Raw genomic sequence first — 72,089 nt, 5'->3', positions numbered from 1 at the left:
CGGCTGATTTGTAGCCTTCAAACCCTCAGAAATATCCTCTCTTAAGCTCCCAAATTTGTCAAAAACGACCCAGGGTATTCAGGTTATCTTTAAGGTTGAGTTTAGAGGTGTTTAAATAGGTTTTCTAGGCCCAAAACAGGTAAAAATCGAAGTTTCTAGACTTAAATCGCCGCCGCGCCGCGCGACGAGGAGTCTGATGTTGGCCGCGCAGCGCTCCGGCAAAGTAGGAGGGGCCGGTCTGGTTCAATTTTGATGCGGTCCGGTTTGTTTCCTGATGCTCCGGTTCAATTCTGATGCTCCGGTTCACCGGTTTGGCTTGTTTTAGCTCATTTTTCGCTCTTCTTAACCACGATAAACCTCCGGAACCTACATTATTCAAATAAATTAGTAATATACAAATTCTAATAAAAACCAAACGAAAACTAATAAAATATTATATTAAATATACAAAGGATTTATATATATTAAGCATTATATCAGGCTCAAACTTTATGGAATCCACACAAACAGTCCCTTAAGGGGTAGAAAGACGAATTTACCCTCGTGTGCCTTGCACATGACTATATTTAACGAAAAAAATTAACTGGGTTAATGCCAAAGGACGTAACGTGAAAGGAATTTGAAACATGATGTATGCCTTTTGCTATTTTTTTCATTAAATGACGTATAATGAAAATCAGGTCAAACGTAAATGACGTCTTTTGCCATGTTGTCTTTAGGGTATTAATTAATTTCCTATTGAATGAAACGATTGATTTCAAATTACAATATATCAAGAAAAGTTACTGGTGTGTGAAGGAACATATCAACGTTGGAGTCCAGACCCTACGAAATTGATGGCATTGGTAAAATCTATAATCATCAAATATGTATTTTGTTTTAAGTCTATTGCTCTTGTTTAATAACTTTATTTTCACGTTCTTGATTCCGGGCGTTCTTTGTGGGTTGTGTCTTGATTTGGTTCAGATTTAAAAAAAAAACCTAATTTCTTTTGTAATAGTATTCAATCTTTATTTTCTACTTTTACGTTTTACTTATTCTAAATTTAATTAGTTAAAGTGTTTTTAATTTGTTTACGGATTCGAACAAAGCCATTTATGGATATAGGTTAACACAAGTTATATGCTTTGTATCATTTCGTAGAAGTCGTTAAGCAAGAACCGCACCAGCAGCCCTTAGCAGCAATACCTCCTTCTATAAATTAGGTAACGGCTTTTTTTTGTTTTTTAATTGACTAGGTGTTTTGATTATAGATTTGATGTTTGAAAGCCGTTTATGGATATAGGTTAACACAAGTTATATGTTTTATACCGTTTCGCATAAGTCGTTAAGCAAGAACCGCACCAGTAGCCCGTAGCAATACCTCCTTCTGCAAATCAGGTAGTGGCTTTTTTTGGATTTTTAGTTGACTAGTTGTTTTAATTTACCTACATTTACTAGGATGCATGTTATTTTAATTTCATAACATCCCTTCACTTATCACACCATGTCCAGTTTGTTGATTTTGGGTTTTTACTTATTTTTAATTTCAAAACCATTTTACTTATTTTAATATTCAAAACCCAAATTGATTCACAAATATATCAGTTCGGATAAAATTTTGAGTAAACGAGTCAGATTGCATACGAGGGTATATCTGTGTCCAATAAATAGGTCACAATCAAATGGGAAACAATTTGCTAACGGGTCATTTTTACAGCTAACGGTAAATCTGTAAAGTGGAAGTTTTGAAATCAAGTGCAACAAATATTGTAGAGAATATAAGTTTGGTTGCTATTTGGAAACCAAAACAGAGTTACAGAACTATAGCTTGTAATTTAGATTCCAGGTAAAGCAAATAGGTTTGGTGATTTGGATTATTTTTAATATTAAGGGTACCTACTATTTTTTCATATAAAAGACACTATTACATCAATAATAAGAAATAATACGTCCAGTTATTATGTCACATGCTTCACAAAGATAACGTGTCATATAGTCATCTTACTCATGTTTATAAACATGATTCTTTAATATAAAACAAATTTTAACAAAAAAACAAGTTCTTTTCTAGTAAGTTTTCCGGTGACCATGTCTGAACATTTTAAATTTTCCGGCGACCAGTAAGGGTTCCGCCGCTGCACTCGACGGCCGTTGGTTATCCCACGGGGCGTTGGTTATCCCACGACCGCTGGTAATCCACCGCCCCCCAAAGGCTGAGATCTACAATCGCGAACCCTATATCTCCCTACCTAAAGCCCACTGCCACCCCCACCGCAAACCATACATTTTATGCCAGCCGTACAACCGCCGTTCAGCCACTGCCACCAACCACCACCGTACAACCGCCGTTCAGCTGTCATTTAGCCGTTCAGATCTACACCCTACCAGTCATCGCCGTTCATCTATCATTTAGCCAGCCGACGCCACCAACTGGTTAATTAGGTTTAGGTTTTCGTTTTGTATGATGAAGTTGATTATGCCGGTGTTTATGGCCTGAGTGTTGGGGATTTACGATTTGATTATTGTTTTGATTATCGGTACTGGTTAAAAACACCTATGATGTTCATGATGGTAAACAAGTTGTTTTAGTTCTTTGTGTTTATGTTATTAGTGTGTTTTTGTTCTTGGTGTTCTTGATGTTATGTTCTAAATTTGGATTAAAATTAGGTGTTGTGTTCTAAAACACACTGTAGTATATATTAAGATATTCTTGGTGTTGTGTTTTAATTTGGATAAAAATATGATAATCATAGATTGATAGTGTTTCCATATATAATATAACATACAACCTACAAAACTGAACATTATGCCCCTAGAGTGTTATAAAACAAGTATTAAAATAAAACACACAGCCTACAAAACACATTTTCCATCTAGACCATCAGATCACCAAATCTAATGCACCAGATTACTTATTACACTTTTTAGGAAATGTTAACTATTATAACTCCACCTTATATAGCTATATCTATATCTATATTACATATAAAAGATTTAAGATGGACAAAACTGTCATTTGTTAATTTTAAGACTGTTGTTAACCATTAATAGGAGACGCCGTTAAAATTGAATACGCTATTCTCCGACGGAGCCATCAGATATGTACATTTTGTTAATGGTTTGTCATTATGTTTTTTTTTAATTGAGTTTTCTACATTTTATTATAGGTTATGGTTATTGTGTTTTACAATCGTTACACATATTAAAGATTAACTTTAATACAAAAGGCACGTCATTGTGTCTTTATGCTCAGCATTTTGTATATTGTTCGTTATTGTTTCTTTATACTCATCATTGTGTTTTAGTCATTGTTATTACATTCATTGTGTATTATGATAAGGCCATTGTGTATTTTGTATTTACCATTGTGTTTTACGTTTCAGATCATTGTGTAATAATATGTATTCACCATTATGTTTTACGTTTTATGTTATTGTGTAATATGCATTAATCATTGTGTTTTATGTATCAGATATGGTTATTATTTTATCATTATATTTACATATTAAATTTGCACAATTATGTTATTTACTATTACAATTTTCAGATTTCATTAATTGTGAAAAAAAAGGACAATGATAAGCATAAAAATACAATTAAAAATAGAGAGGCACAAAGATGAACATAAGACACAATGATAAACAAAAAGACACGATGACGTAAATTTTTTTTGTTTTATAAAACATAGTCATACTCATATTAAAGATAAAACAAAATTATTTAAAAAAAATGTCGTACGAAAAGTTAATAGACTTTCCAAAATGATGTGGGAATGCACATGTGCTTAGCATGCGACTCGAGAAAATATGTGTTTTTCCTTTTGTGTCCTTACTCTTTTGATCCCCACTTGATACATTACAATCAACAATGGCTTCTCATCCTTCTCATTTTTGTTACCCTTGATAGAATAACTCAACCCTACAAGGTATTCTCTACCGGACAAAGTTTTCATTATAACATTGCCTTACATATAGAGAGAGAGATATAGAGAGTTGGTATCATTTCAGAACTCTCAAAAAGTTAAGAACTTTAAGGAACTTATAACAACCAAACATATATATATATACACACACACACGCACGCACACACATACACTAGTAAAAGAGCCCGCGCGTTACGGCGGAGACACAACGTAAATTTGATTGGTAATTGTTCGTTTCGTTATGGTACCGAGATTTGCTACATCCTAATTTATATTTGGTATAGTTTTAAATACCATAAAAAAACAAATTTATATAACAATATCAGCAAAAAAATTTAAAATTAAGATCGAAACACACACACACACAAAATTTGTATCTGTAATATGTTTCAAACCATAAAAAAGAATCATATGTGATCCAACATGCTATTTTGCTACTTCTATTTTCAAGGATCAATAATAAACAGCAAATCAAATCTCTTCCCTTTGTTAACAAAAGTAAGTGTCAATTTTACAGTAACAAACAAACAAAACTAATTACCATGGATTAGATTTAACTTGTACTATTTTAGTTTGACTAAATTCGTTCATAAATTCAAATGAACATCAATGAAGTACCTTTAAAAATGATTCATATGGTTAACCTTTTGACTTCACACAGACTGGATGTGTTTGTTAAGGTTGAAGAGAAATGCAAAGAACTTACCACTTCTGGGATCAGTTTGAAAGGATTGAAATTCATCCCCACCAATGTTTGCCTTGGTCTTTCCTTTTTGAGCAATGTTTTTTTTTTCTTTTTTTTTTGGGTGAAGTGTGCTGTCTATAAATTAAGCCAAAGTGCCAACCACAAATAGTTAAGACGAAAAAGGACCAGTTGAACTTCATGTATGCATAAAACAGTTGAACGGTTGAACTTCATGTATACCAAAGTGCCAGCCACAAATAATTTTCAAGTAAAACAACAGCCTCGGTAGTAGGTTTATCCAATATTGGATTTGCTTAGGAAGAGCCTTTTAATATATCTGCACAAAATTAAATTCGCATGAGTTCCTAAGAACTATTCTTCTAGTGATGATTTACCAACAAGTACAGTAGAAACTCGATAAATTAATACTCGATTATTTAATAAACTCTCTAAGATAATATTTTTTGCCGGTCCCGATTCGGGGATAGGGTGCTAAATTAATAATTCGCTAAAATTATAAGATAATACATTTTTGATAATTCTTTAGACCCCATATAAAATATAAATTAATAATTCCTTATATATAGCATATTACATGAATGATTTATGAATGTTTCTTGAAAAATGACTCAATTGTCTTTTGTTTTTTGTTGAAATCAATTTCCCCTTGAATCTCGTCTCTGATTTTCCTTAGCATGGTAAGAACTTCTGGTGTTGTTTTCTCATAGCTCAACAAGAAATTGTTCAATGTGATTGCCGCTTTAATAGCTTCGTTTTGCGAAGGGGGCTCCATTGTAGAACTTTCATCATCTTCTTCATCGATATCATCTTTATTAATTCCAATAACGCTTTCAATAATTTCTTCATCAGTCAACAACTGTGCAACTACATTTTCTTCTGGGTGAGTCAGAACATTCTACTATAAATTAATAAAATATTAATTAATATATAAATTAATAATTATTAATTTATCGATTAATTAATAAATTTTGGTGGTCCTAAGTGTATTATTTTATAGAGTTTCTACTGTAATATGTTTTTAGAAAATAAATAAAATATGGAGACTTTATGGTTAACCTTCCAGAGACAACTTTGTCTTGAGAACCCATGTCTAATTAACTGTTAATGCATGCAGGGTCAGTCAAGGTGGAATGCCAATAGTATTTGATACTTAGACAGTAGCTGCACCCGACATATGACGAGAGACGAATCCTTACTGTTTGACGTTCAACCATTTGATGATGGATCGGTATCCTTTGCTGGAGACATGGGCGGGAAAACAACCAAGAGAGGAAAGGTCTCTAATGGCACTTTGACCATTGATGATGCCAACCTTGTGGAACCGCTCAACCACAATCTGCTCAACGTCTCTTAAATATGTGATAAACAATACTTCACTCTCTTTACTGAATATGAGTGTTTGATCTTAAAACCAGGTTTTCAAGTCCCAAAGAAATGGATTATAATGCATACTCTGAGGCATAATGGTGCATACATTTTATACTTGAGAATTTCGTATTCACTAGAAGCTTCTTCATGTTTACTATTTAAAGCCTCAGAGAACGATTCATGTAACATTCGTTAGTTTTCAAACCCAAAAACTCGACCCATTTCGAATTTTCGGTTTTGTTTATAAATACATACATACATATGTATATATATATATATATATATTATTTTCGCTTCATGATATTCTCGATGATTCGCGGTTAACGATTATTGTTTGGTTATCATTCATTTCGTTCAATTAACGAACCTTCGAGATTTAAAGTTCTTACTTAGTTGAGTTCAAACTATTCGGGTATATTACGAAAATTATCTAAGTTTATTAGCATTTATTACCAAATTATAAATATATTATAATTTCTAACTAAAAGAAACATGAAAGAAGAAGGGCCATTTGTGTAATTATGATTTAAATTATAATGTTTTATTAAAAATTATTCCAGCCGCTCTCCTCCTTTAACCTTCCACATTTTTCCAGCCAAGGGGTCGCCGTCGCGGTTTTCCGCAACCTCAAATACCCGTAAATCGTATTTTTTTATCTAATTAATCTTTTGTAACGGCTTTAGACCATAATAATCAACCTTAATTATCATCTTTAATGCGTTATAACGACTCAGAATCCGCTTATTAATTCCATATCTACCGCTAAACGACCGGAGGACTCGTAAATACGTATTAATGAGAATGTAACCTTTAAGTATCAATTGATGCTATAAAAGGGACACAAACATTCACCTAAATTCGTCCATAACATCAATATATACTAAAACATTCTCTATAATCACGATTTGATCCGTCAAAGTTTGGATTTTCCGGCGAGCCGTTCAACGTTAGTCTGTCATATATCCAGGTATTGATTATATGTATTTGATTCGTCTTGAGCCATAGAACAAAACCCCTAACATAAAATTAACATACCTGTACTGGATTGAGAATATTGAAATCTATGATTGTTAGGTTGAAGATGAACATGAACCTTTAAATTTATATCTTTTGTTTATGGGGTTAGGTTCAAATAAAAAGTTTGATTTTTCTAAGAAGGCTATGAAGGAGGGTATTTTAGTCTTAACTCTTTAATATCAAAACCCACTTACTTTAATCTTAAAACCCACTTAAATTAATTTCAAAAACTCACTTACATCTTCACTCATCTTCTACAACCACCACCACTCCACCACAACCGTCACCCACCGCCACCGCCTCGCCGGAAAAGTTCACCGGAAAAGTCTTCAAAAAGTCAACGGAAAACAATCCCCGAATAATTTCGTTGGAAAAATCGCCAAAAAATTCACCGAAAAGTCGCAAAAAAAAAGTCACCGGAAAACGGCTGCTGAAAAAAACATAATGGAAAACATTATGAAAAACACAATTTAAAAAACACAACGTTAAAATTACAATGGAAAAAAAACACTATAAAAAAAACACAATGATAAAAACACAATAAAAAACACAATTGTATGGCACAACGTAAAAAACACAATGGAAAAAAATACTATGACAAAAAAAAAACACAATGATAAATACAATTGTATAACATAATTTTGTAAAACACAATACGTAAAAAACCCATTATTTTTTTTAATTTTTATAAAACAATATGATACTCATATAAAAGATAAAAAGGCACTCGTTATTATGGTGAATTTGTTTTTCAATAAAAACGTTGTAAAAAAAATTTATGCACATTTTAAAATAATGGGGGAATTTGGCATGTGCCTTACATGTGGAGAGAGAAAGTCAACAAATGTATTATTCATTTTATGCCATTCCCTTATTTTCACACACGATTTCCATCCAAACTAATTTCAACCCTCCATTTTTAAAATCAATGGACAAGATTACTTTCTATCCTTCCTATAAAACCTATACTTCTTATTATAACCTAACCCTTTGTTTATGTATTATTATTATCAAATTACTAACATGGTCCAGTGGTTAAGTCTCACGTATATAACCAAGACGATTCGGGTTCGAACCTGAGTCATAGCACTTTGATATGTTATTTTTTTAAAGCATTTTTCTGTTTATATTAAATCAAGATAAATTATTAAAAATCATTAAAAATATAATAAAAAATCTTTTTAAGTTAAACAAATCAATTATAAATTATTTTTTTTATTTTTCATCAAAAAACACAACTTCTTCATATTCTCTATATTCGTGAATTCCGTTAATATTATATTATATATATTTCCATTTCGTTCACTCTATATTTTCCTTTTCATTAAAATTTATAAACTCTAAAATAGTTGTTTGAAGATAAAATTAGACTATTAATAATAAATCACATAATAATAATAAATCACATAGTAATAATAAATTAATTGTTGGAATAATATTTAAATAACATATTTCGTTAAACTGTTAAAATTAGTTTATAATTTCGTCACTTTAAATTAATTCATTAAACCGTTAAATATAGCATTATAGTTCGTTAGTGTTTAAATTCTGTAATTTAATTCGTTAACATAAATATTCTTTGAGATAAATTTACCATTACAATCCCGTTAGTTAGATTTTTGTTTTGTTTTCAATTATAGTTCGTGAAGTTCGGTTGCTTCAGTTTCATTAGCGCGCTTTCGGTTTTATTTCAACTTATTCATCAATTTCAAGGTAAGTTTCTCACACCCCCTTTTTAACGCTTTTATTACTTTTGGGGGTAGCATATGTATTCTATTTACTCAAGGGTTTATCGAGTCATTTACCAAACTACAATTCACTACATGGACTTGTGTGTTTATTTGCTTACTTGCTTACGTTCGTTGATTTCAAGTGGTTGCCTCAATAAGTATAAACATACGCCCCCCTTTGCACCCAGGACCATTTTGTTATGAGTGGAAAAGGGACCCCCGATCCGAGTACGTTGTGTTACCGACTAGAAAGGACATTGCATGCGCTGTAGTTATACATCTCACAAGTTTCATGGAATTGTATGATTTTTACGTATTATATCAAACTGTGGGAACTCACCAACTATTTAGTTAGTTGACATTATTTTATACATATTCTACAAGTACAAACATTAGAGGATGATAATTGGAAAAGACACTAGACTTAGGTCATTTAAACAAATGGACAAAATGTTTAGTTATATTTATTTTTCTTCATGTATTTTCTTGATGCAAACTTGTGTACTTGACTTGTAAATTAATTAATGATAATACTGTCACTTAATAGTGTCATATGTGTTTTGAGCAATCTGTACACCGCTTTAGCCGAGGTGTTACAATTCATCACTTTGGCATAGACGTCTTGGGCATGTCAACTTTAAGAATTTGAACAGATTTGTGAAAGAAGAGCATGTGAAGGGTCTACTTGTTAAAACTTTCTCTTGCATTGAAAAATGTATTTTTTGTTCTAATTGTAAGAAACACAAACTCCCTTACAGGCTCAAGACTGTAAATTTTATAGATTCCATTCTTCAACTACTGCATATGGACTTGTTTGGACCTATTCATCCTTTAGCAATAGGTCGAAAAGCCTATTGTCTTGTTGTTACTGATGATTATTCTCATTTCAGTTGAGCCTTTCTTCTAGGTTATACGGATGAAACAACTTAGTTCCTGATCAGATTCATGACACTTGTGGAAAATTAAACCGACAAAAGAATCAAGTGTATACGAAGCAACAATGGAATGGAATTCTGTAACCGAATGGTGAATGATTTTTGCCACTCGAAAGGGATATACCGTCAATTCAGTGCTCCCGTACACTCCATAACAGAATGGGGTTGCTAAAAGACAAAATAGAACACTGATCGAAGCTGCTAGAACGATGTTGTCAGAACAATCGCTAAACTCCGCTAATAAATGTGTCTGTGAATGTTTTCGGTGAATCATGTTACCCGTCCTCCGATTCGAATGGAATACTAACACTCAAATACTCTCTCCAAGTTGTCACTCACGAACGAACGCGGCTCTCACTAAAAATCACTCAAGTAGCAACATTAGATAAATAAAAGCATACATATATAATAAACCATCCCAACCTATTATCCTTTACAATTTCCCACAAAATTAAGTTTAAACATATACAACCATGATCATAAAAACAAAAATAAGAAAAAATTACACAAAATAAACCGTCTGGATGGTGCTGCGACATATCACTCATCACCGTCTCCATCACTAGCACCTGCTCCACTGCTACTTTCTAATGTCGGTACCTGAAAAATCTGGGATCGGGATGCCCAAATGAGTCAAAAGAATACGAAGTATCGCATCCTGCAGATCAATACGGTCACGAAGCTCCTCAAAAGTAAACGGCTCGGGTGGCCGGTCACGAATCGAGTTTGGTGGATGAGGTCGCTCGTGATGTGCTGCTATACGCTGACGATCGGAATGCACCGCTGTCTGCATAAACTGAGATGTAGGTATATCGGTCGATGGTACCACCTGATGACCCTCCAGAATATCCATCCACCGGGGTGGATCGTCCCAAGGGCAAAGCTGCACGTTCCTTAAATCTAACAAATTATACCCTTCTGTCTCTGGCCCTAATGTGAGAAACTCTCGCGGATATCACTCAAAGACCTCCAAATACTTCGCAATGCACGTAATATACGGCCCACAATCCAACCGAACATCATCTCCTCCACGTCGGCCCCAAGAAAGTGAAGATAGCAAGAAAGTGGCCAGGTTGGCCTCTTAGTGGCCCACAATGCAATTCAAGCAGAACAAATCAAGTAGACTGCACTTCTGAGTCCCGGACTTGTGTTCGATGAGAGTGCAGGAGATGATACGGTGCAAGTAAAGAATAATTAAGTCTCGGATAGAAGACTCAAGTAACAAAGCAGAATAAACGTCGTGTGAATAGTGCCCCAAAACTCTGCCATCTATGTGTCGGGAATCCAATGATCTCTGTTTTTTTCGATCAACCACGAATATTGTCCCTGAATGCTGGCTCCGCTACCTCTTTTTCTGTATAAAAAGAGGACGGATTTTCAATTTGATGTGACTTTTGATTCTTTATACAATTAGATCTTATGTCAACAAAGAAAACCCCATTCGTCTAATTTTTACTTGGATTCCGATAAACTAATTAGATAAACTAATTGCTTGTTTGCTCAAAATAATTGAACTGAATGTTTTAATTTTGATTCAAAGGAAAGATGATTAAGTTTCCATAAGTTATGATGTGTAAATTGCATTAATACCAAAAATAATAAAAAAATATATGGACGATCTTACCCTTGCGTGTTTTATCTAAGGGAAAATTCCCAAAATTTTAGAGAGAGAAGTCCCAAAATAGCCATTTTTTTCTCAAAATATTTTATAATTTGGACTGTTAAAATGCATTGAGAAAAGATAAAAATAAAGACGAGATTTCGAAAGAAGCTCAGGTAAAAGACGAGATTTGGGGAAATAATGTCGGTAAAGTCCAAATTATTTGTAATCTTTGAGCAAAACTTCAAATTTTTTAAAAACCTTTTTACTAAAAAAAACCGTCATTGAGAGACTGTTTTTTTATGTTTCCTACCTTTCCCTCCATATTTTCAAATTCTTGGAAAAATATGTTTTTTACAATTATACCCTCGAACCACCACCACCTTGAACCACCATCACCGTCACTACCACCGTCACTACCCCATCACCACCACCGTCATTACCAACTGTCGGTTTACCGGAATCTTGGAAGCAGTACCGGGTCGGTTTATCCATCACCTCCAAGGCCGTCACGATCGACGGCAACCCATCTGCAAATCTCACATCCACCATCGCACCGATCACCTGACAAACCTGGCCCAGAGCAACCTTACCCGAATGCTCACCCGTTATCTTTCCCGTTTTGAAGACTCCGGTGATGCCGGAGCCACGGCTGCAGCGGTGACATACCCCGCCGTGGCTGCATAGTTGAGCACAAAACCCAACGGAGAAGGAGCGATCGACGGCTTCCGTTTATCGGGTTTAGGTCCCCAAAAGTGGATAGTGGTGAGTTCGTCGACGTCAACGGACTGTTCCGATAGGCCGGATGCGGTGAGGGAGCGGCGGAAGAAGGTGCCGTACAAGGAGACGAGGCTCAGGCAGCAAGCTGCCATTGACGTAAGGAGTTTGGTGGTTGGTGGGTGAGCCATTATACCGTGTGGTGACGTCTTTGTTTTCTGGTGAGTGGTGGGCGGTGACGGATGGTGGTGGCGGACGATGGGTGGATCGGTGGTGGTGGATGGTGGCGGTAGTGGTGGTGGTGGTTCAAGTGGGTGATGGTGGTTTAGGGGTATAATTGTCAAAAATATATTTTTTCAAGAATTTAAAAATATGGATGGAAAAGGTAGGAAACATAATAATACAGTCTCTCAAGATGGTTTTTTGAGTAAAAAAATTTTTGAAAAATTTGAACTTTTGCTCTAAGATTACAAATAATTTGGACTTTACCGACATTATTTCCCCAAATCTCGTCTTTTGCCTGACTTTATTTTGAAATCTCATCTTTATTTTATCTTTTCCCAATGTCTTAACAGTCCAAATTATAAAATCTTTTGAGGAAAAAAAGGCTATTTTGGGATTTCTCTCTCTAAAAGAGGCTATTTTGGAAATTTTCCCTTTATCTAATCTAATGATTCAAATTACTCTTATTCTAATCTTGCTCTCTCTCTCTCTCTCTCTCTCTATATATATATATGATTAGGTTAAAATAAAAATCCACTTAAGTTGTGAAAACTCTAGAAACCTATTGTCAACCACATTTTTTTTATTATCAAAGATTGAAACTTTTGTTTCACAATTAAAGTTAATAATAAAATGTAAATATAAATATAATTTTTTCTCTCTCCTGAAAACATATATAAAAGTTAGTAAAAAATGTTAAAAAATAGCAAAACAATTTTTTATAATTTGTATTAAATGTAACAACATATATTACATATATAAAAAAAACAATGTTACATAAGGTTTTCATAGGTTTTCACAAGTCAGATGAGTTTTCATTCTATACTTCTTCTTCTTCTTCTTCTTCTTCTCTCTCTCTCTCTCTCTCTCTCTCTATATATATATATATATATATATATATATAAGGTAAGGTAAAAATAAAAACCCACTTGATTTGTGAAAACTCTAGAAACTCATTCTCAACCACATATTTTTAATTAAAGTTTGAAACTTGTGATCCACAATTAACGTTAATAAAAAACGTAAATATAAATATAACTTTTTCTCCCTCCTGAAAACATATATAAAAATTGGTAAACAAATGTTAAAAAATAGCGAAACAAATTTTTTTTTAGTTTTCGATGTTTTGTATTAAATTTTACAACATATATTACGTGTGTAAAAAAACAAAAAAAACGATGTTACATAGGGTTTTCACAACTCAAGTGGGTTTTCATTTTATACTTTTCCTATATATATATATATATATATATATACAGGAGATTTCAAATGAGAACCCCTTTGAGTTTTAAAAACTCGAAAGAACTCAGTGTAACGACTTTTTTTTCGAATTTTTTTACACATGCGTAATATATGTAGATTACATAAACATAAAAAAATTACATAATTTTTTACGCATCGAGTCGACTTTTTACACATGTGTAACGGAAGTAAAAGTTAGTGTAACCACTTACATCTTATTCTCTCTCATACCTTGACTTTTTTGCCAGATTTAATCTCAACCACATATTCTAATCCATTTAATTAAATGTGTGGCCTAGAATGGAGTTCAAGTTAGTGTGTTTTAGTTTTGATGTTCTTGGTGGTGTGTTTTAAATTTGGATTTAAATTTGGTGTTGTTTTTAAATTTTGATTTAAAAGACACTGTAATATGTATGTTCTTGGTGTTGTGTTTTAAATTTGGATGAAAATAATGATAATAATAGATTGATAATGTTTCCATATATAATATAACACACTAAACGATTATGCCACTGGAGTGTTATAAAACAAGTATAAAAATAAAACAGACTCAGAAAAAACACTACAACGAATCTTAACCATTAGATCACATAATCTAACGCACCAGATCACTTCCTATACTTCTTAGACACACTTCACTTCTTATTTTAACCTCATCTTATATATATATATATACATATATATATATATATATATATATATATATATATTATGTTCTATAAATACAAGCTATGTTGGTCTGTTCGGTAGCAAGCATCAACCCCAAACCGCATTCTCTCACTCTAGGCCTCGTGGGCAATAGCTATAGCTATAGCTATAGCTATAACATGTGTAATAAAGTTTGCGAGGTCCCTTCAATGCTCTGAAACCTTATAAACTCTTCCTCAAGACAACAAGTACACAAGTGTAAAAATACTAGCTTAATCCGGAGAGAAACAAATCCCTTTAATCCAATATAATGGCCACGAAGAACGGCATCTTCTCTCCGACCACCACCAACATCCACCACCGGTTCCCTGATCCGGCCACCCATTGTCTTCCTCCCTTCACCAGTATCCCCTCCTCTCTCTTTCTCTCTTTGTATATATGTTTGTATCATATGTATGTATCTGCATGAATACAAATGAATGTTGATAGAATGATAGATCATATTATTAATAATTTTTTTAAAGATTAGTGATTTAAAATCAAATCACTTTATGCGTATGTGTTGGATTCCATTGTTAGTTTGAAGCAGAAAAGAAATGATGGTCATGATTGAACTTTATTCCTTTCTGCTTTGATTTCAAGCACCTCATATGCATCAATAACACTCATCTATATTATACCTTTTCCATTTTTATAACTCACAATGTTATTATTTTAGGCAGATTTATATGTCAGGTCTATTTTGTGTGTTTGTCATAAGAAATAACTTAAATATACCAAACTAATGAATTTTGAACTATATTTTCTTTTTTGTTTTGTATATCTTTTTTATTTTCCTTACATTATTATTCTTACAAGTTTACACATTTTATGACAATTATAATGGTTAATATTTAAATCCCTAAAATTTATTCCTTTCTACTTTGATTCCAAACACCTCATATTGCGTTAGTAACATACTGACGCCCATGTAGTATTAATTTTCTTTTATATATTTTTTTTTGTTTTTCTAAATATATACTAAAGAAAACCTTTTAAGTATATGACTAATGAGTGGTTTTATGATTATATGTTTTCCACAGCTTGTCATTGTTAATAAATGCACTCTAATTTAGTTGGTCTTTATTTGCTATTTCTTTACAGGAAATTTATTTCTTAAAAGTACCTGTTTCCAGAGCAAAGCCGTATCAAACCCTCGTATACAAGGTATGCAAATAATCCAAAAAGCAGCTTTAAGATGTTAACTGAAGCCATAGTATATAAATCATTTGAGAAATTATAGGTCAAACTGCTGAATCCCGCTCATGATACACATATTAGACCGTGAGTGGATTGAAGCCTTTATGGGGCGTTTTGCGCCATATGACGCCACACCACAATAGGGTGCTTTTGGCTAAAATGGGCTAAAATGAGTGTAGTAGATGGAGCTCTTTAAATCATTACCTCATGTATTATTATTTTATTATTATTATTATATTAAATAAATAAATAAAACCAACCAACTAACCAATCAACAAACACCTTCTTCCCCATCCGGTGCTTTGTGGGAAACACGCCCACCCAAAAAAGCCCATAGCGCTCTGGGGTAGAGATGGTCAAAAAAACCGGTTGGGGAACCGGTTTAAACCGGAAACCGGTTTTTACGAAAACCGGTTTTTTAAAAACCGGTTTGACCGGTTTACAAACCGCCGGTTCGTATTTCGGTTACAAGTTTTAGATCCAAAACCGGTTAACGAACCGGTTAATGGAAAAACCGGTTTTTTTTAATAACCGGTTATGGAAAAACCGGTTAACCGGTTTATAAAAAAACCTGTTTTTGACCGTTGTGGAAAAACCGGTTAACCGGTTTCTCCATAACCGGTTAACCGGTTAAAAACCGGTTTTTGAACGTTGTAACGGCTATATGCCCGTTTTTTTTTTGACCGTTTTTTTTTTTTCACCATTTTACCCCCACAAACATCTATATATAGTTTAGGTTGGGTATTGGTTAGATCACACTCGATTATACAACTCCAAACGCTCTAAACGTTTATTTCATACGCGATTATTTTGTTATCTCACGCTCAATTATACCACATTACCACTCCATACGCTCTTATTTCGTAGTCGATTATCATGGCCTCCCAAAGTGCTGCTTCATCCGTCAACATGGGTGCCTCGAACACGGGAGAAACGGTCGTTCGGGTCATCCACAATAAACGAAACCATGATGTTTGGCAACATTTCGACCTATGCGAAATGTCTAACGGTAGCCAAAAAGCTCGATGCAAACATTGTTTGAAGTTTTATGGCAAAGATGCAAACTCCACTTTAAAAGCGCATGTACAAAGGCCCTTTTGCAAGGCCTTGAAGGACGAATCGGGAAGTAGTTCGCAGCCGGAGATGACGAATCAAGGAGCGGTGTTTACGTACGACGTTGAAGCGGTACGTCAAAAGTTTTCAAACTTTGTGATTCAACAAACACTTCCTTTTAACCACTTCGACAACCCTCAATTCACGGAGATGATGCAAAACTATGTTCAACCACACTACCAACACGTAAGTCGTTCGACCCTTAGAAGAGATTGTCTTAAAGCATGGAAAAACGCTAAATCCGAACTAATTTCATACTTTTCAAACTTACAAACTGGTGTAAACTTAACAACGGATGTGTGGTCGGTACCTCATGGTTCGCCCGACTCATACATTTGTGTGACGGCTCATTGGGTTGACCCCGAGTCGTGGCAAATGATGAAACGAACCGTTGCGTTTCAATTGTTTGATTACCCGCACACGGGTAGAAATATTTTTCAAATCTTGGATAAAGTCATTCGACAATACAAGATTGAACATAAAATATTTTCAATTTCGTTTGATAACGCGTCCAACAATACGGCCGCGGTTGGCCATTTAAAATTAAAGTATAAACCTATTTGTGATGGAGCGTTTTTTCATAGCCGATGCATTGCACATATTATCAACTTGGCCGTGCAAGATGGGTTAAACGTGATCGAAACGCAAAGAAACAATTTTAAAAGAATGTTACGAGATGTTTTTAGCAACAATAAAACATTTTCAAGATACAAAAAATTTTGTGTAGAAGCTAATTGTCAATGGTTGGGGCCAAATTGGGATTGTCCAACAAGATGGAACTCGACTTGTAATATGTTTGAGAAAGCCATCCAACAAAAAGAATCATTAATTGCGTTTCATCAAATTTTGTCAAGTAGGGGTAAATGTGCACCGTACGATCCTAGAAACTGGTTATTGATTGAGATCATTACGGAGGTCCTTCAAATTTTTAAATCTTGCACAACTAGTTTATCCGGGGTTTACTATCCAACAAGCCCCATTGCTTTACCAAAAATTGCTGTCATGTGCACAAAGTTGAGTGAACTTCATTGTAGGGGTGCACCTTATTTTGATATGGGTGTAAAAATGAAAGAAAAATTTAGAAAATATTTTCAAGAACTACCCGCTGTTTTGACATGTGCTGCTGCGTTAAACCCTTGCATCAATGTTGGTGGTGTTGAAGCTTTAATAGAAAAAATTTGTGATGAGCTAGAGTTAAACGACGATCAAAACCCCTATTATAGCCAAACTTTAAAGAATGCTTTCAACACCACCTTGTCAAACATGTATGATGTCTACCTTACAAAATACGGGTCGTCTTCCCAAATTCATGACTCGTTAAGAGCTGTTGCCCAATCCCAATCCCAAACCGACCTTGAAATGGGGATGTACTACATGATTTGGGAAGACGCCGGTAAACGTCAAAAGGTAAACACCCCAAGCAGTGAACTTGGAAGGTATGGTGGTACCAACTTTGTGAAACACATGACTCCGGATGAATTTAGAAGTCTTGATTTGCTGGCTTGGTGGAGAGGTAAGGAGGATGAGTTTCCGATCCTCGCCGCCATGGCCAAAGATTTACTAACGGTCCAAGCTTCCACGGTTGTAACACCCCGACCGATGGCGGATTATACATCGGGGTGCTACGATGTGTTTCATTACTCGTGACACTATTTGGGTGTCAATATTTAATAAATACATTTCATTGCGCATGCACAAAACGCACCATAAATTAACATAAATCACATATCATAACTCATAATATTCAAATACATAAATTTGTCTTGTTATATTTTAAACTAGGTCCAAAGTAAAAGAAAACATCCTACGTGTCCTTGAGTTTCCAAAAGCAGCTACAGCAAACCTGAACATGTGTTAAAATAAAACGTCAACACTTGCGTGTCGGTGAGAAATCAAGTTTAATAGATATAAATAGATATAAATAGATAATAACAAAGCACTGCGCGCAACATGTGTATAACTGGTGTTCAACATAGTGTGTAAACAGATTGTGATCAAGCCAAAATAGATCATAGCTCATAGTTCATAGCGTGCTCCAAATCGAGCAAAAACAAATAATCATTCGTGTATGTGCAAACAAACCAAGAAAAATCGTAACAATAGGTCTCCCGTGTTCATCTAATGGATCCATGAAAACTTCGGAATAGGCCGATCAAAGCGGTTAATGATCAACACATACAAATATACAACACTAGTAAACGTCCATAAATCATGGGTTTTGCGCACATAATTTCATAAACAAGTTTAAGACTCAAGTTGTACGAACACATGAACATCCCAAAACGTTAAAAATAAAAGGGGATTAGGTACGAGATTACTCACTTGTAAAAGGTGTGTTGAAAGATAATGCAAGAACCAACTTTTAAACAAGCGAAAGTTAACCTATAAATAAGAGGTTATTGGTTTAACGATTGGTTTTTATGTCTTGAATATATGTAAGTCACTTAAACAAATTATTTAAAAAAATTATATATTATTTATTTACCGAGATTTCTGGGCAGAAAAGAAGAGAAGACGGATTGCAAAGAGGGGAGTTGGAGGCGTCGCTGAGGATCTTCGGCTGAGAGTAAGGGAGAAAGATTTTGGGGAGTGTTTAAGTGTTTAAGTGTAGTGTTTAATTATCCAAGAAATTAGTTTTATTTATAGGAAAACCCTAGGGAACACATCCCTTGATTTGGGGAAAAAGATCTTATCAAATCAAAGCAAAAGATATCAAAAGCAAGAGATATGGTGGCAGCTGCAGGGGATGGGGAAGGCTGACAGGTTACTGTTCATAGCATGGGAGGGGTCAGTCAAAGTACTGATCAAGACAAGGAAAAGAAGATTTTAAAAGATTATGCCAGTTACTTTTTCTGACAACCAAGAGGGTTGGTAAGCAAGCTGCGCCGAAAGTGACTTTTCGGACAGATGTCAGATCTGGCCTACTGTGCCCATACCTTGGCAGGTATAGCACAGAAGATAAGATATTTCAAAAGCATACAGGCTGGCTTACACTGGAGAAAAGACTTAAGTGTCTAGCGCGAGAAGGCTTGAGTGCGCGAGGGCGAAGGCAGACAGAACAATCCTTAGCGCGCCGCGGGAAGAACTACAATCCTTAGCGCGCCGCGGGAAGAACTAAAATCCTTAGCGCGCCGCGGGAAGAACTACAATCCTTAGCGTGCCGCGGGAACGGTTCGCCTCGCATATCGCAGGAACAACTGGTCTTCACGCAGGCTTCCTTGTAAGGAGTCTGGCGCGTGGAGCGGCGCAGACAATCCTTAGGCGGGAAGAACCAAAGGACAAGCAAAGAGTTGAGTAAAAGGGGTTCAAGGCTTAAGGGTTAAGCAGAGGGGCGGGACGGCGACAAGAGAGAAAAAGGGGCGGGACGGCGGAAAGGAATTATTATTATTATATATATTTGATAAATTTATAAAGATTATAATCAATTTTTAAATCTTAAAATCGGATCCGAAAACGGGTACCTGGGTCGGGTCGGATTTGGGCAGATGTTGTTGGAATTACGTATGCCCGAGACACATACTTATACTAATGTGGCTAACTGTGTTTGATCCAAGTCGGGTCATACCCAATAACAAGCTAGACAACACCAAATGTATTCTTTTAATGATTTGATCATTTAAACGAATACCGAACACTACATGTTTAGAAAAATTGGTTTTCTAAACAAACACACTTGAGGATTTAAATAAATTATCTGGATAATTTGTTTATATATAAATTAATTATTTAATTGGTTAAATAATTATATAAATGTATGTACATTTTATAAAAATGAGTTTTATAAAATAAATGGAGATGTTTTAAATGGTTAAATCAAAACACAAAAAAAAAAAAAATAAATAAATAAATAATAAAACCGGCCACCCCATGTGGGTGGAGGTTTTGGTCCAATCAAAAGCTTTGTTGACCACTTTATCATCCTCCATTCACAAGACATGCATTAGTGTATCTTCCATTTTGAATTTCAAGTGTTGAAACAAGCAAAAAAAAACTCTCTCTTCCTCTCCAAAACTCACGGCCACTTTGGCCAAAGAAAAAGGGTGTTTTGTGAGCTTGATTCAAGTGTTCTAATCCTAGCAACAAGTTGGTGTTGTTGTTTAATAGCTTGGGGTATCAAAAGCTTGAGGGTTTCTCCTTTGCAACCTTGCCATTTGAAGACATCATCTTCTTCATCCACCTACATCTTCTCATAAGGTATAAGAAGGTACAATTTACATTTTGTGAGCATCTTGTTCTTGTAATTTTGATCCTTGGCTTCGGGTTTTAGTTTTAACATAATGGTATGTTCATTAACAAGTTTTAAAATCTTAGCTTCCGTTGCGTTTTCATGTTAAAATGGTTAACTTGAAACTTTGATAACCTTGTATAAAACCCAACAATGGCATCAAGAGCCGGTTACAAGGACTTATGCTCCTTATTTATTCATAAATTTCGGATTTTCATGGGTGAAAAGGGAAGTCCGAAAATTTGGTGGATTTTACCCCTCATGGTTTTGTAAGATCTTGACATGCATGGAAAGATCTTAGGAAACCATTATTAACATTTGGATGTTGAATATATAAAAAAAAATAAAAAAAAATTTGGCCGTAGCCTCTTGGGGGGGGGGGGGGGGGGGCGATTTTGTTTTGGGGTATTTGGGCATTGGTTGCTTAGGTTGCATGCTTAGAACATTTGGTATGTTTGATTGTGTCATAACCGAAACCTAGACCTTGGATGTGTTGATTGTTGTTTGTGTATGTTGATTATGTTTATTATTCAATATGGTTGTAATAATTCATAATCTTAGGCTTGTGTAATTTATTTATTCATAAATTGGTATGTAATAAATAGATTAGTTGCATTTTTCTTTTTTTTAGAAAAATATGTATTAGGATACATTTTGTAAAAATTGAAGATGCAAGAATTGGTGGATTTGGGCCTTGGACCGAAATTTTGGGCTTGTTGGGCCTCACCGGCCCATCATGGGATTCAAGCCCATTAGGCCCATAAATTTCACTCTTGGGCCCAAGAAGACTTTTGGAAGTTTGGAGCCCATTAACAAGCCCAACAAGAACACAACAACTTGGAGAGGATACTTGAAGCATTTGGATGCAAGGTCAAGTGGGAGTCAACATTCCATCCTTGTGTCATGTTTTGTCCCTTAGGTGTGACTTATGACCTATACTTGTTTCGGCTAACAAGTATGGTCAAATTTAGCGGTTTTCGGTTATGACTATATTTTGCATGTGTATGCTTGGTTGTTTGTTTTACTTTATGTAATGTGTGGTTGATAGATATTAGGATACCCAACCGTCACATAGGAACGACAACAAGCATAAAACGGGTTCTAATATATATTTGGTAATATCGCGTCAATTAGTTTAATTAAATGGGTTTATTAAAACTAAGCGATCACTCACTTATAATAAAATTGGTTTTATTATAACTAGAACCTTGAAAATTGGTTTTCAAAATCGCCATATTTCTAAATGCATGTTAGGATATGGCATAATGTTTTTCAACTAGAATATTTGAAAAATTTAAAATCCCTTTTTTCATAATTACCAAAGAAACAAGTCTAACACCATCCTTTTGTATGACACTTAATGTATTAGGGAACTTTAAATGGGATAAAGGTCACCTAACCATTTTGAGCAAACTAATATACTTAGGGTAATATTAACATATTTGTGGGATAAAGGTCACCTAACCACTTGTATGTTAATCTTACATGTTTATACAAATAGGACGACTTGAATTGGAAACCATGTGATAAAGGTCACCTAAGCATGAGATCCAATGGTGTTGATGGGATAAACATGCCAACACGAAATAAGGATTTCGAATGGTCCCATACCTCTAGAAGTTGCAAAGGGTTGCAATTGTCAAGGTTGACTACCTTGTTAAATCAAATAACGGGATAAAGGTCACCTAACCGAAATTTGATTTATCGTTGGATTCTAGAATTTAATTATTATTTTAAAATCTGGAATAAAAGGGTATTAATAATTAAATTGATTATAATACTAAATAGAACTTTGTTAAATTTTGTAGATGGCCGCTAACAATGCAAACACCTCTACCCATAACACCCGTAACCTATCCTTAAGAACCATCCTTGAAAAGGATCGTCTAAACCATAATAACTTTATGGATTGGTATCGCAACTTGAGAATAGTTCTCAAGCAAGAAGAGATATCATATGTCTTAGACGATCCCATTCCCGATGAGCCTAACGTGGAAGATGAGGAGGCGTATAACAATTGGGTCAAGTACACCAAAGATTCGGTGCAAGCCTCTTGCCTCATGTTGGGGACTATGATTCCCGAAATCCAAAAGGATTTCGAGCATCATGGGGCATACGACATGATAACTCAATTGAAGGAAATGTTCCTTCAACAAGCTAGAGCGGAACGTTTCGAAACGGTTCGAGCGTTTCATGCATGTCGTATGGAGGAAACCCAAAGCGTCTCATCTTATGTCCTAAAGATGAAAAGCTACATCGAAAAGCTTCGTAGGTTGAATTGTCCCGTGTCTAATGAGTTGGCTACGGATTTGATCCTCAACTCTTTGACCAAAAGGTTTGAAACCTTTGTCATGAATTATAACATGAATGGGTGGGACAAAAGCATTGGTGAGCTTCACGCAATGCTAAGAACGGCCGAAGCGGGAATGGGTAAAAGGGTTTTACCCGTTCTAACAATCAATGAAGGAAAAAGGGGACATAACTCCAACCCCAAAGCAAGTGTTGCTAAGGGCAAGGGCCACGTCCAAGGAAAGGGAAAGAGGAAAGCCATCACGCCCACCAAACCGAAGGAAAAGAAGCAAAAGGTTGCGGCGCAAGATCCATGCTTTGAGTGTGGAGAGATAGGTCATTGGAAAAGGAATTGTCCGACCTATCTCAATGCGTTAAAAGATAAGAGGGATGCGGGGCATACCTCAGGTATTATCTTTACTATACATATTGAACTAAATGTTATTTCTTCAAATACATGGGTACTTGATACCGGATGTGGAACTCACATTTGCAATTTGTTGCAGGGGTTCAAAAGAAGTAAACAACTCAACAAAGGGGACATTAGTCTCTTTATGGGCAATGGAGCAAGAGTTGAAGTCCAAGCCCAAGGAGACTACTTGTTAAAGCTTCCAAGTGGTTTGGAAGTAATTTTGAAGAATGTTTTGTATGCTCCTAAGTTAAGAAGAAACATTATTTCCGTGTCCCTTTTAAAACAATGTGGCTTTGATCTTAAATTTATTGATTATGATATTCATGTTTTGATGAATGGCATATTTTATTTTAAAGCTATACCCATAAATGGTATATATGAAATAGATCAAATTGGTACGTCACATAGTAGTTCAATGTACAATGTCAACACCAAGAAACTCAAGAAGGACTTGGGTGATTCCTATCTTTGGCATTGTCGCCTTGGACATATAAGCAAGAATCGCATGCAAACTCTTCGCAAGAGTGATATTCTAGAAACAAATGAGTATGATTCATTTGATGTATGTGAATCTTGTTTACAAGGCAAAATGACAAAGCAACCCTTTAATAAAACTTTTGAAAGGTCAAAAGAATTATTGGGTATCATACATTCGGATGTATGTGGTCCTTTTAGACCAATGACTAGGAATGGTGAAAGATACTTCATTACCTTTATTGACGATTATAGTCGATATGGTTATGTGTACTTGATGAAACACAAAGATGAAGCTTTTGAAATGTTCAAAGACTTCAAAACTGAAGTAGAAAGACAACTCAAGACCACAATCAAAGTACTTCGTAGTGATAGAGGAGGTGAATACCTAAGTGGTGTTTTTCAAGATCATCTTAAGAGTTGTGGAATTATTTCACAACTTACTCCACCTGGAACACCACAACATAATGGTGTGTCTGAAAGGAGAAATCGTACCCTATTAGATATGGTTCGATCGATGATGGCTAGAAGCACTTTACCTCTATCATTTTGGGGCTATGCTTTACTTTCCGCTGTTCGCATATTGAATATGGCTCCAACCAAGAAAGTGGAGAAGACACCTTTTGAAATATGGCATGGAAAGGCTCCATCGCTATCATTCTTAAAAGTTTGGGGTTGTGAAGCTTATGTAAAGCAATACACCCCAAACAAATTAGAAGTCCGATCCACTAAATGTATCTTTATAGGTTATCCTAAAGATGATATAGGATATTACTTTTACGACCCTAGTGAGCAAAATGTTATTATTGCTCGAAAGGGTAAGTTCTTGGAAACTAAGTTCCTTGAGGAAGGAACTAATAGTAGAACAGTGAAATTTGATGAGGATCAAGAATCACAAGATGATACACAATTGGTTGATACTAGCACTCAACAAGAGGTTGTTGAAAGTGATCAAGTGGTTGATCAAAACACACAAAACGTTCGCAGATCTGGTAGAGTTAGCAATCCACCTGAAAGGTATGGATTTTTTGTAGAAGGTTGCTACGTGGTAGATTCGGATGAACCAACCACATACCGTGATGCAATGTCCAAGAATGATTGTGACAAATGGCTTGAAGCCATGAACGTTGAGATGCAATCCATGTATGACAACCAAGTTTGGGAATTGGTTGAACCACCACTCAACTCCAAAGCTGTTGGAAGTAAGTGGGTTTTCAAAAGAAAAACTGATATGCATGGAAACTTGGATACTTATAAAGCGAGACTTGTAGCTAAAGGTTTCACTCAAACTCAAGGGGTTGATTATGATGAAACTTTTTCGCCTGTGGCAATGCTAAAGTCTATTAGGATATTATTTGCCATAGCTGCACATTATGATTATGAAATCTGGCAAATGGATGTCAAGACCGCTTTCCTAAATGGATATCTTGAGGAAGATGTCTATATGGTTCAGCCTGAAGGTTTTGTCGATCCGAAACATCCTAATAAAGTATGCAAGTTAAAGAAATCAATCTATGGATTGAAACAAGCATCTAGAACTTGGAATCATCGTTTTGATGAAGAAATCAAAAATTTTGGATTCATCAAGAACGCTGATGAGGCTTGTGTGTATAAAAAGGCTAGTGGGAGTATAATTACCTTCTTAGTATTGTATGTCGATGACATTCTACTATTTGGAAATGACATTCCAACCATGGAAAGCGTTAAGGCTTGGCTTGGAAGTAGATTTTCCATCAAGGATCTTGGTGAAGCTGCCTATATTTTGGGAATAAAGATCTATAGGGATAGGTCAAGGCGCTTGATAGGTTTGAACCAAAGTACATACATTGATAAGATCTTGAAAAGGTTCAAGATGGAAAACTCCAAGAAAGGTTTTGTACCTATTCAAAGAGGGACCATATTGAGTTCAGCTCAATGTCCAAGCTCAAAGGGTGAGCAAGAGATGATGAAACAAATCCCATATGCTTCTGCTATAGGATCCATCATGTATGCGATGATATGTACTAGACCGGATGTGTCATGCGCTTTGAGCATGACAAGCAGATACCAACAGAATCCAGGAAACAGTCATTGGATGGCTGTTAAGAGCATATTGAAATACCTTAGGAGAACTAAGGATATGTTTCTGATATATGGATCTGGTGAGGAGGAACTCGCTATAAAAGGTTACACGGATGCGAGCTTCCAAACTGATCGAGATGATTCTCGATCACAATCTGGGTATGTGTTCACTCTTAATGGAGGAGCTGTCTCTTGGAAGAGCTCAAAACAGGAAGTGGTAGCATTGTCCACTACAGAATCAGAATACATCGCCGCTTCATTGGCAGCTCAGGAAGCTGCATGGTTGAAGAAATTCATTACTGATCTAGGGGTGGTCTCTACCATTCAAGACCCCCTAGAAATCTTTTGTGACAATGAGGGTGCGATTGCACAAATCAAGGAACCTCGTTCGCACCAAAAGACAAGGCACATAGAGCGGAGATTCAACTACATAAGGGATGAAGTTGAAAAAGGAAAGATATGTATTCGCAAAGTTGGAACTGATCAAAATCTTGCGGATCCATTCACGAAGCTCCTAGAAAGACCGAAACATGAGCGTCATGCGAGTGGCTTAGGACTTCGATATTCTAGTAATTGGATTTGATCTATTTTGTATTTACGTTTAAAAGACTTTTGTAATTTAACTCTTTTATATGATTATGGAATCTTGAGTTAAATTCTAATTTTGCATGTTTAAATCCATGAATAAGTTATCTTATTCTAAAAGTCCGTAGTCGATCACATTTGTGGGAACAAATATGAAGCAAGACTATTATGAACTAGGATTGGTGGATATTCATAAGGAATGAATATGGAGCATAGGTTTGCTGCCAAAGTTCATAGATATTTGTGGGATACAAATATTGGACTGACCCGCTCTCAATATTACTACATGGAGTCGATTGACTTGATCATTAGTAATCTTGAGTAAAGGAGAATTTCATATTATCCTTAGACCTGAGATGTATATTGGGTCTTGATTTTCACCGAGTATTACACTTTGACTCTCCCCTTCGCTATTCGTAAAAGATGGTACATAAGGATGAGCTCAGGTGGAGTATGAAAGTGATAGTGAGAGGCGTATACAGTCAAGATGGATTTTGTTCCTCTTATGTGTTGAGAGTTTAGATGTCTAAGGCCTGATAAAGTTGAATTGTAAAGAGAATGATCGCCTATGTCTCTTAGATTCAACATGACATCTAGTAACAAAGGGATATAATGATAGATTCACCTAAATCATATCAAGTAAGGAACTTGAAGGGATGATGTTATTGAATGGCACTTCGTCAAACACGTTAGGGGTGGTGAACTGTTGTTAGGCGGTATTTACCACTTGCATTAATTTTCTATGTATCTCGTGCAAGTGGGAGATTGTTGGAATTACGTATGCCCGAGACACATACTTATACTAATGTGGCTAACTGTGTTTGATCCAAGTCGGGTCATACCCAATAACAAGCTAGACAACACCAAATGTATTCTTTTAATGATTTGATCATTTAAACGAATACCGAACACTACATGTTTAGAAAAATTGGTTTTCTAAACAAACACACTTGAGGATTTAAATAAATTATCTGGATAATTTGTTTATATATAAATTAATTATTTAATTGGTTAAATAATTATATAAATGTATGTACATTTTATAAAAATGAGTTTTATAAAATAAATGGAGATGTTTTAAATGGTTAAATCAAAACACAAAAAAAAAAAAAAATAAATAAATAAATAATAAAACCGGCCACCCCATGTGGGTGGAGGTTTTGGTCCAATCAAAAGCTTTGTTGACCACTTTATCATCCTCCATTCACAAGACATGCATTAGTGTATCTTCCATTTTGAATTTCAAGTGTTGAAACAAGCAAAAAAAACTCTCTCTTCCTCTCCAAAACTCACGGCCACTTTGGCCAAAGAAAAAGGGTGTTTTGTGAGCTTGATTCAAGTGTTCTAATCCTAGCAACAAGTTGGTGTTGTTGTTTAATAGCTTGGGGTATCAAAAGCTTGAGGGTTTCTCCTTTGCAACCTTGCCATTTGAAGACATCATCTTCTTCATCCACCTACATCTTCTCATAAGGTATAAGAAGGTACAATTTACATTTTGTGAGCATCTTGTTCTTGTAATTTTGATCCTTGGCTTCGGGTTTTAGTTTTAACATAATGGTATGTTCATTAACAAGTTTTAAAATCTTAGCTTCCGTTGCGTTTTCATGTTAAAATGGTTAACTTGAAACTTTGATAACCTTGTATAAAACCCAACAGATGTCACAGTCTCCCCTACTTTAAGAAATTTCGTCCCGAAATTTATCTCGAAGTAGGATGCGCAGAGAAAAGGTGCGGGTATTTGATCTTCATTTGATCTTCCCTTTCCCAAGTGAACTCGGCTCCGCGCTTGGACTCCCAGCGAACTTTGACAATAGGGATGCGACTGAGCTTGGTTTGCTTCACCTCGCGATCCATAATCTCAACAAGCTTCTCAACGAAATGCATAGACTCATCAACTTGAACTTCATCAAGTGGTATGTGGAGGTTCTCGTCAGCTAAACATTTCTTGAGATTGGATACATGGAACGTTGGATGCACATTGCTGAGCGCGGGCGGCAGGTCCAGCTTGTAGGCAACCTTTCCCACTCTCGCAAGAATCTTGAACGGACCAACATAACGAGGTGCAAGCTTACCTTTCTTCCCAAAGCGGACAACACCCTTCCAGGGCGACACTTTGAGGAGAACAAGATCACCAACTAGAAATTCGAGAGGCTTCCGCCTGCGATCTGCGTAACTCTTTTGTCGGCTTCTGGCAGTCAGCAGATGATCACGGATCTTGGCGATTTTATCGGTTGTCTCTTGAACTAGTTCGGGTCCTGTGATTTGAACTTCACCCACTTCGTTCCAACAAATCGGTGAGCGGCACTTTCGACCGTAAAGTGCTTCAAATGGGGCCATACCGATGCTGGAATGATAGCTGTTATTATAAGAGAACTCGATCAGAGGTAGGTGTGAATCCCAATTACCTCCAAAATCAAGAACACAAGATCGAAGCATATCCTCGAGGGTTTGGATGGTTCGCTCAGACTGTCCGTCAGTCTGAGGATGATATGCAGTACTCATGTCCAAACGAGTTCCTAACGCAGATTGGAGAGATTTCCAAAAGCGAGATATAAAACGGCCATCGTGATCGGATATGATGCTCAAGGGAGTACCATGACGGCAGACAATTTCTTTGACATATAGATGCGCAAGTTGTTCAACACGGTAAGTTTCACGAATGGGCAGAAAGTGGGCAGACTTGGTCAATCGATCCACTATTACCCAAATGCTATCATGTTTGCTTGCGGTCGAGGGTAACTTGGTGATAAAGTCCATTGCTATACTTTCCCATTTCCACGTAGGAATTTCTGGTTGTTCGAGCAAACCAGATGGGCGTTGATGTTCAGCTTTTACCTTAGAACAAGTTAGGCATTTAGCTACGAACACAGCAATATCCTTTTTCATACCGAGCCACCAATAAGTAAGGCGCAAATCTTTGTACATTTTGTCAGCGCCAGGATGAATGGAATATCGAGTTTTGTGCGCTTCACTCAGTATGTCAGTGCGAAGAATCTCATCATTGGGAATCCAGATGCGATTGAGATAACAGAGAGTTCCATTCAGGTTAGGGACTAGATGCGCTTCCGCACCACACGCTAACTCGGCGCGTAGGTTGCCTTTGCTGATCAATGCGCTGCGCGTCGCGAATGCGCGATTCAAGGTTGCTTTGGATCGGCGCGAAGTGAAGCTGCGTGCGCGGCAAAATACAGTTGAGTTGACTGGGTTTGCGGCTGAGCGCATCGGCTACCACATTAGCCTTTCCAGGGTGATATCGGATCTCACAATCGTAATCGCTGATGAGTTCGTTCCATCGGCGTTGTCTCATGTTAAGTTCCTTTTGATCAAAAATGTGCTGAAGGCTTTTATGGTCAGTGTAAATGATGCACTTAGTACCATAGAGGTAGTGTCTCCAGATTTTTAAGGCAAATACAACTGCGCCAAGTTCGAGGTCGTGAGTCGTATAATTCTTTTCATGAATTTTGAGTTGCCTTGACGCGTAAGCGATAACCTTGCCTCGTTGCATAAGTACACAACCGAGACCTTGGTTGGAGGCATCACAATAAACGACAAGGTCGTCAGTACCCTCTGGTAACGTTAGAACAGGAGCTTCGCACAATTTTCGCTTGAGCGTTTGAAAGGCTTCTTCTTGCTTCGAGCCCCAAATATACGGTTTGCCTTTGTGCGTTAATGCTGTTAAAGGCAAGGCGATTTTTGAGAAGTTCGAAATGAATCGCCGGTAGTAACCAGCTAAGCCCAAAAAGGAACGGATTCCGGTAGGAGTGGTCGGTGTAATCCAGTTCTTGATTGCTTCAATTTTGGATGAGTCGACATGAATACCCATCTTGTTTACAACATGACCAAGAAACTGTACTTCGTCAGACCAAAACTCACACTTGGAGAGTTTGGCATAGAGTTGTTCGGTTCGAAGCTTTTGCAACACCAACAGAAGATGTTGTTCATGCTCGGCCTTGGTTTTGGAATATACCAGAACGTCATCGATAAACACGATCACGAATTGGTCCAAGAAAGGCCCACACACCCGGTTCATTAGATCCATGAAGACAGCGGGTGCGTTGGTTAAACCGAAGGGCATGACCAAGAATTCAAAATGACCATAGCGGGTTCGAAAGGCAGTTTTGGGAATATCTTCTTCGCGGATACGCAACTGGTGATAGCCAGAACGGAGATCGATTTTGGAGAAACAAGAGGCACCTTGGAGTTGGTCAAAGAGGTCGTCAATACGCGGTAAGGGGTACCGGTTCTTAATGGTGAGCTTGTTCAGCTCGCGGTAATCGATACACATGCGAAACGAACCGTCTTTCTTTTTAACGAACAAGACCGGAGCACCCCACGGCGAAGAGCTAGGGCGAATGAATCCTTTATCGGTCAACTCTTGAAGTTGACTTGCTAATTCTTGCATTTCAGCGGGTGCAAGTCGATAAGGAGATTTGGCTACGGGGGATGCACCAGGAACAAGATCAACACGAAACTCGACTTCCCGAGCGGGAGGTAAACCAGAAAGATCTTCGGGAAAGACTTCAGGAAAGTCACGCACGATGGGGATTTCATGAAGTTTCTTCTTTCCTTCATCGGGTTTGACCACATGAGCTAAGAACGCGACACATTTTTTTCGTAAAAGTCTTCGGGCTTCAGTGCATGACATGAGTTTAAGACCGTTAGATGGTTTCTCGCCGTAGACATGAAGATCTTGACCATTTTCCCGAGGAATGTGAATCAATTTCTTGGCGCAGATTACTTCGGCGCGATTTTGCGAGAGCCAGTCCATACCAATAATAACATCAAAACTTCCAAGAGGCATGGGAATGAGGTCGATTAGAAAATCGTGTTCATTAAGGTTAAGTGTGCAATCTTTGATCACGGAGTTTATTATAATTGTTTCACCGTTAGCCATTTCAACTGTAAAGTTTCCGTTTAAGTTTAATCGCGGTCGCGCAAGTTTTTGTTCAAATGCGCGAGAAATAAAACTCCTATCGGCGCCAGTATCAAAAAGTATAGATGCATATTGTCCGTTAAGTAAAAATGTACCATTAACCACGTCATTATTCGCTTGCGCTTGGTGCGCGGTTATATTAAAAGCTCGTCCGCGCGCCACTTGGTTTGAAATTTGGTTAACCGGATTAGCTTGCGTAATTTGTACTTGCAGTCTCGGGCACGCGTTCCGGAAATGACTGGGGTCACCGCAGTTATAGCACGACCTGGGTCGTGGATTATGGTAGGTTGATTGTGGGTTTTGCGGGTAGGCTGGTGGTGTTTGCGCGATTGGGTTGGCGGGAAGGACTCTACAGTACTCAGCAGTGTGACCAATACGGCCACATCGGTTGCATTGTCGACACGGGGCTTGAGTTGGGTGATGAAGTTTACAGGTTGGGCAAAAGGGTTGGTTTCCTGTGTAAGGTTTCTTAGTTGACGGGGCAGGGAGCGCGGAATTGGTTAAGGCATAGTTATGGACTACAGGGGGTGTTGGGTAGGTTGACAGTGGGTTAGGAGCGTGTACTGGAGGTTGGTAGGCGGGTTGCTGGACAATGAGCGGGTTGGTAAGCGCGTAGGCTTGATGATTGGGTTTGCGCCTGCGGTTGAGGTTGTTACGGTTTGAGGGTTCTGGCTTGGTTTCTGTTGGTTCTGGGACAGTCTTGGTGAGTTTGGTCTTCTCGGCTCCCCGCAGGAACAGGGTTCTTGCCCTGACATGGTTGTCGCTGAGCACAGCGGCCAACTCGATGGCGTCAGAGAGGGTTACTGGGTTTCTGGCCCATACAGAATCTTGAATTTCCATGGGGAGACCCCCAAGAAACTTTTCGATGGCGCGGCGGGAAGGGGTAACTAGGTGCGGGACAAGCAAACTTAGTTCGTGAAAGCGCGTAGCGTACTCGCGCGCTTCACCACTGTACTGTTTCAAGTTCCAAAATTCCTCCTCAAGGCGCTTTACTTCGTTGGGAGGGCAGAATTCTCGAGTCAAAAGATCCTTGAATTCTTCCCAGAGCATGCTAGAAGCAGCCTCCGCGCCACGCGCGTGAGCTACTCCGTTCCACCATGTAAGCGCCCTTGATTCCAGGACACTTGAGGCGTATAAGGTTCGTCGGTCTGGAGGGCAATGGGTATGGAGGAAGGTGTTCTCAATTTTCTCGAGCCATTGGAGCATTACGGTGGCTCCTTCGAGCCCTGTGAATTTCGGAGGGTTACCCGCATTAAAGGACTTAATATTGTATCCAGAGGGGTAGGTATTATTTTGATTTAAGGCTTGGGCTATTGCGGCGGCCATTTCCTGAGAACGACGCTGCATACGTCTGCGCGAGGCTTCTCTCCTCTGATGACGGCGAGCTGATAGCGGAGGCATTCTATAAAAGTTTTTGTTAATATCTTGGTATGGGAAATCGTTTTAGCGCAAAGTATATCATTGTAAAGCTTGTTTCGCGGAGTTAAATGCTATCAAATTTTGAAGAAAAATATGAATTTAAATGCAAACTTAATACAGGTAATGAATTCGAATTGAAAATCGACAATTCATGCATCACCATGACTTTTCAAATCTTCAATTTAAAATATACGAGTAAATGAGTATTGGAGGTTGACAATTCATGTATCACCATGACTTTTCAAATCTTCAATTTAAAATATACGAGTAAATGAGTATTGGAGGTTGACAATTCATGTATCACCATGACCTTTCAAATCTTCAATTTTAGAACATAAAGTTAATGGGGATTGAAAATCAACTATTCATGTATCACCATGACTTTTCGGATTTTCAATGTTAAGTCCCAACAACAAACGAATATGTAAGTAAAGAAACGAATTGAAATTTAACAATAAAAATCGAAAGATCGCGGATAAAACATGAAATCATGTGCTGCGTATGCGCAAGCATATTTTATAAATATCGAGTAATTAACAATTAGCGCGCAATCATGAGATTTTTCTCATGCGCGAGAAGGGACTCTTAGGTATTCTAGGTCGTCACGTCTAACCACCTAATCCTAAAGTCACGGAGCTCTGATACCAATCTGTAACACCCCGACCGATGGCGGATTATACATCGGGGCGCTACGAATTGTTTCATTACTCGTGACACTATTTGGGTGTCAATATTTAATAAATACATTTCATTGCGCATGCACAAAACGCACCATAAATTAACATAAATCACATATCATAACTCATAATATTCAAATACAAAAATTTGTCTTGTTATATTTTAAACTAGGTCCAAAGTAAAAGAAAACATCCTACGTGTCCTTGAGTTTCCAAAAGCAGCTACAGCAAACCTGAACATGTGTTAAAATAAAACGTCAACACTTGCGTGTCGGTGAGAAATCAAGTTTAATAGATATAAATAGATAATAACAAAGCACTGCGCGCAACATGTGTATAACTGGTGTTCAACATAGTGTGTAAACAGATTGTGATCAAGCCAAAATAGATCATAGCTCATAGTTCATAGCGTGCTCCAAATCGAGCAAAAACAAATAATCATTCGTGTATGTGCAAACAAACCAAGAAAAATCGTAACAATAGGTCTCCCGTGTTCATCTAATGGATCCATGAAAACTTCGGAATAGGCCGATCAAAGCGGTTAATGATCAACACATACAAATATACAACACTAGTAAACGTCCATAACACATGGGTTTTGCGCACATAATTTCATAAACAAGTTTAAGACTCAAGTTGTACGAACACATGAACATCCCAAAACGTTAAAAATAAAAGGGGATTAGGTACGAGATTACTCACTTGTAAAAGGTGTGTTGAAAGATAATGCAAGAACCAACTTTTAAACAAGCGAAAGTTAACCTATAAATAAGAGGTTATTGGTTTAACGATTGGTTTTTATGTCTTGAATATATGTAAGTCACTTAAACAAATTATTTAAAAAAATTATATATTATTTATTTACCGAGATTTCTGGGCAGAAAAGAAGAGAAGACGGATTGCAAAGAGGGGAGTTGGAGGCGTCGCTGAGGATCTTCGGCTGAGAGTAAGGGAGAAAGATTTTGGGGAGTGTTTAAGTGTTTAAGTGTAGTGTTTAATTATCCAAGAAATTAGTTTTATTTATAGGAAAACCCTAGGGAACACATCCCTTGATTTGGGGAAAAAGATCTTATCAAATCAAAGCAAAAGATATCAAAAGCAAGAGATATGGTGGCAGCTGCAGGGGATGGGGAAGGCTGACAGGTTACTGTTCATAGCATGGGAGGGGTCAGTCAAAGTACTGATCAAGACAAGGAAAAGAAGATTTTAAAAGATTATGCCAGTTACTTTTTCTGACAATCAAGAGGGTTGGTAAGCAAGCTGCGCCGAAAGTGACTTTTCGGACAGATGTCAGATCTGGCCTACTGTGCCCATACCTTGGCAGGTATAGCACAGAAGATAAGATATTTCAAAAGCATACAGGCTGGCTTACACTGGAGAAAAGACTTAAGTGTCTAGCGCGAGAAGGCTTGAGTGCGCGAGGGCGAAGGCAGACAGAACAATCCTTAGCGCGCCGCGGGAAGAACTACAATCCTTAGCGTGCCGCGGGAAGAACTACAATCCTTAGCGCGCCGCTGGAACGGTTCGCCTCGCATATCGCAGGAACAGCTGGTCTTCACGCAGGCTTCCTTGTAAGGAGTCTGGCGCGTGGAGCGGCGCAGACAATCCTTAGGCGGGAAGAACCAAAGGATAAGCAAAGAGTTGAGTAAAAGGGGTTCAAGGCTTAAGGGTTAAGCAGAGGGGCGGGACGGCGACAAGAGAGAAAAAGGGGCGGGACGGCGGAAAGGAATTATTATTATTATTATTATATATATTTGATAAATTTATAAAGATTATAATCAATTTTTAAATCTTAAAATCGGATCCGAAAACGGGTACCTGGGTCGGGTCGGATTTGGGCAGATGTCACAACGGTAGCTTCGGAGTCTGCTTTTTCTGTTTCTGGCAGGGTTATATCGATTAGGAGGACTCGACTCACTGCACCAGCTATAGAGATGTCGATTTGCTACAAGGATTACTTGGACTCTTTAGGTAGGGCACAACATCAACGCTCACTCGAGGGGGAAATGGAGTATGAAGCGGGCTTGTATGAAGACGGGGTCAATGAAGGACACACTCAACCAATGACCGATGAAGAAGCCGCGTACGACGATTACCTAAGAAATAGCTCGGGATCGGGTAGCGAAGAAAATTAGTTAAAGAAACAGCAAACATGGAGGCAAATCATGAGTAAGAAACAGCAAGTTGTTCATGTAATCGTGTCTAAGCATTCTTTAATGTTTGTATTTTTGAGTTACGAATATGCGATAACGATTTAATGTTTTTATGTTTAATGTAAAAACTATAAATGAAAGTTATGTGTTTTTAATCTTTGGTTTGTTGAAAACACATTCACCAACACACACTCATACTCATCTTCCAAGCAAAGAACCCTAACAACGAAAGCAAAGAATGGCTTCGGTCAGTCCGTTTTGCCTTGTAGTTACCGGTTTGCCTTGTAGTTACCGGTTTGTTTATACTGTGAAAAAATAATGGTTATTAAAAAAAAAAAAAAACCGGTTAACCTAAAAACCGGTTATTAAAAAACCGGTTAATAAAAAAACCGGTTAATAAACCGGTTCTAACCGGTTTCTAAACCGGTCCTAACCGGTTAGACCGGTTAGGGTTTTGACAGAAAAAACAGGTTATTAACCGGTCCGGTTATTAACCGAACCGGTTTTTTTCCGGGCCAAAAAAAACCGGTCCGGTTAATAACCGAACCGGTTTTTTTAAAAAAACCGGTTTGTGCACCTCTACCCTGGGGGCGATGTTCCCGACGCTATGGGGGCTTTTTGGGTGAGGAAAACGTCTCACTAGACATGGTCTTATGGGTCAACAAGAACACAATCAATTACAAAGAGATAATTTTATCTGCTTGCATATTATACTCTGAAACTAGAGATTTACAACCCAAAGTATAAAATATGCATATTAGACTACGTATATAAAATATTTATGAAGGAGATTAAGTCATAACATAAGAGATGTGTTTTTAAAAAGCAATGAATTACATAAAGTATTTATGTCAAGTGAATATTATTTTAATTAAATTGTTCGAATATTTGTAACGACATAACATGTATTCTTTTGTGAGCAGATGCAGAATACTCTAATGTACTTCAACAGAATCGTTCACCACTTATCAACTCGCACAATAATGACAACCTGACGAATCATGAGGACACACAAAAGGTGCATTTTTTTGATCAAATTTAGTTAAAAAAAATTAACTTTAAATAAATAACTATAAGAATCATAAAATGAATTTCACTGTTAACTTATATATACCAAACATTATATACGGTCATAATTAGTATCCCATAAAAGTTAATTAATTTTGTAATTTGTTTTTAATAGATTTTTAGAAGTAAAACATATAATATTCCAAACACCCTATAAACTTTATGCCATGCCAATTATTTTTGATACTATTACTTTTTAAATCATCAGATTGTGTATCCGAGCGATAAAATTACGCAATTTGTAGACATAATTAAAACAATGCTGGGTTCGATGGATGATGGAGAGATTAGTGTGTCGGCTTACGATACGGCTTGGGTTGCACTCGTACAAGATGTCAATGGAAGTGGTCTGCCTCAGTTTCCATCAAGTTTGGACTGGATCGTTAATAATCAACTTTCAGACGGGTCCTGGGGCGACCGTTAGATATTTTCTGCACATGATAGACTCATTAATACACTGGCTTGTACTATTGCACTAACTTATTGGAACGTTCATCCCACTAAATGCCAACAAGGTAAATCTTTCCATGGTCCATATTATCAATATAGTTCAATCTTTTTTTCTTAAAAAAAGTAAGAAAAAAATTCTATTTGTATACCTGTGGTTTGTTACTTCCATCCATTTGTATATAAATTCAAAACCTTTAACACTTTGAACACATATTAATTCCAATTGTATCCATTTGTATACAAGTTCCAAACGGAGTTAACCAATGCCGTTAAAACCTCCCCCACATGAGGGCCATTTTCGTCTATTCAAATAAAAAATAAATCCAAATATCATATCAGACCGATTCAAAAATTTAAGCCAATTACAGAAATGCATTGTTTAGTTTTTGATTATTATTCCCAAACAACATCATTTAAACCTTATGATCTAATTTTGATTTTTAATGATATTAGGGAAAGAGGATACATTGTATGAAAATGATAATGTCTTTATGCTACTATTAGTGAAAGTTCATTGTGATTACAGGTACCTAATGGTATATTGTTAGTGAAAGTTCAATGTGTAAGCCTACTCCATTTTTCAGTTTAGTCTACTAGGTATCGTATAAAAAAATTGACATTATGCATGAAATCTGACAATATATTCCTACAATATATGATTTGCTACAATATATATCACAATCTACTGCAATATATTGGTCACATTTATGTTGAAGTCAAAAATCCAAACTTAACACTTTGGTAGATACTTGAATGAGTGATTAGATCAATAATTCAATAGTTTGACCAAAAGGTCAACTGCTGATCATGAACATGTGAACCTTGATTATACTATATTTATGAGTTTTCAAATTGTGTTTAAATTATATCAAAATCGCCTCCTTTTTATATAAATAAATTATGTTCCATTTAAATATTGTAAACACAGCGTGACTATTGTTAAACTATAACTACTGCTATTTTCTTTGAGTTAGCCTAATTACAACATTATATACTGGCATGTAAACGAACCGAACGAAAACGAGCATGCTCGTAGGTGTGTATTTAACTTTTTGTGAACGTACACTTAATCGAACAAAATTTTGTGTTCATGTACGTTCGTTTTAAAATTGAACATTTTCTTGTTCATTTAAAAAAAATAATATATTCATGTTCGTTTATGTTCTTTAAAAAATGAACGGTTTAAAGCATAAGCGATTTTATTGGAATAGACGAAAATATCCCTCATGTGGGGGAGGTTTTAACGGTTTAGTTAACCCCGTTTGGAACTTGTATACAAATGGATACAATTAGAATTAATATGTATTCAAAGTGTTAAAGGTTTCGAATTTGTATACAAATGGATGGAAGCAACAAACCGGAAGCAACAAATCACAGGTATACAAACAGAATTTTTTTCAAAAAGTAAAAATATAATATATATGGGCTTTCAATATATGTTTAAGTAAAGAACTGCAACAAGCCAACAATTACATAAGCTATTGCTTTAAAGATGTCTTGCGCCACTATAAGGTGGCTTAATGATAGAAAAAAAATCATTAATATTTGCGACGATGTACTTGATCAGGATTGAGGTTTCTGAAAGAAAACATAAGCAAACTTGACAACGAATATGGAGAACGAATGCTGATTGGTTTTGAAGTAGCGTTCCCTTCGCTAATAAAAATGGCCCGGAAGCTAAAACTCGAAGTCCCTGAGGATACTCCCGCCATGAAAGAAATCTATGCAAGACGAAACTTAAAGATGACAAAGCAAGTACTTTAAACCCTTTGTTTTTTCAAAGAAATAAACAAGTAACAGATGGTAAAATACATGGACGAAACCAGGGCCTGGGTCATGCTTTTAGTCTTGTTATAGAATCTTATTATTATTATTATTTTAACAAAAGCGTGCGTTTGAACCCTTAGGACGCATTCGTTTCACAGAATTCGTGGAAATTCAAAGGAATTGGAATTAAAATCCCATGACATTGCGTGGTCGTTTCGTTGGAATTGGAATCTAATTAATTCGTGGGAATCCAAAATGGTGTGTTCGGTTGTCCAATAATTGGAATTGGAATTCAATTCATTCAAATTCCTTTAAATAAAGGGATTTCAAATCCTTCCAAAATGTGAAAAAATTCAAGGAAATTCATTGAAATTTTTCTCGAGCGTGTTCTTTTTTTTTAACATGGACAACGAATAAAACATTTTAATTTTTTGTTTTTGATTTATATTTTGAGTTATCAATTTATTATTATTATTTTTGAGTTTTTTTTAGGTGCTTTTGATCTTAATAGAGAACCCCAAATAAAAATTCAAAAAATAAAAAATAAAAAAAAATTTATAACTCAAAATATAAATAAAAAACAAAAAGTCTAAAAAAACTAAAATGTTTTCGCTGTTATACCCGCTAAAAAAAACGATTCCAATTCATTTGTGGTGATAAATTACAATTATTTGTCAAACGAACAAATGGAATTTGATTTCAATTCCTTCCAATTCCAATTTCAATTCCAATTTCTATTTTAACATTCAGATTCCAAATCCAATTTCTTCCAATTCCAAATCCTATGCAAATTTCAATTCCAATTCTATTTCATTATGTGAAACGAACGGGCCATAAGGGATTAGTGTAATGATGACCCCGACCAAGAAGTTCTAGTTTTGTCGGTGCAAATTAAGGTTAACTACTTTAATGAGAAACAACAAAACATAAATGTAAATGTGAGGATTATTTCGTTTACAATGCAAACGGTGCCGACAACTTTACTTCACAGTTTGGAAGGAATGTTAGATCTAGAACGGGAAAAGCTTCTAAAATTGCAGTGCAAAGATGGATCGTTTCTCTTTTCACCAGCATCTACTGCTTTTGCACTTATGCAAACAAAAGATGAAAAGTGTCTTCAATATCTTACAAATATTGTTACCAAATTCAATGGTGGAGGTATGTTTCAATATCTTATAAAGATAATTTGTTTCTAGTTATGTAAGTTTATCAAGTTATTGTGTTTGGTCATGTTGTAGTCCCGAATGTCTACCCGGTGGATCTTTTTGAACATATATGGGTCGTTGATTGCCTTCAACGACTCGGGATTGCTCGTTATTTTGAGCAAGAGATCAAGGATTGCGTCGAATATATCCACAGGTATGCAACTTATAACTAGAGATTAGTAAAAAATGCATACTTAGATGTTTATGTCTAGAGTACCTTTCTATACAAATAAATCTTCTTATAGCTGTATAATCTATCTTTCTAAACTTTAAATATGTTATGTGCCATACCCTGTATCCCATGATCTCCATGAAGCGTATACCCATGCATGCACCCAATTTCACTTTATGTTTCCGTTTATTTTATTTAGATACAAAGTGTTAGTGGCTAATTTAGAGTTATAGTCGTGGGCTAGGGATTTTATTTCTTGTTACCTTTAAAAGGCTATATCTAATTTCTATATGAAATTAGGAATGAAAAATGATGAATTGATATGGTTTTCTCTTTATTTCTAATATGGTTTTTCTTTAAACCATTTGATTAATGATTCGGTCGAATCAAAATATATTTAAATAGTTTACGTGTGGATAAATGAATAATAAATAAACATTAAGTGATACAATGGTAAGCAACTTATTCTTTGGATTCAAGTATTGTCTATGATAATTAGAGTTTAAGACGAAGAAAATGGTTTTTATTATGTTGCTTTTTGCAAAAGGAAAATACACTATTATTTATAGGTGTTTTTACAATTACAAAGAAAGGAAATAATTTAACTACAGGTTGTAATCATGTTGTATCTATGGTAAATATGAGCTGGGATATGATGATGAAAACTGATCCCATAATTTGCTCCATTTTCTTTGACTTTCCTTTCTAACCCCCCCCCCCCCCCCCCGCCCACACACCTCAAGTTGAGTGGTGGGAGCTTCGATACTCAATGGCTAGACATTCGTTGATGTAGGTCCCAAAACGTGGGTGGATCTAACAACGTGTCTTTGATCAACCAAACTTAGTGTTAGCGGAAATCACACTAAGTCACCTAAGAGGTCTCGGATCTTGAGAGTTATTTTCGGTTAAGGAAGTGAGAGAGAGAGATAGAGAGAACTAGTGAGAAAGTATGTGTGAGTTAGAGATTTGGCAAAAGATTCTTGCTTCTCATGTCATGCTCCCTATTTATAGAGGAGCATGCATGAGAAGCATGATTGTATTACTAATATGTCCAATGGGCTTGTTTACAATTTCCCTTGGGCCTAAATACAAACAAAACAACATGAATGGCCCAATACATGCAAATCCAATACAAAAGACTAAACATACAAAAACGGGACCTAACAATCTCCCTCTAGTCTTTAGTATTGGAACCCGTCGGTGTCGTAGACCAGACATTCGTCCTCGGTCAGTGGAAGTTCAACAAGTCTTCGGACGAACTTGTTGAAGGCTTCAACTATCCGGTCTGTGTTCTGACGACCAGGATCCTCAACGGTTACCAATGGTGAGTTGTAGAGCTTCTCCACGTCCTCTATGTGTAGTCCCATTAGGTCATGCTCGTCAAACACACGTATCTCGTGCATGTTTCGGCAATGGATGACGGCTTCACCGGTCGTATTATCAAACTCCTAACTGATGAAGTCTCGAAGAGTGTTAAGAATATAGGGCTCACCATGATAAATGACGTGACAATCTTTTGGTGCCCTGTATCTCCACATCGTTCATGGCTCTCCAGTGGTTGGGTCGATTTCTTTTGGGTTCTTGTACTTCCGACCTTTATTCAGCTCAAAGTCCTTGTAACCCACCTTTGACTGATGATGTAGATGTGTGGTGACCCATCCTTTCAATGAATCATCATATTCTCCTCGACTGAGAGCTTTACGAAGATAATTGATGTCAAGCTCTGGCAACGATTTCAGCTCGTGATGAGAGAGATATATGAGATCTCCGCTGTATCTTCTGATGGCCCAACAACTATTCTCCTTGTACTTTGCAGACACGATTAGTGAGTCATCGTGATATGGATAATTGAGGCAGCAGGTACTTGCACGACTTGATACGATGTGAGTCTTCCTTTTCTTCTTCTGTGTTGTACGTGACAAGTCTGAGGCTGGATTGGAGACGGGATCAGTTGCAGGAGCCTCTGAAGATTGAGCTGGTGGTATATATGGATTTGGCGAGTAGTTGATGTAGTCTTCTTCTACTGCCTTTTCCGCACTTTGCACTATGAAGGGTTCCAGGCTCTTTCCACCTTATATGAATGCATCCATGATCCCTGAAATGTTACATGTAGGAAACAACTCTTTATACATATCGTCAATTCTTGAGTCGTGTTCCCTGACTTTGCTGGCAGAGTCGTGTGTAGCAGGGTCTTGAATATGTTCTGAGTGTGTGGAGGTGATTAAGTGTTAACTCCACCTCCACCTCCTGCTGCACCGGCTCCTCCGTCTCCACCGTCACCTCCACCATTGTTGTCATCATCATCATCCTCATCATAACTGTCATGGACGTTGTCGTCCTCTTCATCATCCTCATCATTATCACTCTCTTCATCCTCACCATCACCTCCTTGGTCATCTCCACCAGCTTGGGCCTGAGGTTGCACTGGTTGTTCAGGACTCAAGCTTGTACGTACTCCACTACCTTCTTGGCCACCTTGTTGTACAGCACGATCAACAGTTTCCTCGCCTTCAGAGGCCACAACCCGATCGCCTTGCATAGCCACACTTGGCCCTGCAGTGGGTTATGGTCCACCAAGCTGAGAAGTCTCACCTGACCTTCTCCAACTCTTGAATACTGCATCAAGACGGTCCTCCAGATTATGGAAATCATCATCTCGCATTCACATGAGGTCAGAGGCAGCTTGAAACTTGGATACCAAGTCTTCATTCGTCTTCATTTGTAGTTTATTCAAGCGCTCATGAGATGCAACCTTCACTTTAATGGCCTCAATGTCGGTATGGAATTGATTTTTTTCAGAAATGAGTGTACCGAGCGAGGCAGAGGAGGCTAGTTGACCTTCAAGCATAGAAACTCTGGAGTTTGTTGCTTCATTCTTAACATCCCATTTGGTTGTAGCATCTTCAATCTTCTTAAACAAACTAGCTTCAAGGGCAGTAGCAGCAGGTAAGTTCTTTTCCAATGTCTGCACCCGAACACTAAGCTTCGAGTGGTCTGCCTCAGATCTGCATTCTTTAAAGATTCGTCGTTGAGAAGCTTTTGTTGATTTTGAATACGAGTCTGGAGGGTGTTGATCAGCAATCTTTGACTTTCTATTAGAGCATAATTAAGCTCCTTTTGCTCCTCCAAGACTTGAACTCGTGACACTAATTTTGCATGAGTAACTGCATCCTCACGCTCCTTCTTCTTTTGAGTTTTAATGTATTCCAGCAGCACCAGCTCACGCTCATCCCTCTCCGCGTTCGAATCCTCCAGTGCGATGATCCTATTGAGGATAGGATCAGCGTATACCGGAGGTGTCGAAGACTTCCTTTGGTAATGGGCTTGGGTGAAAGGATAGTGGATGGAGGAGTAACGGACTTGATGGGTGGTGAGGTTGCTTGTAAGGGTAGGTAAATGGATTGGGTTGGCATAGGTGAGGTTGTGGAGGTAGGTGGTGTTAAGATGAGTGGAATTGAGAGAAGAGGTGTGTATGGTATGTGTTCTAAGTTTGATTGTGTTGGTTGTTTTGGTGGTGGTGAGGTGATAAATGTTTCTGTCCATAGGCTGGTTGATTGGATGGGTGAGCTAAAGATGGAAGATGTGAATATTGAAGTGGTTACAGTTTCAGTGATAGGTTGTGCGGGTGGTGTTTTAGTTTGGGATGGTTTTTCAGGTGGAGTGGTTTGTTTTGTTTGAGATTGAGGAGGGGATTCAGGTATATGTGGTAGGAAAGTTGATATTGGTTGGTCCTTTGGTGAGGGTTCGGGTGAGTCATGGAGCATGGTTTTGGTTTGCTTGGCTTTGGCTTTATTTTTGGTTTTAAGTTTCTTATAGACGGGTATTTTGATTTTGGATACATTTAGGCCCCTAAGGGCTTTGGCTATGATTTCCTGTGAGATTACAGGTTGGTCAGAGGGTTTACCTTTAGAGGAAAGCTTGACAATGAGCTTGGGAGGCTTCTTGAAGCCTCCAAGTCTCCGTATATGCTTCAAGGGTGGCTGCTCCTCCTCCTCCTCTTCTTCAGCCGCCTTGCCTTTGCCAGAAGAGCCACCAACAGAAGGCTTGTCGGCTGCCTTCCTTTTCAGATCATGTTTGGCTTTTGTTCTATCCTCTGGAGCTTCCTCAGACGAATCACTTTGTTCTGCCTTAACTTCTGGTTCAGATGGAACCAGCTCACCACTTTCAACATCAGCCTCGTCCCCAGCAGGCTCTGTGACTTCAAACAAACCAAATTTAGGACCCGGCCTTGGTCCCTCATACTGATGGCCTTTGCCCTTCGTGCTCAACAACACACCAAATATCGATAGCTTGATCTCGTTCACATGATAAGGCTTTGGCAGTGACTTCTTGTCTTTGGCTTTCTTGGAAGGCGGCCTGGGAACATCGGGTATCATATCATCAAGCAGCATCTGCACAAACCTCGGGTACATAAGCCATGTAGAGTCATTCTTTGCATTTGCAAACATGCACAAAAATAGTCTCCTCGAATAGTTGAACCTTTCCCGTGTTGTCAATGCAAACATAATGCGTACCCAGTCAACTCTCATACTATCAAATCCTCCATGAATGTCTACAAAGCAATGAGTCACAATGTGAAAGAGAAACCTCCAATATGGTGGGAGGTGTTTCTTCTCCAGGCTCTTCTAATCAGTATCATACCCCATCTGAGTCACAAACTCAGTCAGACTGGCCCTATCTCCCTTCTCATACGTGTAATAAGACTCATCTTTGATCTTTAATGCTCGTCTGATATCTCCTTCTATGATAGTCAACTCCTTTCCAGCAACTTTGGTAGTAAATGAAAGAGCATCATCAGCAACTTTTGCTAAAGCCCAGAAATCCAAACCCATTTGGAATAAATGGCAGGGTTCGCAGTGATAGCATGCTCAAGTGGTGACTATTTTAGTCCCTTGACCATAGATGCGAACACCTTGTCAGCTTTCCCTTTGGGAAGCCCGAGAGCACAAAACTGATTATGACCCTGAAATCATTCAATTAGATCGTGAGAATCATCATTTAAAGCATAAACAAATACAAGATATATATTATAAACAAATGCCTTGAACATACACAAATTATTTAATTTAATTAGTTACATAAAGTTAATTAATTATACACAATTTAGTTTCAATAAGTTAAAAGTTGATTTATGTACATTTAAGGTTAATTAGTCCAATATATATAAAGTCTGAATGGCCATAACAGTCCAAAAGTCAAACAGTCCATTTATGTCCAAACAGTTCAGTAGCACTCAGTCCTGAAGCCCTAAAAATTTGCTAAGGATAACAATTTCGTATGGCATTTATTTCGCTTCGCGTCCCATGCGAAGCAAAACAGAAATGCATCTCGCTTCGCATGCTCAGGCGAAGCGAAACAAAAAGGCATTTCGCTTCGCATGGACTTGCGAAGCGAAATCTCCTTTCCATGCGAAAAATATTACTTAACCCTCCTTTTGATTCCTTTTCATTCCATGGGTGTCTCCTAGACCCGAATTAGGTTTCTGGAGAGTTATAAGCAAAACTCCTTTGGTTTACATGGTCAATCGGACCCCAAAAGTTATGAACAGACCCTAGATCTAACACTTTACAAAAATCAAACCTAAAACTAACAAACAATGATGCTTATCAAAAGTTAAGAGCCTAATCAAAGGTTTCTAAGCAAAACAACATCATAGATCTGAAGATCTGTTCATAGATCTAGCCGATGGTTCAAACATTTCTAAGCAAAACAACATCATAGATCTGAAGATCTGTTCATAGATCTAGCCGACGGTTCGTTTGAACCGCCGTCTCGATCTACGAGAACACAGAAACAAGAAGATGAATGGATAATATGGTGTTGTGATGTTATACCGAGGGTGTAGGATTTAGATTCATGATCAAAATGTGATTACGAGGCCGGATCTTTGAAGAAAGAAGATGAAAAGGTTAGGGTTTGAAGGATAAGGTAGAGAGAGAAAGGAGAGAGTGGAAGGTGGAAAGTTAGGTGAATAGTGGAAGATATTTTGAGAATCCCTTTTATATAGGGTCAGCCTATCTCACGATAGGGTTAAAACATCGCGAGTATTCACCGAAAATACACTCTCAGTCCTCGGTTTTTAAAACATTTGCACATTCAAACCCGAAAACATTTACCCACCGAATCCGAGCACTTGTTTATTTTTCTTAATCTTCTTTTGTCGGTCCGTAACTGTTAGTTTTTTCAAAAACGATCTCTTTAGCAAAACAAAATAAAATAAAGTAGAATTTGATTAAAATTAAACACAAAATATAAAATAAAGACTAAAAGCTAAAAATAATAAAAAATAAAAGAAATTAAAAAAAAGTAAAAATAAAAATAAAGATAAAATAAAAATAAAAATAAAACCTAAGATATTAAAACATAAAGATAAATAATATTTTAGAAAATAAAACAAAATAAAATAAAATAAAATTAAAACAAATATAAATGTAAGGTTGATAATTGAATTAATTTACATGAGTTCTTTTTTTAATACATTTACAAAGAACAATCTCGACATGGAATCATATTGGTTTGTAAAGCCCTAGATCGTGTTTCCATTTTGATAATATTTTGACACAAGTTCATCATCGATTGTTGATATTGTCCACCTGTTTAACTTGACAAGTGTTTTGATGTTAACGTGATACATTTAAGATTCAATTAGGCACGATACTTATGTGGTCCCCACTTAATCAGACATTTACTGATTCCATCATATCTCGGGCTTACTTTGTGTTAACCTATCACCTCAACTTGACTTAAACCTTTCTTATTTGATCACAGTTTACTTATTAACATACATGACACTTTGACTTTGTACACTTGACACTTTGTGCTTTGCACACTTGACTCGATCTAGAAAGATTAAAATAAAGCAGAAGTTCAGGCAATAACAATCAGGTCGGATAATACCATATTATCACGCAGAGAAAGTCCAATGCTTGAACAAAAGAAAGAAAATAAAACAAAGCAGAAGACTCAGGGCCTTAACAATCAGGTCGGATAATACCATATTATCGCGCAGTAGAAAGTCCAAGGCTTGAGTCATAAAAAAATGAAGAAGTAAAGCAGAAGATAAAATTCCTATAACTGACTCTTTTTCTGACCCTTTTTATTTTTCTTTTCTAACTCTTTTGTTTTGTTTTCTTGCTTTTCTTGACGCTTTACTTGACTCAATAACAATTAAAAGTTGACACTTATTACATAAGACGACTGTGATCAGATAAAGAGAGGCTTGGGTATGACATGTGTAATTACATTTCTTCTTTCATTGATATGACTTTAATGGAATCATGCAACCACTTCATAAACGTATAGCAACTAGCATCGGCAATAGTTTAAGTTTATATCACCCAACACTTACTTTTTTGTCAAGCCTATCTACACATCGATGAATGACCTTGTAGTCTTTTGATCTAATCTTTTAACGCGCTAGAATCATTATATGCCAATGTACTATCACTTTCCAAATGGTCGGATCAAATTCTTAATTGAAAATTTTAAAATATCCGACTCCTTCTACGAAGGAGCTCCCTCTAAACGGGATAATTCTTTTAGAGTTTTCCTAAATTTTTCTTAAATAGGAGTAAAGATGAAATTAATATTATATATAAAATTAAAATCTTTTTGTTAAGTCAGGCGACTGGATTTTGGTTTTTCTTGAAGTAAGTTGAAAATCTTTTTGGTGAGTTAAACTTAACTCATTTTCTCCCTCTAAAATTGTTAGATATTTGAAAAATATTTACAATTTTAAAACAAAAAATAAACTTTACTCAAAAGAAATCATGCCCAACGATTCAACGAGAAACAAAAATCGGGCACGACTAAAAGCTTTGGTAAAGAGATTAGCACAATTAAAATCAGTTTGGATCCTTTTTATATTCACAAGCTTACGATCAAAACTATCACGAATTAAGTATATTCTGATGTCGATGTGCTTAGTCTTTGAGTGCTGGACCGGGTTTTTAACAATAGCAACGGCAGCCTCATTATCACATTTGATCATTGTATCATAGAAATTCAAACCATAATCCAGCAGCTGATACTGGATCCAAATAACTTGTGAGCAGCAGCTGGATGCGGCAATGTACTCGGCTTCTACTGTGGAGTTGAACACAATAACTTGCTTTTTGCACTGCCAAGAAATCAATCGATCTCCCAGGAATTGGCATCCACCCGATGTTGATTTTCTATAAACATTTCATCCCCCATAATCACTGTCGGTGTAAGCATGAAGTTCGAAGGAGGACTCTTTTGGATACCAAAGTCTTAAACGTGGTATTCCTTTCAAGTATCTGAAAATACGCTTGATAGCCGTCATATGGGATTCTCTCGGGTCTGATGATATCTGGCACACTAACAAACAGGGAACATGATGTCCGGTCTGCTTGCAGTGAGATACATCAGGGAACCAATCATGGACTTATATAGGTGTTGATCGACGGGTTTTCCCGATGGATCAGGAGCAAGAACAGGTCATGTGGCGATTAGTGTCATAAAATCCGTTGAGTTTTTGGATTCAAATTTCTGAATAATGTCATGAACGTACTTTTCTTGGTGTATTAAAGTCTCGTCCTTCTTTTGTTCAACTTGTAAGCCCAGGAAGAATGTCATCTCCCCTAAGGAACTCATTTCAAATCGCTTTTGCATAATGTCAGAAAACTCCTTGCACATATACTTATTCGTGGACCCAAAGATAATATCGTCAACATACCCTTGGGACCAGAATCAGATCACCCTTAACCTTCTTGACAAAGAGAGTTTGATCGACAATTCCTCTCTTGTACCCATTATTTACTATATGATCAGCCAGTGTGGCATACCAGGCACGAGGTGCTTGGTGAAGACCATAAAGTGCTTTGTCAAGTCGATAAACATGATCAGGATGATCTGGGTCTTCAAAACCTGGAGGTTGTCTGACATAGATTTCTTCTTTCACCTTCCCGTACAAGAAAGCAGTCTTCACGTCCATCTGATATACTTTGAAATTTTATGTATGATGCGTAGGCAAAAAAGATGCAGATTGCTTCTAATCTTGCTACGGTTGCATAAACCTCATCGTAATCAAGTCCTTCACGTTGCCAAAAGCCTTGCACAACAAGCCGGGCTTTATTTCTTATGATGACCCCCTTGTCGTCCTTTTTATTTCGGAACACCCATTTCATTCCGATCGGCTTCTTATGTTCTGGTTTCTTCACTAGCCTCCAAACATTCAACTTATTGAACTGTAACAGCTCTTCTTGCATTGCTTCAACCCAGGAATTCTCTTTCAATGCAACTTTGTAGTCCTTGGGCTCTACCTGTGAAATAAAACAAGCAAAAAAACAGCTGTTAATAGTACCACAGGTGCTGCGTGTTTGAATGCCAGCGGAAGGATCTCCAATGATGTTCTAAGTTGGATGTCGACGATGGATCGGTAACTATGGAATTTGATCGGCATGCTCGACTGGTGTTGCCTCAAGCTGAATGGTCAGGCTCTCTATGGGATGAAAGACTGTAGTCACATTGACAGGAGCATTTGGTTGAGGATCACTTGCGTCTCTTTCTTGATCAACCAAATGTTCTTCAGCAATGTGACCTTCCCATAGGTTATCATAAAATGGCACAACGATGGCTGGAACAGAAGTTGAGTCGGTGTTACCAGAAGCTTCATTCAGAGTTTGTTCAACTTGCACATTTGATGCACCAGTCTCCACAGCAGGACCTTGATTTTCTTCATTTGAGGGAGGTGTGGGAACAGATTCCACTACACTAGGTTCTGCTGGAGGCGGCTCTGCATGTTCGGCATGAACATTTTCAACATTGTCGGCTGACACATATGAATCAGTGGTGTCTTCAACAATGGGCATCTCTGTAGAGTCTGCAGAGGGCTGCACATTATTGATCGGGGATGGTTGATTAGCCACAGGTGGTACATTAAGTACGGGTGTAACAACAGCTACATTAACATCTTCAAGACCTCTCAATACAGCTTGCATCAAGATAGATTGATCATCAGCAGGTTGAACTGGTGCAGAAACAACAGGGGAAACTGTTGGTACCACTGGTGTCACATACATCCCACAAAATTGCTTGAACAAACTTTCATAATCAAACATCCAGTTAGGACCGTTGTGTGCATCTGTACGGTTCAATTCTTGCCAATTGACGTGTGTGAATATATATATATATATATATAAATTTGGATAAAAGTTCCACACAAATCGGGTTTTAAAAGTAGGTTTTCACGTATAACTAAATCACACGAAAGGCAAGTTTACCTATCATTTGTAATAAAGTTTAAACAAGAACCGAGTGTCAATCCATGGATACGGTAATTTTCTAGTACTAAATCTTTGTAAATGACTAACCGAACAAAGAAATCTTAATTTGAATTTTTAACTAATTAAACTAGCATACAATGAAAACAAAGCAAATAAAAATGCAAGAAATGATCAATCCAACAAAACTAACTAGACATGCATTCACTCTACCAATGTGATAAAATAACAATAATATGGTAAACATCATGAATCTAAACATAACTACTAGATTACAATCAAGCAACTTAATACTAACAAAATAATCATCATGATGGGTTTTCAATCAAGAATTTAACATAGACTAACTTGTTTGTCAAAACAACAAAGTCTCATAATCAAAGGAAAGCTAGCATGAACAACAATCTAACCACCTAAGATTACACTAAATTAGCTAAACTCATGAATTAAACAACAACTTATGAAAGTTTAACTAGCAAGTCATCACCAAGTCAAGAATCATAACAACACTCATCAATTTTCCAATATCAAGTGTAGGGTTTCATGCTCATCAATAATATTATAACCAAACTAATCCTTACTAGTCATTCCTATCTTAGCAATGTAAACAAAGAAAACATGAACATTCAAAGTTTACAAACAAACATCTAGAACAAAGTTTTCCAACATGAATGCCTAAACATTTGTAAGACTAACAAGGTATGCAATTCTAACAAGCATGAACACCATCAATATCAACTCATAACTTCAACATTTCCTTGAAAGAAAACCAAATTACCATAACTATACATAGATGAAAATCACAATGGTAAAGCTTCAACAATGTCTAGATAGTAAAAGTCTTTAGCCCATAAGGCTTAACACAACTACAATCAATCTAGAAATAAGCTTACAAAACATGCTCTTAAACATAGAAATGCAAACCAAAATCAAGCAAGGATTGAAGGATGGAATGATGAATCTTATGTTGGTGGAAGCCTCCAAGAATCCCCTAAAAATGCTACACTTGGTTGAGAGAAAATCCCCAAGACTCCACCCCCAAAAATGAGGATAATGGATGTGTATATATGCTGTTTAGACGTCTGGCACGGGCTTGCACGGCTGTGCCTCAATGTGGAAAGTCAACCCCTTGCTTTATTCTGACCAAAAAGTCATATTTCTCTGTTCTGGCACGGGCTTGCACAGGCTGGCAATTTTTGTCCACGAAACATCCTCTTTTCGTGTTTTCTTTGTCGGGCGGGCGCCCGGACCTGCAAATTCACAAATAACTCCAATAAGTACCAAAAACAATGAACTTCATGGAGTTTGGTATAAATATGAGGATAATTCAATGCAATAAGTTGTACACTTTGTGTTACATCACCAATCAATGTTGAAAGACTCCAAGATTACTCTATATTTCTTATTATACACCCGATAAGCACTTTTGTCAGCAGAGTAACTAACAAAGTAGCACTCATCCGCCTTTTTAGCAAACACGGAAGTTATACCAGTATTGTTTTGGAGTATGGTGCAGGGACATCCAAACGTTCTGAAGAAATTGACCCTTGGTTTCGTTCCATAGAAGACTTCATACGGAGTCTTGTTCAATCTTTTGTTCAGAAGCACACGGTTCTGGATAAAGCAGGCAGCGTTTATGGCTTCACCCCAGAAAATCAATGAAAGTTTGGAGTATGACAGCATTGTTCTAGCGGCTTCAACCAATGTACGGTTTCGTCGTTCAGCCACCCCATTTTGTTCGGGAGTGTATGGTGTGCTGAATTGATGAAGGATTCCCTTGTTATAACAGAATTCATTCACCACTTTGTTACAGAATTATGTTCCGTTGTCACTTCTGATACACTTCACTCTTTTGTCTGTTTGGTTCTCAACCAACACGATGAATCTAAGCAGAAACTGGGATGTCTCATCCTTGTGTCCTAGCCGAAAAGTCCAACTGAAACACGAGTAATCATCAGTAATAACCAGACAATAGGCTTTTCGACCTATTGCCAAATGTTGGATTGGACCAAAAAGATCCATATGCAACAGTTGAAGAGTAGAATTTATGGAATTAACAGTCTTGGGTCTGTGAGGAAGTTTGTGATGTTTGCATTTAGAACAAGATAAACATTTTTCAGCACAATGAAAAGATTTCACAGGCAACCCCTTCATGTGGTCACCTTTAACTAACTTATTCAAGTTTTTAAAGTTGATGTGACCCAATCATCGATGCCATAAGGATGAATCGTTTTCTGAGGCCTTGGACATCAAACAAGAAGTAGTACGCATTGTATAATTACTTCTCATGTCCAGAATGTAAGCATCATTGTGCCTCGGAGTACGCAACATAATCCACTCTTCAGGGACTTTAAAACCTGGTTTAGACACTCATTTTCTGTAAAAAGAGTAAAGAATTTCTTATCACAGATTTGGGAGACACTGAGTAGATTGTGGTTGAGCTGTTCCACAAGATTGACTTCATCAAAGGTCAATGTACCATTGGAGACCTTGCCTTATTTCGTGATTTCTCCTCCTATGTCATCGACAAAAGAGACATGTCCACCATCGAATGGTTTGATGTCAAACAACAGGGACTCATCTCTTGTCATATGTCGGGTGCAGCCACTGTCCAAGTACCAAATACTATTGACAGGCCTTCCAGGCTGACCCTACATACATGAACAACTAGTTAGTGGAGGGTTTCCAGAGACGTACTTGTCTCTGGAAAATTAAACAGAAAATCACCCAGTTTAATTTTATGATTCTTAAAATATAATCTTTTGAAGAATCAGAATCAGAAGAACAATCCCTCGAGGAACTTGAGTTATGATTTCCTCGGTTTTGGAAAGGTTTTATGGATTGCCTTCTTTTTGGATTGGGCTTGACAACAAAGTCCTCTGGATTAGCTTTTGGGAAAACTTTTGAAGGATTCTTAGGTCTTTCAGCTTCAAAACCCTTTGCTAACCTTTTCCTTTCCCTCTGGGTTAGCCAAAAAGGTTTCTTGGGTTTCTCAATTCTTTTCGGTTTGAAATCCGTCTCAATGGCTGAAGAGTGAGTTCGGTGAGGCATTTCCTTAGTTATTGCGGGAACCTTAGTAAATGTCTGACCGAACTTACTATGTAAATCTCTTTGTTACTTATGCCAGTTCTTGCAATGTCTCGCAAGATGAGGTGGATTTCCACAAACAAAGCAACACTTTCGTTGGTTGCATTTATAGACATCATGATCACTGAGATATGTGGGATAAGATGATGTAGTCGGGTTAACGTGTTGGTAACCTCTATCTGACTGATAATTGTGAACATTTGAACAGTGAGTTGCAAAATAATTTGATTGCCTAGGTTTCTGTCGAGAGTAGTAATAGGCACTATCAAATTGATCATAAAGTTGAGAACTATTGTTACAATTAGTATTTTGAGAAAATGTGGTTTTCGTAGGTGGTACATATTTACAAGAAGTGCTTGGTTTTTCAGTTTCAAAATTTGATTCTTGTTTTCTCAAATTCTCAATATCATGATCAATTGATGAGCAACTAGGACTAGTCTGTTCATCAACCTTAGCTTCGATTGTTTCGTCAAAAACTGTTTCACACTCTGAATCAGATGAAGAACATTCAGTTTCATTACAAACATCTTTACAACTGTCATCACTTGAACTTTCACAACATACAAGTTTTGATCCTGACATTAAGCTTCCTAACATAGACTCACAGACTTTATTACAACCATGATTGTTAATTGACTTTGTTAGCCCCACACAAGACTCAAAACGGGGTTCTAACTCTCCATTTTGCTTACAACCCTAGCCTTCCCATAATCACCATCATTTACATCATCTGCTACAAGACACATTGATGTTAGATTTTATTAGATGATGAGGCTGGAGCAGCAGTTTGAGATCCAACAGGAACAAATGTCATAGGTTTTGGTATTCTACCAACCCCATATGCCATTTCCTCCTCGGGAGAAGTATTATAGCTGAAGTGGGGCAAACAGGTGTAGTTGTCATTTAAAGGTGGTGGTACAACAATGTAATTGTACCCCAACCCCGCTTTCAGTTTAGTACTTCTTTAGGCTCCAATAAGATCATCCAATTTCTCAGATGATGTTTCAAATCTTTCAACTCTCTTTTATTTTTCCTTTTTCTCAGAAGCATCAAGTTTCAAACTTTCTATTTCAGCTTTTAATTCAGAAAATATGTTTTTGTAATAAATTACTTCATGCTACTTTTTAAAAATTTTAAGTTTCAGATTTGCCACATCATCACGATGAGTCTCAATTTTCTCAATGTAAATCTTGTTAGCTTTTACATATTCAGCGTTTAACTGTCGAAGTTTTGCATTTTCTTTCAAAACTTCATTTTGATGATATCTATAGTATGTAACCATGTCATTGCAAGCTTGAGAACACAGATTATAATTTACCTCATCAGCTGGTGATGCTTCAGTTTTTGCAGCTGAAGATGAAGACGCTTCGTGGTTTGAGGTAAACGCCATTCCTGCCATGTTGAGGTGGTTCTGCAGCTCTTGAAACTGATCATCCCAATCCATACCAGCCTGGACCTCGGTTTGTGAGACAAGGGCTCTTGAGTTTGAGCTTGAACTGCCTTTAGTGTGGGTGACTTCCAATTCTTGGAGCTGAGTTGCTTGGCTTGTGCACTTCGTGCTTCTTTCCAGCTGACTTGCTGTTTTCTTCATCGGTTACCTCAGTTATGTCATTTATAGGTTTTGGCGGATTCGTGCATTCTCTTGAAAAATGGCCCATCTCACTGCAGTTGTAACGTTGAAGCTTTGATTTATCAAAACCAATCCTCTTCCTGTCTGAATCCTTGAAGCTGTCTTTTCCATACATATTCATGAAGTTTGTAGCTCTGTGCACAGCCATTGCCATTTGGTACTTAATATCCATATTCTCGAGATCCTTTTGGTTGATGTCTTTTAGATCCCTAGTCTCAAATTTTGGTGGCAACAGATTACCTTGCATCAACTATTCATGGCTTGACAGGAAAGCATGAACCAGTGAGATATTTGAATCATTCAGCATAGGAAGAGCTTCACAGTAGCTTGAACTTTTACTTGACTAAGGTTTTGAGGATGAGGAAATCCCATGAGCCTTCAAGGCTTGTTCAACTGCACTATCGACAGCCTTCTGAAATGAGCTAGAACCAGTTGACGTGGACTGATTGCCGGTTTAGATAAATGCAATTGTCTGAGGTGGTACACTTGAGGAGTACTTTGGAGTGGTTATTGGATACATATTCTGCTGGGTTTTGCTAATGAAGGCAGTTGGCATAGATGATGCAGTATTCACCCCAGCTTGATTCAGAGAACTCAGATGATTGTTCATTCTCATTTGTTCGTCCATTTCAAATGATTTGATAGTGGATATCAAATCAGTGTTCGTCATGGCATTCAGATTGGTAGTTATCTTGATCGTGATTGTGTTAGTACTCCAACTATACGACAACGAATTCATCAACTTGTGGTTGACTTCAGAGTTCGTGATGTTAACACTTGCAGCTCTAATTCTAACCATCAACTTTTCAAACCTCTTTACCAAGTCCAACACAGCTTAACCTTGACGATGGTTAAACATATTGAACTCTTCTTTCAACAGTGCCTTCTTGTTTTCCCTAATTTAAGCATTTTCCTCAACTTTTTCTATAAGTGCATCCCACAAACCTTTTGCACTTCTGTGTTCACGCAGAGTCTCAGTAATTTCATTTGAGAGACAAACGGTTAAAGTGAGGTATGCCTTTTTGTCCTACTCTAACAAGGTCCTATCGTTGTCATCATAATTTTCAAGAGTCTTTAATTGTTCCCATTTGGAGTGACAGTCATGGGAATATGAGGACCTTCTTCAAAACATCTCATTAAGTCAGAGTCAGTCAACGAGATAAATTTCATAAACCTCCATTTGAAATCAGCAAAGTTATCATCTAAGGTCATAAAACTTTGGAGGTTTAGTATTGGTTCCCACTTGGTTCTCAAGTAACAAGTACCCCTTCAATAGCTTAGAATCAGTACTAGCTATGGTCACAACAGTCTCAAACACTAACACTCCCTTAAACAGTTTAAATTCTAACAGAACAGTTTTTTCACGCGAAACTAGTTTATGCGAAGCTAAAAAGTTTATGCCAAGCGAAGCGAAAAAGTTCTGTGCGATGCGAAATGGTTTTGTTTCGAAGCGAAAAAGTTATGCGAAGCGAAACACTTTCCAAGCGAATCGAAATAATCCCAAGCGAAGCGAGACTATTTCAAGCGATGCGAAATACTTATGAGAAGCGAAAAAGTTCAGTCTTCTAGAAGCAATCTTTCTAGGGATCTGCCCACCTAACTTGTCAGATTGTGTTTTAACACTTTATTTTTAACAAATTTCAAACCCAAACCTTTAATTTTAACACCTTTTAAACTTGTGTTTACTACCAAGAACACTTTCTAAGTCATGTTGTGGAACTTGAACCCCGATTCTTTTTATATTTTTCTAGTTTTCTTGCAAGAATACTTTCTCAAGATCAAAACCCAAGGTTGTGATCCAAAAAACTCAACTAGTGAGCCGAAGCTCTGATACCAATTGTAGGTCCCAAAACGTGGGTGGATCTAACAACGTGTCTTGGATCAACCAAACTTAGTGCTAGCGGAAATCACACTAAGTCACCTAAGAGGTCTCAGATCTTGAGAGTTATTTTCGGTTAAGGAAGTGAGAGAGAGATAGAGAGAGAAAGAACTAGTGAGAAAGTAAGTATGTGTGAGTTAGAGATTTGGCAAAAGATTCTTGTTTCTCATGGCATGCTCCCTATTTATAGAGGAGCATGCATGAGAAGCATGATTGTATTACTAATATGCCCAATGGGCTTGTTTACAATTTTCCTTGGGCCTAAATACAAACAAAACAACATGAATGGCCCAATACATGAAAATCCAATACAAAAGACTACGCATACAAAAACGGGACCTAAAAGTTGAATATCTTTCGTTGACTTCTTTTGTTAGGATGTGTGCTAGTTGATCTTTTGATTGCACATATAGAAGCTCTATTATACCTGCTAGTTTTTCTTTGATGATGTTTCTATTAACTTCCGCATGCTTTGTTCTATCGTGGTGCACTGGATTTTTGATATTTGAATTGCTGCTTAGTTATCACACATGATCCTGCTAGCTTAGATTGGGGAAAAACCAATCTATGTTAAAAGTTTTCGTATCCATAACAATTCTATCTAGCCTCGTGCTATTCCTCGAAATTCCGTTTCTGCACCAGACAGTACAACTACCTTTTGTTTTTTGCTCCTCCATGTAACTAAATTTTCACTAACCATAGTAAAGTAGCTTGATGTTGACCTCCTGCCACCTTTATCTTCTGCCTAATACGCAACATCTTGGATATGAAGATGTCCATTTGGTTTGAAGAGGACACCATGACTAACTATTCCTCTTAGGTATTTAATAATCCTGAAAGCAGTGTCCATATAAGTGACTTGAGGTTGGTGCATGAACTGGCTAACTAACCCTACGACATAGGCTATGTCTGGACGGGTATGCCTAGATATATCAGCTTCCCTACCATTCTTGATAGTTTTTCTTATCTACTAGCTCTGCTCCCGCTACCATATGAAGATCGTGGTTAACAATTATGGGAGTATCCGCTGGTTTGCAGTCCACCATTCTAGTTTTCGCTAGTAGATCAAGAATATACTTTTATAAACAAATGAAGATGCCTTGTTTAGACTTGGGAACCTCTATTCCAAGGAAGTACTCAAGTGTTCCCGGATCTTTCATTTAGAATTCTTTGAACACTTTTTTATTTAATTTTAACATTTCTTCATCATCATTCCCTGTAATAATCATATCGCCAACATAAATAATCAAACAGGTCACATGATCACCTCTTCGTTTAACGAATAAAGTGTGATAAAAGTTACTCTGTTCAAACCGTATTGTCTCATAGCGACTGTAAATCTCCCAAACCACGCTTAGGAGGTTGTTTGTGTTCGTAGACACTTATTTAACTGGAAAACTTCTCTGGCTTTAAAGTTTTCTTTGAATCCTGGTGGAGCTTCCATATACACTTCCTCTTTAAGTTTACTATGCAGGACGGTGTTTTTTTACATCATATTAGTGAAGAGGTCATCCTTTCTTAGCAACAACTAAGAAAAGAACCCTTATTGTGTTAATTTTGGTGACTGGTGAAAAGGTTTATGAGTAGTTGACTCCATATGTCTGAGTATACCGGTTAGAGGCCATATGGGATTTACATCTTTTAACAATCCTATATGGTTTAAGTTTAAGATTAAATACCCAACGGCATCCCACAGTTTTCTTTCCGGTCGAAAGTGAACATTTTTCCATGTGTCACTTTTAACAAGGGCATGCATTTCACTCTCCATGTCTTCTTTCCATTTCTTTGATCATAAGGTTTAATCCACATTATTTGGGGTTTCCTCCAGGTATAGAGACGTAGTGAAAGCTTTAGCTTCCTTAGATAAATTTCTATTAGCTATGTTTGCTATAGGATACCTCGAACCTTTAGTTTATTTTTTCGCGAAGTAATGCTTTGGAGGAATTCCTCTATTTGCTCTTGGTGGAAGCACATATCTTTTGGGTATTTCTTCTTGTGTTTCCTGATTACCATGTTATATTATATGATCAAGATGATTACTTTTGAGCTCCCTTGAATAATCATTTTTGATTAGTTTCAGGTGTTTCAATGCTATGAGAATTAAGGGGGTTGAGAATGACTTACCTCATACACAGGTCAGGAAGATTTTGTTTAGTGGCACTGATTGTTTTGCTATCTATTTGTGAGGATGTATGTGACTCACTTGGGAAACTCTGATTAACTTCTTCTGATGACGGTATCCAATTCAACCAGTCAGTATAATCTTTCTCCTCATGATCACTCTGTTGGGTGTTGTAACAGAATTCAAATTCGAGGAAATCACATTTCATTGTAGTAAAAATGTGAAGTGTTTTTAGATTATAACATCGACATCCCTTTTGGTTGACCCCATACCCAACGGAAACACATTTTTGGGCATATGGATCAAGTTTGCTTTGATTTGTTTTGTTTCGGGTATATGGACCGAGCAACCAAAGATTTTGGGTGGCAAAGTGAAAGGAGGATGAATTTTAATGAATTTGGTTAGGGCTTAGACTGGATTTTTAAGGTTAACAGCTATGGTTGGTAGACAATTGAGAAGATAGGTGGCTGTAGCAAGAGCTTCGGGCCAAAATGTGTTTGGAACTTTAGATTCAATGAGTAAGGCCTGAGTTATTTCCAAGATGATACGGTTTTTTCATTCGACCATACCATTTTGTTCGAGTGTGTGTGAGCATGAGGTTTGATGGATTATTCCTTTTGATGGACAATATTGTTTCACGAAATTATTAACATATTCCCCGCCATTGTCAGATCGAAGGATTTGGATTGATTTTGAAACTGGTTTAGGATCATGGTTTGAAAGGTTGTAAATTTTTTGAAGACTTTGGATTTGTGTTTCTAAAAATACACACAAGTCATTCGAGTGCAATCATAAACAAAGATAACAAAATAAAAGAAATTTTGTCCTCCCGTAATTTTGGTCGATCCCACATGTCTGAGTGAATTAATGAAATAGGAAACTCAACCTCAGTGTCATTTGGTTTAAAAGTGTGTAGTTGAATTTTGGCCAAAATAGAAGTTCACATTTGAAGTTTGTAGGAAATAACTTTGGAAATAAAATATATCAGTAACCATTAGACAGGTGTCCCAACCTTCTGTACCACAACCAAGCTTCTCTATTAGTACTACCATAAGCCAACATCTCAGTCCCTTGATGAGTCACTTCGTCCATATAATACAATCATTGGTGTTTAGCGCCACGTCCAATACTCATATTCGTCCTGATGTCCTATAAATACAAAAGGTGGGGTGCATTAACGTAACTGATTGACAATAATTTATGTGACAAATACGACATGTAAAGAAAATTTGATAACTTCATCGTTGGTGAAATTTCAATTGTCCCCCCCCCCCTAACAGTAACAAGTTCCCCATTTGCAGTTTGAATATGAGTTTTTATGGGTTTAGTTTTTGAGACAACATTCGATAGCTCAAATGTTATGATGTCAGTGACACCACAATCGAGTATCCATGACTTATCCTTTTCATCACAATTTTGTACCACGTTTGCCTTCCTATTAATTGTCCACCCCTTTCCCATTTAATATTATTTTGACTAACATAGGATGGAGGGTTGTTTTCTAAAATGTTTAGAATCTCACAACTAAAAATCCTAGGATTCAAAATAGAAGAGTTTGAATGGTTTATGCATAAACTTGAAGGATTAAAGTTGGTAGGGCTTGAGTTTAATAGCTCAAACCCTGTACCTGACGTCTGGTTCTCATCCTCAACACACGTTGCCTCAATACCTCCTAATCCTTCATCGTCACTTATGGTTATAGTCTGCTAATGGTCGTCGCTAGTGGTTTCTTTTCCCCGAGTTTCTTGTCGGCACTAATTTGCGACTACAGAATTCTAGGTTTGGAACTTGGGGAAAATTGACTTTATTTGTGGACTTCTAGTTGTCACCGCCGTTATTGGCAGAATTACGGTTGCCCATGGTGGTGGCTATCTTTCAACCATTTTTTCTTTCTCAATCGTGGTCATTGATTTGTGGATTTATGGTAGTTACCCCGCCTTGTTTAGACGGGTCGCTGGAAATATTCTTTTTGGGGTTTTGTGTTTGGGAATTGAGACCATTCTTAAGGAGTTTGGTTATTTGGATGATATGATTGTAAAGGTTTACATTTGAGCTACCGTCTGATTCAGGCATGGTAGGGTGGAAACAATTTGGCTGGTAAGTGTTAGGTATGTGATGAACAATATGATTCAAGGATCATTGGCAATTCTTTGATACCATATATTGTCTATAATAATTAGAGTTTAAGATGAAGAAAATGGATTTTATTATGCTGTTTTTCACAAAAGAAAAGGACACCATTATTTATAGGTGTTTTTACAATTATAAATAAGGGAAATAATTAAACTACAGACCGTAATTGTGGTAAATACGAGCTGGGATATGATGATGAAAACTGATCCCATGATTGGCTCCGTTATCTTTGACTTTCCTTTCTAACATCAATTGTCGTGCTTCAATGTTAGGGTTAGTTTGTATTCAACGTATTGAACATGATTAGTACATTGTGAATTGATTCATGTGCCATTAATAATATGTTATCATTATACCATGTGTAACTATAGTATATGGTATATGATCGTGGTTAACGCATTGTTTTGTGTTCATAAATCACCTTCTAAACCTAAGGTACCCCACTACACCATTTATGCTAAACGAATAACGGAAACAGTATTAAGATCATTACGAACTCAATATCAGGTATTGGACGAATGATGGGATTTGTTGGGCGAAAAACTCACATGTACAAGATGTTGATGATACCGCTATGGGCTTTAGGGTTTTGAGAATGTATGGTTATGAAATCAATCCAGGTTCGTTAATTAGGTTTTAGCATGCCAAAAACATTGATAGCGACAAAATTGAGACCAAAAAGTAATTTTATGACAGATGTGTTTCAACAATTTGAGAAAAATGGTAAATTTGTATGCTTTGTGGGGCAGTCAACGCAAGCGATCACCGGAACGTTCAACTTGTATAGGGCTTCACAAATGCTCTTTCCCGGAGAGAAAATACTTGATGATGCCAAGAAATTTTCATATAACTACTTGAAGGAAAACCGATTGACAAACAAGCTTCTTGATAAATGGATCATCAACAAGGACTTGCCTGGAGAGGTATGCAAAATTATTACTTCAAAAAACCACTAGCAAAACAATCTATAGAAATTTGGTATAATTTAGGATTAAGTAGATGTAACAGTTAGGATTCAGAAAGGCTATTCCCTATAGTTAGTTTATATGAACTTACTTGTAGCGACTTACTTGAGAATATATCAACAGGTTGGATATGCACTAAATGTACCATGGTTTGCGAGCTTACCTCGACTAGAGACAAGATGTTACTTGGAGCAAATACGGAGGTGAAGAAGATGTTTGGATCGGGAAAACGTTGTACAGGTATGACAAATTTAGAAACGGGAATTGGGATGAAAGTTTGATTCGTTAGCAAATTTAGTAAGTAGTTTATTGTAGGGAAAATCATATCCTCATACACAACTTGAGTACAACTATCGACTAAAAAACACTTTTAGGTTAAACAATTTATTTCATTTTCTTTAGGTTTTGATTTCAATTGAATAATGGAATTCTAAATTTCTTTTTAATAAAGTAAATGTAAAAACCAGTGATAATGCAAATGCATAGCGTACCACGCAGGCCCGTCTCCGAAAATAATAAAAAAAGATTTAGGCCTCGTGCGAGCCAAATCTTGGGCCTCCTCTTTATAATATAAACTCATCAATTATTATATTAAAAAACCACCATGCGAGTACAAATGTTATAAAATAAACAAAAAAAAGTAGTGTATCAAAATGATGGAACTTAAGCAAATTTTGAGGCTCTCCTAGTGTTTTGGGAAGCAAAGCTCTCGATCAAGTCTTTGCAGTCCATACTTTCTAATATTTCACTTTCAATAGAGATCATCGCCAATCCGTTAAGTCTTTCTTGCGACATTGTCGATCGCAAATAAGGCTTCAACAACTTCAATTTTGAAAAGGTTCTTTTTGCCGATGCCACCGTTACCGGAGTTGTCAAAAGCACTTTATATGCATTTATAGCATTAGAGAAATGACCAAGCCGCTTGATATTATTATTATAAAAAAAACTAAAATCTAATCTGCTCATGAAATTAAAAGAAAGTCTCCTATTAACAAACACAAAATACTTTGTGTATCAGGAAACTAAAAGTTCATATTCAAACGTATGAATCAAAATACTAATTCTATACAAATTTTATATATGACTTCATTTTATTTTATTTATGGCTGGCTCTAATCTTCTCTCAAAAAATTAACCGTAAAAAAAAGAAAAAAAGAAGAAGCAACCCTCCATCTCCAAAGAGATGAACGACGTGTCAGACCATCATCAAAAAGTCAAAAACCCACTTTTATATCAACCATAACAAAAAAACGATTTTGCAAGCATATCGATAAAAAAACCGATTTTGCAAGCATATCCATAGAAATTATACTTCCAGTTCGACTATACCCAAAATTCAAATTCAAATTCAAATTCAAATTCAAATTCAAATTTGCAAGCAAAAAATTAGGTCAACTATCGACTAACAGAAAGTAATAAAAATTAAAAATCATAGTATCATACCATAGATCCCAGAATTCTCGTTAGGCGGTTAATATAATTCTCCAATCGATGGTTTAATCGTTCAGTCGCTTGGGTAGTTTTAGTCAAGGTGTTTTTTTATTGGGCTTTGCATATCAAATAGTATATAATAAAATTTAAGGCTTTGGGGCCCTCTAAAAATTTGGGCCTCGTGCCACTGCACGGCCCAAAAACCGGCTCTGGTGCCACGTGTCACGTCATCTCTTACACACTACTACTATTGTTATCACGTATTCACGTTAGAATAACTTTAAACAGACTACCGTTTTCTAAGAATAATATACATTTCTTATAACACGAACTGTGTTAATACATAGGGGTGAGCTCGGTACCGGTTCCGAAAATACCGATCGCGAAAATCACAAATTCTTGGTGCCTATACCAAAATATTCGATTTGGTACCGGTATGGTACCGGGACGGAACCGGTATTGGAGGAAAAATTCGGAAAATATTGGTACCGTACGGTACCAATTTCGAAACTCAAAACTTCGGTACCAACAGTACCAAATTGGTACCGATTTTGGTTCGATATCGATACCGAATTTGTTCATCCCTACTGTATCATGGTTGAGTCGGCCATTTTAGGGCTTAACATGGAACTAAAATCAGGGCCTTTTCTAACGAAGAAAAAATGTATATAAATTTTTGTCCTTATGATCCTAAAGATGTGAGAATGTAAATATAAACTTCTTTTTATATACAATGACACCTTTTGTCATCGACATTGTAGGGGTATGGTACTAAACCCGGTTTACGACCCTAATTTATTATGTTTGGCTCATTTTATTATATGGACTAATACAATGTTATTGGGCTGAGGGGGTTTTGTGGAGGTAACCCTAACTGGGCTAGGCCCATTAGGGTACCATGATGGTGGCCATGAGGCTCCCTATATAAGGAGGTCTCCACCTCCTTATCAAGAGGGGGATGGCTCTCAATAAGAGCCACCATCATACTATTTTTGTGTCTGTAAACAAGAGATCCTCAGGATTCCTTAGCAGTCACCTCCACACCCCCGAAAAGCCATTGCAGGTCTCAAGCAATCGAGGAAGAAGATCAAGTCGTGGTTCGTTCATCTCGAAAATCCGTGGGAACATCGTCATGGATCAGGTCAGATTCATTTCATGCTTCGAAATTGGCGCCATCCGTGGGACGGCAACGAACTACCCTTCGATTTTCGTCTCGGCTGTCAGATCTCTCCCATGAAAAACCCAGATCTGGAAGTTTACAGAAAAAGGCTTCAAGGCTTGTTCTATTAAAGCTCAAAAAGATCCATAGATCTAAAAGAGGCTTCCAGATCTGTGCAATAAAGAAACTACCTGATTCGGATGATCAAGCCTCCGGATCTGTGATGGTTTTAAATTCTCTCCGCTACGAGCTTCAGATCTATCTAGATCTGATTTACAGATCTAGATCTAGATTACAGACCTGGATTTTAGGTTTAAAATTACATATCTAACTCTCAAATTGTAGATCCAAAAATTACCAGACTTCCGCCGCCATGCACGCGCGCCCGCGGATTCTCACTCCGCAGCCATGCATGTGCCACCGCGGGAACCACCATGTGGGTTTCGCGCAAAAGACCTCCACCATGTGGGTTTTGCGCAGAAGACTACCACCACGCAAGCTCGCCAGCGGGTCACCATTCCGCCGACATACGTGAGCGCCCGTGGAAACCACCATGTGGGTTTTGCGCAAAAGACTGCTGCCATGCACGCGCGCTCGCTGATCCTCACTCCACAGCCATGCATGCGCGCCCGAGAAAACCACCATGTGAGTTCGAAAGACGACTCAATGCTTTTGGTTTTACGTAAAAGTCTCCAACGCCATGCAGGTGCGCGCAACCCTCTACCATGCGTGTGCGCAACTCTCCGCCATGCACGCGCGCCCGCGAGTCACCACTCCGTCGCCGTGCATGCGCACATAAGGCCACGCGCCAAACTTAAAGGTTGGCAATCCTCATAAACCCATAAGGCCACGCGCCAAACTTAAAGGTTGGGAATCCTCATAAACCCATAAGGTCAAGCGCCAAACTTAAAGGTTGGGAATCCTCATAAACCCATAAGGCCAAGCGCCAAACTTAAAGGTTGGGAATCCTCATAAACCCATAAGGCCAAGCGCCAAACTTAAAGGTTGGGAATCCTCATAAACCCATAAGGCCAAGCGCCAAACTTAAAGGTTGGGAATCCTCATAAACCCATAAGGCCAAACGCCAAACTTAAAGGTTGGGAATCCTCATAAACCCATAAGGCCACGTGCCAAACTTAAAGGTTGGGAATGTTGGGTTTCTATGGATAATTTATACTAAGTTAACCATTTAACTAGTCACAATTAAGGCGGAAGCGTGATATTTACAAACTAAACATATCTATCCATATGTATATATATATATATATATATATATATATATATGTTACAAGTTTATATGATATGTGTTCATGAACAACCTAGTTTATTCATGTCATAAGATTACCAATAATCTATATGTTAGAAACCCGAGGCAAGGATCAAGTAATACGGAAAAACTAAACTATCAAAGCTTGTAAAACTTACATTCTTAAACCTTTAAGAGATGTAGTTGATGGTTGAAGAAGATGATGATGATGATGCTAGACTTTCAAAGGAAAATCCTCAAACGGAATGTACCCCGAGCCTCCAACACACACCGAGCTATGTTAGGGAGCTTGAACACCAAAAACCGAGACCCGAGCCTCTTCCTTTTGTCTTGGCCGAAAACAAGAAGAAAGAAAAGAAAGAGTTGTGTGGTTTTTGTTACTTGAAAGTATTTTATGATCTTGATCTTTATATCATCATTCCATCAAATCAAGACATGGTGTTAGGTGTTTTTGGTCAAGTAACCCATACCAAATCCATGACAAGATATTGACCAAAATCATGGGGTGTGGGGCCCACCCAAAACCGGCCCCAAATATATTTATTTATTTATTTTTTTTTATTTATTTATTTTATACTTTATAAAATATATAAACACCCCATCTTTTATAAACCATTTTATAAAAGAACACATAGTTAAATAATCATTCTAATAATAATTATTTGAATAAATAAATTAACCAATTAATTTATTTAACACTTTCAAGTAAGTATTCAGAAACCCGATTTTCTGAATGTATCGTGTTCTGTATTTGTCTCATAGATCTTATCTTAACAAATACATAATTGGTGTATGTCTAACTCGTTATTGGGTATGACCCGACTTGGATCAAACACAACTAGCCACATTAACCTAATTATGTGTCTCGGGCATATGGTATTCCAACAATCTCCCACTTGCACGTGACTCATAAGAAGTTAATGCTAATGGTGAATACGGCCTAACAACAGGTCACCACCCCTAGTGTGTTTGACTAAGTGCCATTCAATAACATCATCCCCTTCAAGTCCATACTTGGTATGATATAGGTAAGTCTTATCATTATATCCCTTTGTTACTAGATGTCCTGTCAAATCGAAGAGACACAGAGTGATCATTCTCTCAATGATTTAACTTAACAGGCCTTAGACATCTAAACTCTCAACACATAAGAGGAACAAATTCCATCTTGACTGCATACATCCTCGTTGACATCTCATATGATATCTGAGCTCTTTCTTACACGTCATCGTGTTACTGAAATAACAAAGAAGAGAGTCAAGATATCAGACTTGATGAAAAACCAGATCCGATATGCATCTCAGGTCAAAGGACACAATGATACTCACCTTTACTCAAGGATTACTTATGATCAGTTGCACTAACTCCATGCAGTGATCCTTGAGAGCGGATCATGTCCAATATTTGTATCCCACAAATATCTATGAACCTTGGTGGCAAACCTATGCCCTATATTCATCACATGAATATCAACCAATCCGGGTTCATAATAGTCTTACCTTCATACTTGTTCCCACAAGTATGATCGACTACGGACGTTTAGAACAACATAAGTCATTCATGGATTAAACATGCAAATATAGAACATAACTCATTGAATAATTAAAACATAATTAATTTTCATGAGATACCCATTACATTCGTTCTTATACAAACACTAAATACAGATTAAATCCACTCACTAGAATACCGAAGTCCTAATGCACAAACATGACCCTCATGCTTTGGCCTATCGAGGAGCTTCGTGAGTGGGTCCGCAATATTTTGATCGGTATGAACTTTATGAATACATATCTTTCTCTTTTCAACTTCATCCCTTATGTAGTTGAATCTGCGCTCAATGTGCCTCGTTTTCTGATGAGCACGAGGCTCCTTGATCTGTGCAATAGCACCTTCATTGTCACAGAATATCTCTAGGGGCTCCTGAATGGTAGAGATAATCCCTAGATCCATGATGAACTTTTTCATCCATGCAGCCTCTTGGGCTGCCATTGAAGCGGCGATGTACTCAGATTATGTAGTGGATAACGCGACAACATCCTGCTTCGAACTCTTCCAAGAAACAGCGCCTCCATTCAAAATGAAGACATATCCCGACTGTGACCGACAATCATCTCGGTCAGTTTGGAAACTCGCATCCACGTAACCCTTTACGACGAGTTCCTCCTCACCAGACCCATATATTAAAAACATATCCTTAGTCCTTCTAAGGTATTTTAATATGTTCTTGACAGCCATCCAATGACTGTCACCTGGGTTGTGCTGGTATCTACTCGTTATGCTTAAAGCATACGAGACGTCCGGTCTAGTGCACATCATTGCATACATAATAGATCCTATTGCCGAAGCATAAGGAACATGCTTCATCCTATCCTGCTCTTCCTTAGAGCTAGGACTTTGGGATGAGCTTAACACGGTTCCTCTAGGAATAGGTACCAAACCTTTCTTAGAGTTTTCCATCCTGAACCTTTTCAGGATTTTATCAATGTATGCACTTTGATTGAGTCCGATCAATTTCCTTTGTCTATCCCTATAGACCTTTATTCCCAAGATATATGTCGCTTCTCCAAGATCCTTAATTGAGAAACGACTACTTAACCACGCTTTAACGCTTTCCATACATGGTATATCATTTCCAAATAAAAGTATATCATCGACATACAAAATAAGGAACATGACTATACTCCCACTAGCCCATTTATACACACACGCCTCATCACCGTTTTGGACGAAACCAAACGCTTTGATTTCTTCATTGAAACGATGATTCCACATCCGTGATGCTTGTTTCAACCCGTAGATTGATTTCCTTAACTTACATACTTTGTCAGGATTAGATGGATCGACAAAACCTTCAGGCTGAACCATATGGACATCTTCCTCAAGATATCCATTAAGAAAAGCGGTCTTGACATCCATCTGCCATATCTCATAATCAAAATGAGCTGCAATGGCAAATAATATCCTGATCGACTTAAGCATCGCGACCGGCGAGAAGGTTTCATCATAATCAATCCCTTGAGTTTGCGTGAAACCTTTTGCTACAAGTCGTGCTTTGTAAGTATCTAAATTTCCATGCATATCGGTCTTCTTCTTGAAGACCCACTTACATCCAACCAGTTTGGAGTTAAGTGGACGATCAACCAATTCCCAAACTTGGTTATCGTGCATGGATTGCATCTCGGCGCTCATGGCTTCAAGCCACTTGTCACAATCAGGTTGTGACATAGCATCTTTGTAGGAGATCGGTTCATCCGAATCGACCAAGTAGCAATCATCCACGAGAAATCCATATCTCTCGGGAGGTTGACTAATCCTACTAGATCTGCGAGCAACGTGTGTATGATCAACCATTTGATCACTTTCAACATCCTCGTGTTGAAAACTAGTATCGACCAACTGTGTATCATCCAGTGATTCTTGAACCTCTTCAAGTTCCACTCTCTTTTCACTAGGTCCTTCCATAAGGAACTTAGTTTCTAAGAAGTATCCTTTGCGTGAAACAAACACCTTTTGTTCACTAGGATCATAGAATATATATCCTATATCATCCTTTGGGTATCCTATGAAGATACACCTGATGGATCGAGCCTCAAGCTTATTTGGGGTGTCACGTTTAACATAAACTATGCATCCCCATACCCTTAAATATGAAAAGGATGGAACCTTTCCATGCCACACTTCATAGGGTATTCGATCCACCTTTTTGGTCGGGGCCATATTCAAAATGCGAGCCGCTGTAAGTAGCGCATATCCCCAAAATGATGGTGGTAGTGAGCTTCGTGCCATCATTGATCGAACCATGTCCAACAGTGTTCGATTCCTCCTCTCGGATACTCCGTTATGTTGAGGAGTACCAGGAGGAGTGAGCTGTGAAATAATTCCACAATCTCTAAGATGACTTTGAAAAGCATCACTTAGGTATTCGCCTCCTCTATCGGAGCGGAGTACCTTGATTGTTCGGTCGAGCTGATTTTGTACTTCATTTTGAAATTCCTTGAACATTTCAAAGGCTTCATGTTTGTGTTTCATTAGATACACATACCCATATCGACTAAAATCGTCAGTAAAGGTAATGAAGTACCTTTCACTATTCCTACTAGTGGGCTTGAGAGGTCCGCATACATCCGTATGTATGATACCTAACAAGTCCTTAGCCCTTTCATTTGTACCTTTAAAAGGTTCTTTGGTCATCTTGCCTTGAATACAAGATTCACACTCATCAAACGAACCTAACTCATTTGTTTTCAAAAGACCATTCTTTTGGAGAGTATTTACACGATTCTTGTTTATGTGTCCAAGACGACAATGCCAAATGTAGGAATCACTCAAATCCTTTTTGAGTCTTTTAGTGGAAGTTTGATATAATGAGCTATTTAAGGTATTGTCATGAACCAATTCATAAATACCGTTGTTTGGTACAGCTTTAAAATAAAAGATACCATTAGATGATACATGCATTTCTGATTTTACAAATATAAAGTCAAAGTTACATTGTCTAAGAAGGTGCACAGAAATAATGTTCCTAGTCAAACTAGGAGCATACAAAACATTTCTCAAAACAACTTCCAAACCACTTGGAAGCGATAAAGTGAAGTCTCCTCTAGCGACCACGTGCACCCTTGCACCGTTGCCCATGAAAAGACTCACTTCGCCCTTCTTTAAGTCTTCATTCCTTTTGAACCCCTGCAACCAATTGCAAATATGAGTTCCACATCCGGTATCCAATACCTATGTGTTAGAAGAAATAAGATTTAGCTCAATATTAATCATAAAGACATTACCCGAGGCATGCCCCGCATTCCTCTTGTCTCTTAGCTCCTTTAGGTAGACCGGGCAATTGCGTTTCCAATGTCCGGTCTCACCACAACCAAAACAAGGATCATCCTTATGACCCCTCGGTTCCACAACCTTTTGTTTCTTTGCCATAACCGGTGATTTGCCCTTACCTTTAAGATGCATAGGAGGACCCTTTCTTTTTGCTACCTTAGCCTTAGGATTGGGTTGAGATCGATTCTTGGATCTACCTTCATTGATCGCAAACACGGGTAAAACCCTTTTACCCATGCTCGCCTCGGCTGTTTTAAGCATTGAGTGAAGTTCTCCAATGTTTTTGTCCCACCCGTTCATGTTATAATTTAACACGAAAGTGTCGAACCTTTTCGACAAAGAGTTAAGGATCAAATCCGTTGCTAACTCTTTTGAGATGGGACAATTGAGCTTGGCGAGGCGATCAATGTAACTTTTCATCTTAAGTACATAAGTTGAAACTGGTTGATTATCATCCATTCTACATGCATGCAAGGCTCGAACCGTTTCGAACCTTTCAACCCTCGATTGCTTAAGGAACATTTCCTTAAGTTGAGTAATCATGTCGTACGCATTATGGTTTTCGAAATCCTTTTGGATTTCGGGAACCATAGTCGCCAACATGAGGCATGACACTTGAATGGAATCTTCCGTGTGTTGGACCCAATTCATATATTCGACCTCACTTCCCTCTTCCGGTTCATTGGGGATAGGTGTTTCCAAAACATGATATAATTTTTCTTGTTTTAGAACAATCCTTAAATTTCGGAACCAATCCGAAAAGTTATTGTGGTTAAGACGGTCTTTAGCGAGAATAGATCGGAGAGATACGTTTTGGACGTTAGGGATTATGTTGTCGTCGACGTGTGCGGCCATCTGCAGAATTTTAATTAAGTTCATTTTAGTGTTTTATATATTTTAATTATTAATACCCTTTTATATATACCAAATATAATTAATAATTAAAATCTAGAATCCAACGATAAACACGACTCCGGTTAGGTGACCTTTTTCCCATTGTCGGTTTATCAA

General features: G+C 37.4%; 1 pseudogene across 1 annotated transcript; it reads left to right on the top strand.

Moving 5' to 3' along the window:
* Nucleotides 1-14,266: 14,266 nt before the first annotated feature.
* Nucleotides 14,267-62,382, top strand: LOC143577999 ((-)-kolavenyl diphosphate synthase TPS28, chloroplastic-like; annotated as a pseudogene). The gene is made up of 9 exons (XR_013143199.1): nt 14,267-14,493; nt 15,233-15,295; nt 36,593-36,687; nt 36,946-37,252; nt 38,755-38,938; nt 39,898-40,112; nt 40,193-40,313; nt 61,934-62,046; nt 62,123-62,382. The product of XR_013143199.1 is annotated as a (-)-kolavenyl diphosphate synthase TPS28, chloroplastic-like (transcript).
* The last annotated feature ends 9,707 nt before the right edge of the window (nt 62,383-72,089 follow it).

Source organism: Bidens hawaiensis, unplaced genomic scaffold, assembly GCF_021521415.1.
Source record: "Bidens hawaiensis isolate Kalapana, Puna unplaced genomic scaffold, B.hawaiensis_p1.1 tig00028992_1, whole genome shotgun sequence".
Lineage (NCBI taxonomy): Eukaryota > Viridiplantae > Streptophyta > Magnoliopsida > Asterales > Asteraceae > Bidens > Bidens hawaiensis.
The sequence above is the reverse complement of the archived record's forward strand: the minus strand, read 5'-3'. Positions and strand labels throughout refer to the sequence as shown.